This window comes from Mytilus edulis, chromosome 13 (assembly GCF_963676685.1).
Source record: "Mytilus edulis chromosome 13, xbMytEdul2.2, whole genome shotgun sequence".
NCBI lineage: Eukaryota > Metazoa > Mollusca > Bivalvia > Mytilida > Mytilidae > Mytilus > Mytilus edulis.
In genome coordinates, this window is record NC_092356.1 from 10,809,762 (window position 1) to 10,862,067 (window position 52,306).

Sequence of the window (52,306 nt, forward strand, 5' to 3'; positions counted from 1 at the left end):
TGACAAACTTTTGTGATGTTGGATTAAATAGGAGGTAAAACATTGGGAATATTTGATATACATGTGAACCATTGAACATCCATAAAAGTGGAATCAAGGTAAAAAAAATAGAATTGGAAAGTGGCCAAAAATGCAAAAAGAAGGTTTTTAAAAGAAAAAATCATTCATCAAAACGCTGACAAACATGCTTAACCCGGTAACAATATTTTAAGCATGTCCAAAATCAGAAGGCTGGATTTCAGTGTTTTTTTCTTATTCATTTATGTTATATACGGTGGGTTTTTTTCGAGAATTGTCTCGCAATAAATTAGGTCATCAGTTTTCTCGTTTTAATTGAGTCAAATGTTTTCATGTTGAGGCCTTTTATCGCTGAAAACATTGTATGGGTTTTGTTCATTTTTAAGGCCTAACTATCTTTGCTTACATCCACGTCAATTCGGCAATCATGCCATGTCATGTCTCCTTGTTTTTATAGTTTTATGATGGAGTTCCTATTGTTTATTCAATAATTTAATTTTGGATGTAACGCGTCTTCTGATTGGCAGACGTTGTTTTGTTTATTAGCCCATAGACATAATTTTGTCCTGTGACCGTGACGTCATTAACGTTTTTTCATGATTTAATCCGTATTAAAATGAAATTAAGAATAAAATTATAAGAAATGACTGTAATATTCTTTCTGCCTATCTAAAAAAGACATAACTCTCCACTTGAGACCAAATGACACAGAAATTAATATCTATAAGTTTGTGTAATTCCATGAAAATAAACTTATCATAGATACCAGGACCAACATTTTATATTCACGCTAGACGCACGTTAAGGGCATACGATACAGTTACAGGGGAGGTAATATGACGTTTCTAACGTAAAATGTTATTTTCGCGACGTCAAACTGTGACATATCGGGAAATGATGCATTTTTGACTGAGTTTTATCATTCAAACAGATTTAATTTGAAAACGAGTGCATGGACCCCCATTTTTTAAAACGACATTTTATTTCATTTTGCAGGGAGATTATGTGGACCAAATTTTATAAAACTGAAAATAGTGCAATTTTTTTAATTTTGAAAAATATGCAGCAAAAAATTACGTTTTTTTCTCAATTCCTGACCATTTGATAAATATGACTTATTTCTGAACAAAAAATGCATAAATTTTTAGAATACTTATACAATACAGAAATTACAAATTATTTAACAAAAAAACAATTTGTGTTTATCTTTTAAAACAAAAAAGTTATGTCTTTCTTTCGAAATGGAAAATACGGCCATAAATCCGAATTTTGAGCAAATATACAAAATTTCGACCTCATTTAACTAAAAAAGTAGCGCATGGAGGTATATTTTTTATTACATATTTGATTTAATCAGGTATGCAAATTTTCATCAACTTGTAAATACGGGATCAAAACTGTATCGTATGCCCTTAAAAGGGTCTTGATCGGGGTCCTTCATATTTTTATTGCTTGATCTTTTATAAACATTTTCCTCTATCCTTTCTTAATTTTTGTCCATTAATGTCTGTTCTTTATATCCCACCAACACTTTTAAATATTCCTCTCGTTATCGTGTCCCGTGTTTTGAATTCAAAGCACCTCTTGAATCAAGTTGCCAGGCAAAACAAGTTAGACTATCACGTCAAGGAATAACGACAATGTAGTATAGGGGTAATGTTCTACTTTACAACAGTCAGGTTGAAGTTCTTTTCCTACAGCACACGAATTCCCCATTCTAATCACATCTGCCACGAATTGATACAACCCGCTTAGCCAAATGAATAAAATCGAGATTAATGGGCAAAAAGTGCCGAATAAGTTGCTTAAAAAAGGGTTAATAAAGAGAAATCAAGCCTCTCAATACTAATTTTATTCTCTATATCCAATGAAATTGTACTTTAAATAAAGGCAACAGTAGTATACCTCTGTTCGAAATTCATAAATCGATAGAGAAAAAACAAATCCGAGTTGCAAACTAAACCTGAGGGAAGCGCATCAAATATAAGAGAACTACGACACAACAGAAACACAACATTAAAATGTAACACACACAGGAACGAACTATAATATAACAATGACCATTTCCCTGACTTAGTACAGGGTATTTTAAGATAAAAAATGGTGGGTTGAACCTGGCTTTGTGGCATGCCAAACCTCCTGCTTTAATGGCAATGGTAATTATAACATTAAAATGACAACATTACATGACAGGACTACAATACAAATAAATGGAAGACAATATAGGACAGAGCAACAAACGATTAATAGCCAACAAAAGGTACTTTGTTAAAAACAGTGTCGTTCAAAAACAGTTGATTTATTTTAACTGTCAAACTTTTATGAAAATTAAACGAGCAAAATCTAGTTATGTCAAAGCGTTAGGTACCCTCTTACATATACAATTGCAGTTTAAAGGATGTAATCCAGGGTTCTATCGTTAAAAACTGTAAGGTGACCTTTATATGCCTATTTTAGATTACTTTAAATCTGTTGTCTGTTATAATTGATGTACAACATAATCTTTTATATTATTTAAATAGTTTGTAATTTAATTAATTATGGTGTTTTTTTCTTTTTCTAACAACTAATTCATATGTATCTAAGGCATTCAGGATAACAAACTCTTTTTCTAAATGTAATGTTGATGCAACTTAAAAAGAAGAAAAATATACGATGTTACTTGATATACATGCACCAAAGATATGACCGTCGTACGTGCATTACATCAAAAACTGTTGGCTTCCTATAAGTAAAACAAGTAGATTTGTGGTTTTTTGATAAAATTCTTGAATAAACATGTAATGACTTTTATTTTCCTGTTTCTCATTATTCGTCCACTTAACAATGCCGTACGCAAATGATTAAGAATGTAAAATTTTACTTGGAACGGTGCCTTTTTTAAAAGATAGTTTTCTGCCAAAAGAAATTTCCAAGTATTGGATCGTTTCTGTAATTGTACGAATCAATCTATACTTTAAACACAATTTTACGATATAATGTTTAAAAAGGAAAGGGAAGTAAAAACTTACAAAACAAACCGGGTTTTGAATTGGAAGACATACGTCTTTACTTAACATTTAGATGCATTCTGTATATTTACGGCTGATCTAAATATCCAAATGAAACATAGCAAAACATCTTTAAGGTAGCACTACAGTCAATCTTTTCTTATTCTAACCAACTGTCTTTAAAGATTTAATTCTCCTGCACTACTCAATAAAGTTTCATAATCTTTAACTCATTTTAAAGCCGAAATACTACTCTTTCTTAATCTAAGGATATTTTTTTTCTGGTATGATCAATTTAAAAATATACCTCATTAACTTTAAAAAAGAAGTGTTCTCCCAACTTGAAATGATAGTGAACATTTGTTTTCATCCATTTATTGACCATGGATACACAACAAAACCGTAAACAATGCTAAAGGGAATCGTGCGTTTGCTTGTGCTGGATGTTAAAAAAGTGCATTTACATCTAGCTGGTCAGAATGGGAACGTTAATGGTTCAATTAGTTGTCTCGTGAATGACGAGTGTCAAGCTCCCTGACGTGTCCTTTAAGAGACAAAAATAACTATAAGAATAAAAATAATAACATCTGACGAGAGTTAGTCACCATTTTACAAATATATTGATGATGCATCTTTGTTTTCTTATTTCGGGTGTATCTCTTTAGAAACATATTATAGATTTTACACATTTTCACATCAGAATGTGTCACTGTATTGACAAGGACGTAACTTAGTTGGAAACTCAAACTTGTCTTAATATTATAAACTGTTACATTAGAAGATGTCACGTGTAGTCAAACCCTATCTTTTCATTGGATGTCTACTGGTTTGTCATACTAAAGTTATTGGAAATATAGAATTATTTCGACTGTTTGGATTCTGGTTCTTTTTTGAATATGGTTGATTTTCAATTTGTATTGAGAGGTATACTTTTGTTTGTATTTGTGTCATCAGCAGGTAATGGTTTATTTTTTATAACTATTTTATTTATTTTATATCTCTGTCACATTTATTATATACACATTTTTCTCTTCTTCTTTCGAGATTTTCTAAATCCAATTCCCTTTAAATACTATACAAATCCTTGTTAAAATCTTTCCATTTCATAGGATAATACTAACTTAAAATAAGTTTACTTGTTGTCTGGAAATAATTAAAACGAAATAATGACAAATTACATGTAGTTCTACGAGTGTATTCTTTGGATTTCTTACTTGAATTAATTATAATTTACCGTGTTTATCATATAACAAATTGATGGTCTTGAGATATCCTTAGTATATTCCTAACTTAGTATAAATAAACTCATCATAGAGGCACCAGGCTTAATGTTGTACGCCAGATGCGTGTTTCGTCTACAAAGTCTCAGCAGCGACGCTCGAATAAAAAAAAAGTTAAAAAGTGGCTAGATATAGTACGTATTCAGTTGAAGTGCATTGATAAACCGATATTCAGAAAGGTTTTGCCAAATACAATAAATGTCAGCTGTTCCTGAGGAGAAAATCCTAAGATTATTTTTTTTTATTTTAATTTTATATATATACAAAAAGTTCGGAAACGCGTATCTTTTAACTTGGATATTTCATTATGCATCGAAGATAAAAATTGATGCCAAAATTATTTTTATTCAATTCCACATAGATCCGCTTTAATTAGAAAAAAGAAGATGTGGTAAATCTGCCAATAAGACAACGCTCCACCAAAACCAAATAACATTGAAATTAAGGGAGTTCTTCATCTTTTAAATGTAAGTATATATTCGACTTGTTGATTTTGGATGGTGCAAATGTGTAAATCATGACTTCCCGTAGTAGCTATTTATCATGTTGTTACTGTCATGGTTTGAAATATTTCAAGCCTTGGTATGAACTTCAGTTGGATTTCAGTGTTTAAAATAATTTGGCAAACGCAATTTCTTTTTATTTGCATTTTTCTTTCTGTAGGTTGCCTGACTTGCTATACCTGTTCTATGAGTAACGAGAAAGACAAAACATGCGTAGAGGATAACAGGTACCTGATAGACAGCAAATTACATATGAAAGGTTTTATAAAAAATTGTTCTAAAAATGAAAGTTATTGCATGATAGAGAAAATCACAACTAAATGTAAGTATTTGAAATCTATTTCTTAGTTAAGTTTAAACAATATTTTATTTTTCCAAAAGTGCACGAAATATAATTATACAATATAAAGTTTCTTAGCCTTACCTTACCAGAGAATACCTGCATACGGGATATATATCTCCCAATTGATACGATATTCCTGTGCTTGCATTTCCTATCATGATTTTCTTGATAGAGGGTTGCTGCTCACAAGGAAGCTATTAAACCAAGAGTTCCAAATGGTAAAATTTAAATCATCCCTTCGTAAATTTTACGAACGCCATCACGAGTTGGTTGACCATTATGGAAAAACCGTTTCACAAATGAAATCAGATATGTTCCTTACGTCGTAACTGCAATCCCCTTCCCTTTCATGAATGTGACCTACCGAATTAGACTATTTACCGGATTTGTTATAACATAAGCAACACGACGGGTGCCACATGTGGAGCAGGATTTGCTTACCCTTCCGGAGCACCTGAGATCACCCCTAGTTTTTGGTGGGTTCGTGTTGCTTATTCTTTAGTTTTATATGTTGTGTCATGTGTTCTGTTGTTTGTCTGATGGTCTTCTTTCATTTTTAGCCATGGCGTTGTCAGTTTGTTTTCGATTTATGAGTTTGACTGTCCCTCTTGTATCTTTCGTCCTTTTTTTACAAGAAAATACCTTTCAGCCAGACCACTTGCCTTTTAATTTTGTTCATATTGGTTTTATGATTTTTTTGACTTCCTTCTATTTTCATCTTGAGCTCAGGATCGTGTGGTTATTTTGGGTACATGGTCGTGCGCATGGCAATCATATCAATACTCTATTCACAAATGGATCGGTAGTCTGCTGAGTAACTATCATTATTAGATTGTACCATCCAAAATTATCAATTATATGGTCATTTTTATAAATTTTCTGTGTACAAAACTTTGAATTTTTCGAAAAACTAAGGATTTTCTTACCCCAGGAGTAGATTACCTTAGCCGTATTTGGCACAACTTTTTGGAATTTTGGGTCCTCAATGCTCCTCATCTTTGTATTTGTTTTGGCTTTTTAACTATTTTGATCTGAGCGTCACTGATGAGTCTTTTGTAGACGAAACGCGCGTCTGGCGTATACAATTATAATCCTGGTACTTTTGATAACTATTTACACCACTGGGTCGATGCCACTGCTGGTGGACGTTTCGTCCCCGAGGGTATCACCAACCCAGTAGTCAGCACTTCGGTGTTGACATGAATATCAATTATATGGTCATTTTTATAAATTTTCTGTGTACAAAACTTTGAATTTTTCGAAAAACTAAGGATTTTCTTACCCCAGGAGTAGATTACCTTAGCCGTATTTGGCACAACTTTTTGGAATTTTGGGTCCTCAATGCTCCTCATCTTTGTATTTGTTTTGGCTTTTTAACTATTTTGATCTGAGCGTCACTGATGAGTCTTTTGTAGACGAAACGCGCGTCTGGCGTATAAAATTATAATCCTGGTACTTTTGATAACTATTTACACCACTGGGTCGATGCCACTGCTGGTGGACGTTTCGTCCCCGAGGGTATCACCAACCCAGTAGTCAGCACTTCGGTGTTGACATGAATATCAATTATATGGTCATTTTTATAAATTTTCTGTTCACAAAACTTTGAATATTTCGAAAAACTAAGGATTTTCTTACCCCAGGAGTAGATTACCTTAGCCGTATTTGGCACAACTTTTTGGAATTTTGGGTCCTCATCTTTGTATTTGTTTTGGCTTTTTAACTATTTTGATCTGAGCGTCACTGATGAGTCTTTTGTAGACGAAACGCGCGTCTGGCGTATAAAATTATAATCCTGGTACTTTCGATAACTATTTACACCACTGGGTCGATGCCACTGCTGGTGGACGTTTCGTCCCCGAGGGTATCACCAACCCAGTAGTCAGCACTTCGGTGTTGACATGAATATCAATTATATGGTCATTTTTATAAATTTTCTGTTACAAAACTTTGAATTTTTCGAAAAACTAAGGATTTTCTTACCCCAGGAGTAGATTACCTTAGCCGTATTTGGCACAACTTTTTGGAATTTTGGGTCCTCAATGCTCCTCATCTTTGTATTTGTTTTGGCTTTTTAACTATTCTGATCTGAGCGTCACTGATGAGTCTTTTGTAGACGAAACGCGCGTCTGGCGTATAAAATTATAATCCTGGTACCTTTGAAAACTATTTACACCACTGGGTCGATGCCACTGCTGGTGGACGTTTCGTCCCCGAGGGTATCACCAACCCAGTAGTCAGCACTTCGGTGTTGACATGAATATCAATTATATGGTCATTTTTATAAATTTTCTGTTACAAAACTTTGATTTTTTCGAAAAACAAAGGATTTTCTTACCCCAGGAGTAGATTACCTTAGCCGTATTTGGCACAACTTTTTGGAATTTTGGGTCCTCAATGCTCCTCATCTTTGTATTTGTTTTGGCTTTTTAACTATTCTGATCTGAGCGTCACTGATGAGTCTTTTGTAGACGAAACGCGCGTCTGGCGTATAAAATTATAATCCTGGTACTTTTGATAACTATTTACACCACTGGGTCGATGCCACTGCTGGTGGACGTTTCGTCCCCGAGGGTATCACCAACCCAGTAGTCAGCACTTCGGTGTTGACATGATTATCAATTATATGGTCATTTTTATAAATTTTCTGTGTACAAAACTTTGAATTTTTCGAAAAACTAAGGATTTTCTTACCCCAGGAGTAGATTACCTTAGCCGTATTTGGCACAACTTTTTGGAAATTTGGGTCCTCAATGCTCCTCATCTTTGTATTTGTTTTGGCTTTTTAACTATTTTGATCTGAGCGTCACTGATGAGTCTTTTGTAGACGAAACGCGCGTCTGGCGTATAAAATTATAATCCTGGTACTTTTGATAACTATTTACACCACTGGGTCGATGCCACTGCTGGTGGACGTTTCGTCCCCGAGGGTATCACCAACCCAGTAGTCAGCACTTCGGTGATGACATGAATATCAATTATATGGTCATTTTTATTAGTGTTGTCAAATCGTACACTTTTTCCTAACCGGTTACTCGGATAATCGTTCGACCGATTAACCGGTTAACCGGTAGTTTAAGTTGGTGTTCGAAAGCGTTATCAATAGTACCCTACACATAGATAAGATGAGGTATGAGTGTCAATTTGACAACCTTTCATCCAAGTCATAAATTTACGCTTATGGAATTAAAGTTTGTCCTTTGGCATTATAAGGCTTGTCTGTGAGGATTCCTAGCGAAGTTTGACTTTTTAATAATCGAATACACCGTATCAACTATATAGCGGTTGTATCAACTTCAGATTGAAAAAGAAAAAAAAACTTCTTGATCTCGTAGAATTGAATATGTCTGAAACACGATTATTCTTTTCTTTCCTTTGTTGTTTCCGAAAATTATGTGGAGTGTTTCAATTTGAAATGATTAATCATTAAAAAAAAGAAAGAAGATGTGGTATGATTGCCAATGAGACAATTATCCACAAGAGACCAAAATGACACAGAGATGAACAACTATAGGTGACCGTACGACATGTTTCTTTGTTTGCTTGTTTCTTTAAGTATGTTACTCGTACTGTCATGTATACATTGAGTACATTCACATTGATTTGCATTTCTTAATTTTTGAGTTAGCATTTCGTTTAAAATAAGACTAAGCCTAGCACTACGGAGGTTGCACATTTAGATGTAGGTTAACACAATATTAGATTCAAAACGAAATAATGAAGTAATTAGTAAAATTTAATCGCATCACTGATTTAAAGTTACTGTTAAAAAAACATGTAATACTAATTTTGTTTTTTTTAAGATCCTGCCCGAGCTCTAATTAATTTTATGTTTTTAGGATTAACAATAGCATTCAATATACTGGACAATTGATCTGTCAAATTATTTCCACGACGACATTTTTTAAATAAAACATAACTATTTATTGATTTCAATACAAATTTATATCAAATCTATCAAAATTGAAAAAAGTCCGGTTAACCGGTTAGCGTTTTTGGTATTCGGTATTCGGTCGTTCGACCGGTTAACCGGTTAACCGGTTAATCGTTGACAACACTAATTTTTATAAATTTTCTGTTTACAAAACTTTGAATTTTTCGAAAAACTAAGGATTTTCTTACCCCAGGAGTAGATTACCTTAACCGTATTTGGCACAATTTTTTGGAATTTTGGGTCCTCAATGCTCCTCATCTTTGTATTTGTTTTGGCTTTTTAACTATTTTGATCTGAGCGTCACTGATGAGTCCTTTGTAGACGAAACGCGCGTCTGGCGTATAAAATTATAATCCTGGTACTTTTGATAACTATTTACACCACTGGGTCGATGCCACTGCTGGTGGACGTTTCGTCCCCGAGGGTATCACCAACCCAGTAGTCAGCACTTCGGTGTTGACATGAATATCAATTATATGGTCATTTTTATAAATTTTCTGTTTACAAAACTTTGAATTTTTCGTAAAACTTAGGATTTTCTTACCCCAGGAGTAGATTACCTTAGCCGTATTTGGCACAACTTTTTGGAATTTTGGGTCCTCAATGCTCCTCATCTTTGTATTTGTTTTGGCTTTTTAACTATTTTGATCTGAGCGTCACTGATGAGTCTTTTGTAGACGAAACGCGCGTCTGGCGTATAAAATTATAATCCTGGTACTTTTGATAACTATTTACACCACTGGGTCGATGCCACTGCTGGTGGACGTTTCGTCCTCGAGGGTATCACCAACCCAGTAGTCAGCACTTCGGTGTTGACATGAATATCAATTATATGGTCATTTTTATAAATTTTCTGTTTACAAAACTTTGAATTTTTCGAAAAACTAAGGATTTTCTTACCCCAGGAGTAGATTACCTTAGCCGTATTTGGCACAACTTTTTGGAATTTTGGGTCCTCAATGCTCCTCATCTTTGTATTTGTTTTGGCTTTTTAACTATTTTGATCTGAGCGTCACTGATGAGTCTTTTGTAGACGAAACGCGCGTCTGGCGTATAAAATTATAATCCTGGTACTTTTGATAACTATTTACACCACTGGGTCGATGCCACTGCTGGTGGACGTTTCGTCCCCGAGGGTATCACCAACCCAGTAGTCAGCACTTCGGTGTTGACATGAATATCAATTATATGGTCATTTTTATAAATTTTCTGTTTACAAAACTTTGAATTTTTCGAAAAACTAAGGATTTTCTTACCCCAGGAGTAGATTACCTTAGCCGTATTTGGCACAACTTTTTGGAAATTTGGGTCCTCAATGCTCCTCATCTTTGTATTTGTTTTGGCTTTTTATTTATTTTGATCTGAGCGTCACTGATGAGTCTTTTGTAGACGAAACGCGCGTCTGGCGTATAAAATTATAATCCTGGTACTTTTGATAACTATTTACATCACTGGGTCGATGCCACTGCTGGTGGACGTTTCGTCCCCGAGGGTATCACCAACCCAGTAGTCAGCACTTCGGTGTTGACATGAATATCAATTATATGGTCATTTTTATAAATTTTCTGTTTACAAAACTTTGAATTTTTCGAAAAAACTAAGGATTTTCTTACCCCAGGAGTAGATTACCTTAGCCGTATTTGGCACAACTTTTTGGAATTATGGGTCCTCAATGCTCCTCATCTTTGTATTTGTTTTGGCTTTTTAACTATTTTGATCTGAGCGTCACTGATGAGTCTTTTGTAGACGAAACGCGCGTCTGGCGTATAAAATTATAATCCTGGTACTTTTGATAACTAATTATATATCCTTGAATTTGAAATGTTTGGGTTTTAGCGTTCCTGATGAAAAAGAGTTTAATTTGAATTGCCAGTTTTCATGCCGAAAATCGGTGGTTCTCTTTGCAGGCACACTGACTTCATCCACCAATAAACATTGTCTGCCATGAAAAAGTAAATATAAAGTGACGTTTAACACCGAGAGTTAATTATTTGATTAACATAAAAAACGAAATATTAGCCTAAGAATTGATATGACCATACCCGTTATGAATTTTACATAAAATGCAGTTCACTAGTCCAAAATACGAACTTGGAAATTCTAATATTTAAAACTTTTGATGATTGTTTGATTGATTGTTGGTTGCTTAACGTTAAATGGCAAATACTTTATGTATATTCAAGACAAGAACACATTGAAAAACAATATGTAGGTCCTGTAATAGAGGACGTCCTGGATAAAGGTCGGGTAATTTGGACTGCAGGCCCACTGAAAAAACTAGGGTTTATAAGAAAGGGATGATTCAATTAGTTGCTGCAAGAGTTTTTCTTGAATATCCATGCAAATTTTGCCACTGGTCGTTAAGCAAACATCAATCAATCAATCAATCAATCACTGAAAGCTTTTAGAGGCGGTTAATAAACTCAACATAGATACCAGGATTGAACTTTTGTATTTGCGGCAGACTTGAAAGACTCATCAGTGCAGCTTGGAAAAAACAAAAAAAAAGTGCGGAGTTGAAGAGCATTGAGGACCAAAATTTCCTAAAAGTTTTGCCAAATTTAGCGTAGGTCATCTAATCCTTAGTAGAAAAGCCTTAGTATCTTAACAACTACTCATTAGTGAAGCTGGAATAAATAAGAGGTAAGAAGGACAAATATGGTATGAAATTGAAGAGCATTGAGGACAAACAATTCCTAAAGGAATTTGTCATGTATCTTCTATGCAATTTTTGTTTAACTTGTTTTCATACTACAAGCTCACAGCAACGTGCACGCAATCAATCATCGTAAAATGACCATACCCTTTTTTGTGAACGTCTTCTTAAATGTCAAGCAAACAGTTATATCAGCCATATAATTAATGAAGTTATAAGCCACCATTCTGGTAAAAAGTCAAATGAAAATAATAACAAACTCCAAGAGAAATTCAAACGAAATGTCCTTTATTAAATGGCAAAATTGAAATCTCAAACTTATCTAACGAATAGTAAACAACTGTCATATTACTGACTAGGAACAGACATTTTTTTATGTAGAAAATGGTAGATGAAACCTGGTGTGTAGCTAGATAAACTATCACTTGCATGACAGTCGCATATATAGAAATCAGTTATATTGAAAACAACGTGAGCAAAACAAATAGATCTAATAGGTAAAAATGTCAAAAATCGGATACATCAGTCAGTATTGTGTTATAATCGTAATCACTATAAACCAAATAACTATTAATTTTGAACAGATATATCATGTTAAGGAGGGGTATTTGCGAAAAACACCAGTCGAGAGAATGTTAAATTTCACGAGCCGCAAGGCGAGGGAAATTCATTCTCAAGACTGGTATTTTTCGCAAATACCCCTCAATAACATGATATATCTGTTTAATTACACCGAATGTTAATGTACTAAAACGCATTGATGATCGTGACGTTACAAGCGTCCAGTCGGATAGAGTATTTTTTGGCAAATACCACGGCAGAGAGGGTAAAAAAGGCATATCCTTTTAGCAAATACCCCGGCGGCGTTAAAAATGAACGATATTCATTTGATAACAGTAAATTGGTGAAAAATACACTGGCTATTAACCAATCAAAACCCCGGATTCTTACATAAGGTGTAATTAAAACACAAAATAACATATAGACAAAGTACATAGACAAAGTATATATTCAAAATAGAATACAAGAGCTCAAAATTATCCTTAGCCCAATAAACAAAGCGAGAAATGTAATCACCGATCCACGTCACTAGTTTATAATCAAAAATGGATAAAAAGTATAAGATATACACAAGGACACAAAGTGGACTATATCACGTAATAAAGATGATAAACAACCTCAGTACCTACAATCTATACTTTCAGATCATCATGTATTATTTGTAAAGTTGATAAAGAGTTGAAATTTGAATTGCATTATTCAAAATTCATCTGAACTAGTGAGTTTAGTAAGTTTTAGATTCTACTTTTCAATCAGTGTCAATTCTTCAAAAAAGGGACCAGTCCTATCGTCTCTCATTGCCCATCGTAGGTTTAATATTTGTGAATGATATAAGCGATATTTAGTAAATATATGCCCATTGACATGGAAAGAGATTAAAGAAACAATGCATAACTTCTTTGCTGTCTTTTCGTTTCTTTTCTAATGCTAGTAACGATGGTCTTTTTTTTATCAGTGTTCCTTTCATGTTCCGTTTTCTGATCGCTTTCTGAAGCATAATCGCCTCAATTTCGGGATCGAGATGGTTTTGCTCCACGGATGGGTCATCGGAAAGATTTTTCAATTCGTAGACGTTAAACGTCAACCAATCATCAATTAACAAACCAGTTTCTCCATTGACAATTTTTTCTTCTTTTTTTTCAGATTCGTTTGCAAGTTACATTAGAGATTGCAGTAATGGGCATTCTTTCTCCTATTCTAAAATAGACAGACTCAAAGATATTCCTCCAAACAATTCCTCTCGGTGTGCATTCTTCAACGAACATATGGTCTGTGTAACATTGTGTCTTGGTAATTTTTGTAACGGACCACAGGGAGTACAAGAAGTGTCGAGTGCACCTCTCACATTTTTCAGCAAACAGTTATCATATTTTACCTTTGTTTTTCTATATTCAGTGCATAACATTCTATAACTAATACAAATATATTATTACATGAACTGCATATTCTGATTCCAGTAATTTCTTTTCTGTAAAGTTCATCATCATCTTTCAGATTTTAAATTAAAACCGGTTTACACAGGCTCAAGAAAAAAATGCTTTAATGATAATGCGCTTTTTTTTTTATATATACATAAATCTCTTATATGATATAAAATTAAGTCTACATATTCTTCAGAATCTAAGGCTTCAACTCCCTCAGCCAAAGTTGACTTTAGATGTTTAAGCTATTATTTTCAGGCTCTTTATGCTCTTCAACCTTATACTTAAGTGACTTTCAAATATATTTTGATCTGAGCGTCACTGATGAGTCTTATGTAGACGAGTCGCGCGTCTGGCGTATTAAAGTATAAACCTGGTACATTTGATAACTATTTGATCATATAGTTCTTCATCTGTTTCGGTTCTTATACATCCTTGCCTTTTTAAAATTCGACTTTTAGTGTACCTTTGAGGGTATATCCAGAAAAGCGCTTCAGACGCAAGAGAGTTATACGATGCCCTTTTCATTTTTTACTGTAATTGATTATAAGTTGATAAAACTACATTATGATTGCATCTTTGTCAGTGCCTCCTAGAGAGAACTTAATTGGAAATAAATGGCGACTTTACTTGTACAAAAGTTATAAAAGTACATTAATAAAGAACAATTACCGTGATCCTACCCAAATTTGTTCCTGATTTGAGTTGTGTGGTTATAAGCATTTTGTATAAGTTTCTTAACATTTGGTTGAGGCAAACTTAAGTTAAAGAACGAACACGAAAAATTAAGCAATATTTCAAATTGTAAAGGAGAATTACTCTACAACTGTAAAAGTTATGCAACCAAAATTCCAACTTTATCTGTGGTATGTTGTAATAAGCATTGTGTTTTAATTTCATTGAATTTGGTTAAGGGAAACTAAAGTTAAAAAACAGGAATGAAAATTTTCATTTGTAAAGGAACATTACTCTAAAACAGTAAAAATAAGAACACCAAAGTTCAGACTTGATCTGTGTTTTGTGGTAATAAGCATTATGTATAAGTTTCATAACATATGGTTTAGGCAAACTGATGCTAGAGAACGGAAACCAAAAATTCAACAATTTGACCATTTGTAAAGTGTTATAACTCTAGAAAGGTAAAAGTGTCGCCACCAAAATTCAAACCAGATCTATGTTATGTGTGGCAATAATCATTGTGTATACGTTTCATAGCCTTTGTTTTCGGAAAACTAAAGTTAGAGAACGGAAACTAATTTGGGACGTACGTACAGACAGATAAGGGTAGAACTTAATGCCCCTTCTGCTATGGTGGGGGCATATAAAAATTTGTATTGTATTGTATTGTATGCATTTTCTCTGCAGAATTTAAGATACCCTTATACAAATACAAATACAAATAATTGTATTTTAAAATGATCGCCCCAAAGGTAATACAAGCACAAACTATACATAATACAAAAATGCAATATGGATTGGTACAATATAGATTAAATTATTAATATAGATATGAAATAGTGGGAAGGGAACATGAAATAGATGCATATAGCAATGAAATATATATATATTACAAGTTAGGTGATTCAATCTAAGTATTCAACAATTTGAACTTTTTATTATACAGTTAATAGGTAGCACGATGCAGTCATGTGTATGAATCGCTCAAGTCTATGTTGAAATAAACTTTCAGCACATTAATAAACATCATACGTATGTATTTATTTCCCAATACTGACGTTCCCTTTTCTGAATAACAGTGAACATACGGTTTCATTAAGTAAATGATACTTCTTTGGCAGAATCAAGTTGCGGTATAAGCTAAATATTCAAACATGGAGTAAAACCCAAATTGATAATTATAAATCACGAAGTGCATTGTCTTTACCACGATGAAGAAAGTACAACAGGAATTACGAAAGCTATGATAAAAATGGAAAATAGACCAAAGAATCGACTCCCCGAAATAAAGTCGTACATAAAACGATAACGAAAATATGGCACAGATTGTCTGTCTGTATCAGTACCAGTATCCGATCAATAGTCTGTTAAAACAACATCAATAAATCTGTAGTTATTAGTGTCTATTACCCTAGCCCAAAATTTCAAAAATAAATGTAAAGGAGTTACGGCCGTCTTCGGAGTCACTTCGATGGTAAATTAGACGTTGTCTAGTCCTACATACACACCACATGATTAGACGACATCATGCATTCTGGTGATTGGAAATCTTGTAATTTTGGTTAATATTTTAGTGTGTTATAAATTAAAATAAAGAGTTTGAAAAAATTCGGCGGTAATGATTTTGGCATTTTATGGTCCTTTAAATGTTTTTTCACGTTTATTCTGAGAAATATTTTACAGATTTTTTTGTCTGCGTACCTTTTGAAGGTTCGTTCGAAACACGTGTTGTGCGTACAGTCCTATACAATAACTGTTCTAGAAACGTGAGACCAATGCATGGAGACCCCGTATATATCATATTAGGTCACTAGCACACTATGTAACGAATTTATCTTACCGACTATCTTTATTCTTTTTAGACAGTTGTCTCATTTGCTATCATAACACATCTTCTTATTGATATAAGTGTTAAAGTGTTCAATTTTAAGAAACTTTTTCAGTTGATCTGCAATAAAAAAAAACTAATGTAAACAATAACTATTTATTATCAACAACATTGATATAACAATATTAAACAGAACTTTCAATTCTTTTAAATAATTAAACAGTGCCAAAGTCGTAACTCAATCACTAACCGTGTATTGAAATAAGCCTCGTCTCCCTACTAACCTAATATGGAATATACACGGTCTCCACGCGGATGCTTTTAATCAATCATATTCCTAGTAATGTATAGGAGGTAAGATAAAATGCAATACTGTGGGTACCAAACGTGCATCTACATAAGATGTGTCATTTGCACTCGATTTAATACGGACGCGGAATGCCAAATCAATAACGAAGTAGACGAGCATTGAAAACCCATAATTCCAAGTTATGACAAATCAGACTTATGTCATCTCACCCTGGTATTAAGAACTAAAAACTTGGTATTATATTAGTATGTTGATCTGGCTTTATATCAAAGCTACATGCAAATATAACAATACGAGTTTTGTGTTTTCAAAGTTTTATAACCTTAAGATAGAATATTTTAAGTGGAAATTTTAAATATCGATTTGGATATGAGTAAAATCAATTATACAGATTATTTTTAGTATTTGGACAAGGACATTTTAGAATAGTTAACTACGGCAGCAATAATGGGATACGACGGCAATATGAGAATCAAGCCGACTTTCTGAAGTTAAAAATAAATAGAAATGTCACATAATATTTCAACCTCCTTAAACCTAACTTTGAAATGTGCATACAAATCAAGGACATAACTCTAGTATTATAATTGCGACAATAATGAAATTCATCCTCCATTCATTTCAGGGTAAACTAAACGGCCAAAGTATTTAAGTCGTACTGCAAAGAGATCTCGAAATCAAATTGTCAACCGGTTTTTTTTACCATTTTAATGTATAGCCTCCACCAATTATTTTATTTTAATTTTCTATGATTCACCAATGATTTTTTTTTTAATTTCTAGCCTTCACCAGTGATCTTTTCAATTATCTATGTTCCACCAGTAATTTGTCTCTTAAAACTAATGATATCTTTACACGTCCTTAATTTCTTAGATTTACATTTTTTAGAGTAAAAAATATCCACACTTATTTTTTTATTTTAAATTTTACATGTTTAGATGAAAACAAACAAACCGAGGAAATTGATTTCATTATCGAAGCTTGTCACATTATAAATAAATAATTCATTCACACTAAGTCGAATTTTACAGTTTCTGTGTGTCCTGTTACCTCTTCGGTTGTCGTAACTGTTAATTCGGTGTTACCGAAATAAAATTCAACATTAACGTAAAGTGTATATTCAGATGGATTTGGAATGTTTATATAGACAGTTCCAATGTGCATACATCCTGGTTCATCAATATACATTGGAGATTCTTTGTATGAAGCGTAAACAGGAAGGACAAGGCGTTTTTCAAATTTCTTTGTGCTATGAAGTCTGTTTCTTACTTTGGTTCCAACTGTAGTTGTTTGGTTTGACTTGATGATAGGCCAAAAACATTTTTTACACATTTCTTTCCCATCAATTATGACAAGTCTTGTTTGATCGTGAATATTTCGATTAAAATCTAATCTAGTTCCAATGCCATATGTATACCGCGTGACGCGTGATGATATATAATCTGGTTTATGACCGAAGAGAACAGCTCCTTTTAATACAGACAACCCGGCACCTTCAGGGATAATGATTCGTATATCAGGGAATTCCTTCTGTATGGCATGCTGAATCATTTCTGATTCTGAAAACCCACCCACTAGGAGCAGCATGGAAATACCTTCACATTGTTTGATTAACTTTGAAATATGACCTACAATATCATCCATTGACTTTGAAAATAGACCTTTCAGGACATCTGCCTCAGCTCTCATTTTGTCGTGACGAAGGGAAATTTTATCGCTCATGGAACAAGAAGAGACAGTACTTTTAAAATCTTCTCCAAAATTCTTTTCACAGAGAGTATCTATAGCAACAAAGGGGATGGTAAAATTCACCTTCCCTGATTTGTTGGGGTTTATTGTTCTTTTTATAGTTTCGAATTCTCTGAAAAGATCCAAATAAGCTGACGGATTATCCTTTGACAGACTATACATTAAAGGTGCTCCAACAATTTTTACCAGCAACTGAAAAAATTCGTTATCAATGGATGTTCCACCACATGCATCACCGGTAGCTTGGCATAATTCCTTTAATTTTTCATTTTCTTTTTTTTCGTGGACAGTCATATCTGCGATACCCCCTGTAAAATCAAAAATAAACGTTACAATGTTTGTGCGTCCGGTGCGCTTTTCCGGATATACTTTACTCAGGAAGGCTAAAACCAAACATTTTAACAGAAAATGCAGAAATTATTGCGTGCATATGATCGCATATGTTATTGCGACTTTTGAAGAATGGGCAAAAATGCGAGATTAATTATAACAATTTCAAGAAAAACTGTATAAAGACATATGCATCGAATTCAGAAGACAAATTCTTCTTACTGACTGTCGTTTTCCCCCAGTTGCATTATTCGTCTTACTTAAATTTTGAAACAATTTCTGTATTCAAAAATCCATCTTAGTCCACTCTACTTGACGGTTTGGAAACTTCATCAAAAGAGAATTCTAATGCAACAACGTTTGTAACGTTCATTTTGATTGGATAACGTCACTTTCTTACATGGCATCAATTGACAATTGATGCTATGGGACGTACGCGCATGAGCAGACGGCATATGACAGATTTGAAATACATGTTTTAACGTTGTTTTCTGTCAGTTTCATTAGAATGGAGATAACAATATTGTATTTTAAGCTCCGACGGCATCAATTGTCGATTTGATGGTCGCAAATACCCGTTTACTGTCTCCGCTAACGCGTCGCCAGTAAACTTAATTTGCGACCATCAAATCCCCAATTGATGCCGTCGGAGCTTAAAATACAATACAGTTATCTCCTAATTGTCCGGTAAATGTAATGAAGCATTGCATTCCTGTACAAAAACTCGCAAAAAAAGATTGTTGAACAAATATGTGTCTGTATAATGACAGTTCATATCAACAGATAATCATTTTAGAAATAATTGTAATGTAAAAGTATTTGGTCTAAAATCACTTCATCGTTTGCCCGATAAACAGGTGTAAATAGTTATCAAAGGTACCAGGATTATAATTTAGTACTTCTTTCCAGAATTATACGCGTGCTAGTTGACCGTTATGGACTGTTTTTTCACACGTGACGACGGATATGTTTATAAACTTGCAGTCACTGTAGTCCCGTCATCTTTTTCTCGATTGTCAAATCACTGAAGGTGTAATTACGTGATTAACACGACGGATGCCACATGTGTCTGCTTACCCTTCCAAAACACCCAGATCGTGACGGGGTTCGTGTTACTTAATCTTTAGTGTTCTGTTTTATAGAGTGCTGTTTATCTGTTCTTCATCTTTCGTTCTTTGCCATAGCGTTGTAAGTTTGTCTCCGACGTATGCGTTTGAGTATTTATTGTGCATCTTCCACCTCTTGTTTGTATATATTTGAATTTGAAAGGCTTATATGTATCAATGTGGCAATATCTTTAACAGTTCATCTTGTTTATTTCCAGAAAAAAAGTTGTATGCGAAAAAGAATGAAAATAAAATTATCAAATTAATTTGTCAGGTGACAAATAATTTCAGTATAGGTGGTTTATTACTATTTATTGCTATTGATATATAAAGTGATCTACATGTTAATATTCACCTCCTAAGTCTATGATCATATACTTCGTTCCGACTTCAGACATCGTGAATCCTTCTGCGGCACCATTTAATTTTTCAGTTGGAAGATATTGACAGTATATAGAAGCAGCCTCAGGTTCCAAGGCAATCAGTAAATTTTCTCCTGGTATTCCTGCCTTCAAGAATTCATAGTATCGTCCTTAAAATACTTTATGAATGCATACGGAAGAGAATAGTTTTACTGTACAAAGAAGTCATTTTTTTCAGTTTTGCTGTGTACAAATGCATATTTTCATATTGTTATAATTATTATAAACATATCATGATGCTGCCAAATTGTTTAAATATAAATAAAAGGAACTGTGTTATTTTGGAATAAGCACTTTGCAGAATAATATATAATGCTATATTTTTTTGGAAAAACAAGCTTGAAACGACTATCAATGTAAATGATATGTAAATGATATGTAAATGATATGTAAATGATATGTAAATGATATGGATATTTCCTTTATGTTTGAGGCCTGTAACAACTCGTGAGAATTGAAAATCGCTTATTTAAGTATATTTATAAAATTTCAATAATAATGATAAATTCGCAAATGTCTCGTTCATCATTACTTTTAAATCAAATAATTTGAGTTGATATTATTAGATCAATACATAAAGGGTTTTATTAGATGTTTTGTCAGCCTTAGGTAATAAATAATCAACTCAAAGTGCCGAAAATTCCGACTAATTACAGTAAAGCAGATGCCTTGGTGTTAAATAAAGGCGATAACAGTAGTATACCGCTGTAAAAAAAACTCGTAGGAAAAAAACAAAATCGGGGTAACAAACTAAAACTGAAGGAAACGCATTAAATATAATAGGAGAACAACGACACAACATTAAAATGTAACACACACAGAAACGACCTAAGCATTAGACAAAATCCGATGAGAATAACAAATATAACATTACACTTGTACAAAATAGAAAATTGCAACTAAAACTAGATACGGTTTTACGTTGCCATTTACAGTTACCATTCAAAACTGTCCTTATTTGGATTGATCTTTCTTTTTATTGCATCACATTGCGTGCATCTTTCACAACTTCTACATCTTTCTAGAATGTGTTTTGATATAGTCTACCTTATTCTTGATAGAATAGGGGACTCGGTGGCTGAGTGGTCTAAGAAGTCCAACTATTGTATCACTAGCCTGTAAACACGGACCTTGTTGCCGGTGTGTTCGTTATTCTACCCTTGTGTTGATTTAATGCTAAAAATATGGGAAAAAATTTTGAAAATCCATAGCCTTTCCCCTTGTACACTCATATTTGGCAATTCGATGCTTGATAGATAGAGGAAGTTTATAAATTTAAATATTGGTTAAAACAAATATAAATAAGGACCAATTCAAGTATACCTTTTATGGTGCGCTGGACTTTTGGTGACTCAGCACGTGGTGTTTTGGAATATAAAGATTGTTTAGGACTTTGCTGTTTTAATACTTGCAGTTTGAAAATTTTGTAATTGACAGGCCACAAAAGGGATCATAAATCTTAAGGTTCCACTAATGTCAAAATATAGGACACTTTATAAACATCTAAACTTTGTCTGTATTTTTCAACCTAGAATGAATAAAGTCCTACACTATGGGAACATATGTTCATTTAAACATACTTAACATATACACACTGTGAAAATTGTAAATAAACTGGTTTTGGGGGTGAACACTTAATTTTCCATAACATCTGGAGGCTTGCGAGATGACTTAATTTGTTAAAAATTGGTATAACTGAATACTGTAACATATAATGCAGTACAAGCTAGTGTTGATTTTTATCGAGCGTTCGACTTTAGTCGAAAAAGCGAGACTAAGCGTCGTCGTCGTCGGCGGCGTCCACAAATATTCACTCTGTGGTTAAAGTTTTTGAAATTTTAATAACTTACTTAAACTATACTGGTTTTGTACCAAACTTGGACAGAAGCTTGTTTATGATCATAAGATAGTATCCAGAAGTAAATTTTGTAAAATGAAAAATACATTTTTTTCGTATTAAACTTATAAATGGACTTTCACCGCGATATAGCCTTTTTGTGCTAAAGCGGAGTAAAGCAACCAACAATCAATCAATATAAATGGACTTAGTTTTTCTGCGGGGAAACATTACATTCACTCTTTGGTTAAATATTTGAATTTTTAAAACTTCTTTAAATTATACTAGGTTTGTACCAAAGTAGGACAGAAGTTTGTTTATGATCATAAGATAGTATCCAGAAGTAAATTTTGTAAAAAAATAAATCCATTTTTTCCGTATTTTACTTTTAAATGGACTTAGATTTTCTGCCAGGAAACAACACATTCATTCTGTGGTTAAATTTTTAAAAATTTTAATAACTTTCTTATACCATTTTTAATTTGTACCAAACTTGGACAGAAGCTTGTTTATGATGAAAAGCTAGTATCTAGAAGGAAATTTTGTTAATATTTTCTACCTGTGTATCTGTATTTTACTTATAAATGGACTTAGTTTTTCTTCCAGTAACCATTACATACAGTCTGCAGATAAAGTTTTAAAACATTTATTAGATTCATAAACTATCCTAGATTTTTACCAAACTTGGACAGAAGCTTCTTACAATCAAAAGATAGTATCAAGAGGAATATTTTCATTGATTTTTTTCCTCATTTTTGTTGAGCCTGCGATTTACAGCAAAAGTAGGCGAGACACTGGGTTCCGCGGAACCCTTACAAATTTTTAAGAAAATGTTTTGATTTACGAGTTTCAGTTAATTTCGTGTATCTAAGTGAACGAATATCAAAGGTAAAATACAGAAATTGGACAAAAATGTCATTGAAACATATTTATTTGACAAATAAACACTAGCTTGTACTGCATTACATGTAACAGTATTCGTCTATACCAATTTTAAACAAATTAAGTCATCTCACAGGCCTCCAGATTTTTTTGGAAAATTTAGTGTTCACCCCCAAAACCGGTTTGGCCACAACATAACAATTTCAAGTTTATTTACAATTTTCACAGTGTGTATATGTTAAGTATGTTTAAATGAACATATGTTCCCATAGTGTAGGACTTTATTCATTATCTATAGGTTGAAAAATACAGGTAAAGTTAATATATTTCTGTAGTGTTCTATATTTTGACATTAGTGGAACCTTAACATAAATCAAAACACGGATATGTTTAACTCGGTAAAGTATTCAAATATCTCAATAGAAAGGCCCACCTGTGTACTATTTCGCTTGGAAGATTTCTTTCATTTGATCGTTTGACGCTTTGAATACTTACTAACCTCTCACAAATATAGCGTATTCTATGATTGATTTTTTTTTATATATATTAAAGACTTCATGAAACCTTTTGGAACTGTTGTTTTCTGACAGCGTTTTTCTTGACCTGCTGTATTAAACCGACAACTATAGGTACCTTAGCTAGCTTCATTTTAGTAGTCATCATATTGGGAGTTGCTCTATCTCTCTTTCTCTCGCGTGTGCGCGCGCGCGAACACCATTACCTTTTCAGCACTTTTTCTCATAAATTGTTTTGCTGCATCAGTCCAGATTGCTGGAACAGTAAGTACCCATCGTATGTCTTTTACTCTCATTCCAATACCCCTTTTGTCTAATGTTTCCATCAAATGATCCTTCAGAGCTTGAATGGACAATGAAAACACATCCATTGCTAATACTGACTTTCCAGTTATGTCCTCAATCATTGAAGCTGCTGACAAATGCTGCAATAAAAATTATATGTTTTTGTATAATTGCCATTTATTGATTGAAGTTTTGGATATTAAAGGACCCGCAATTTTATTTAAAAACAAAATAAAAGGTATGGTGTTGTTGCCAATAAGACAATTCTTAACCAGTTATCAAATAACGTAGACGTCTGTAATCATAAGTCACCCTTCGGCCTTCTACAATGAATGAAACCCATACCGCATAAGTGACAAAAGTAAAATTGATTATTCCTTCGCTATATGTTTACACGGATTTAGCTGGAGTTATGATCAAAACAATAACCGAAGAACAATTATGACAAACAGTAACAAACAACAACCACTGCTAACAATGCTCCTAATTTTTGACAACATATTAAATTTGTTCGTATCCGTATACTCCCAATTACTGTTATTGTATAATAATTCTATGAAGTTATGGTGAAATCTTATTCGATTATCAAATGAACATTAAATTGTAAATGGTTTATTTAAGAAAAAGAAGTAATTGCGTATAAGTTTGTTTACATAGTTTATTTTCGGCATACTAATGTTCTGCTTCTTAACCGAATAACAAATACATTTCTTTTGCAAACAACCAAAGAAATCAGTAAAATCAAAAATGTTGAATATTGTACTGTTCTATTTTATTTTACAAATCATGAACTGTGTCAAACTACGTGCCAAACTACGTCTGGCGTATAAAATGTTTCCCTCAGTTTATGTTTGTAACCCCCATTTGTTTTTTTCTCAATCGATTTATGAATTTCGAACAGCGGTATACTACTGTTGCCTTTATTCAAAACCCTTTATAAGGCCGAAGAGTAAATGCATTTTTAGACTTACAAAAGCTGTATGTTTAAAAGTCAAGTTGATCTAGTGGCTGTGCACAGTATCAGCGGTTTTGCCAACTATGTTACCGTAGGACCTTAAAAAACAGTATTGTGACAGATAGCAAACCAACGACTGGTACAAATGTATGTACTTAGTATTGAATGTGCAGTGTTAAAGCTATCTGTTAGCGTTCATACCTCCCCTTTCATAGAAAGTAGTTTATTTCATATCGGTTAAGAATTAGCTTTTATTATTGGATACCAAGAGGAAACATGACATTCTTTATTTTTTAAGTAAAAAAAAAAGCCAAAAAAAAAGCCATCGATATTTCACAGAAATAAACGGACCAGAAAAATGGTCAATAACGGACTTTTACATCACTATGACTGGTCTTCACTCTTTCCTATAGAAATCTTGCAATAACTCGAATTTGCTTTCAACAATTTGAAGTTATGAGAATATTTAAAAACATGCCTCAATGAAATAAACATAATTATTCCACTGCATGTTGATTTTGATAGTGAAATCAACATTTGATTGGTTGAAACTATAACACGAGACGTCGAACAAAACTTCATATTCCCCTCTGAGTATCATATTCCCCTCTGAACATCATATTCCCCTCTGTATATCGAGACTTCGTAGTATGACGTTACGCGCGGTTAATGTACATACCGTTTTGAAGGTGATTTTATTCAAATAGCGTTTTTAAAGTCATTACCGTGTTTAAATTTATTCCAGCGTTAAAATAAAAAGACCATTAATTTACTTTTGATCCGTACTGTTTATCAATGTTAATTCCGTGTTTAGCTATTAAGCTGATAAGAAAACAAACGTATATACATTAATATATTATATTCAGTAAGTAAATAACGCATAGGCAGTGGAATAAAACATTCATTTCCCTTAGCTTCGAGAGATATGAAGATTTGTTCACCCTCGAAAAATCATATTTCCCTCGGGCAAAGCCCTCGTGAAATATGAATCTTCTTTGGTGAACAAATCTTCATATCTCCCTCAGCCACGGGAAATAAATGTATATAGTTATTGAGGAACTGGCCATCATCGTGATACATGGACTACCCGTAGGACAGTGGCATTGACGATAATGAGTATTTCAATAATGCCGCTACAAGGCACCATTCGTACACGCAAAGTGGCAACGGATTAATATAAGTTGTAATAACTTGTTTCTCAATCCACTATAAATAAATATGTATAAACTAAGTATCATCACATAATAAGATAATTATTTGAATGCTTGTAGTACCAGCTATATCATAAATGACTGTATGTCTTACATAGTGTGAATTCCACCTTTCAATGATAGCAATGACATTTACTATACCTTATTTTTATGAAGTTTCATTTTAAATCGATGAAAGTAGTAAAAATCTTCATGTTCGTTATCCATCAAAAGGTCGGAATACTGGTTTTCTGCTTCATAACCGAATGAAACAAACTTCTTGTCCTTATCAAGTAAAATAACTGTTGGTGTCTTTAATGAGAGCAGTTGCCTTCCACCCGCATTCCATGCTTGATTAGCACGAATTTTGAGAGGATCTCTCTCAAAATCACTTCTCGTTGAAAAAGCATAGCCAGAGTATGTGGTTCCGAAATCTATCGCTGCAACTAGAAGATGGTTGGAATCCATTATAACCCTAGTCAGGGGCTACCTGAAAAAAATGAATGACAGAACCAATTAACTTAGTTTGGTTGTTATATCAAAGTCGGTTTATATGCCAAAAAGACAATAACCGTACAACACACATGAAAATGTAAGTATTCAAAATACAAATATTGATTTCATTTTTCAGGTTCAAATATATATATAACCGATACATATCGCAATAACATCACGACCGTCACTCGATTAACCGAGAGATTGGTCTGTTAATCTATATTGAGTATGCGGCTATATGGGCGGTTGGTGTGTTAATAAGATTGGCTAAAGTCTGTTAAGAGTAAACGCACAATTTAATGTTATATAAACTCCGTTAAATATACAGATTTTTGATATATTATAAGAACCAAATCAAACTAGTATATCAATTGTGGTGTTATCGAGAAAATCATTGCAAGGTCAGTATGTTTCATTGTATATCTTTTTAAATACTAGTATATTTTTATCATAAAACTATTCATGTCTGCCAAAACAGTTTAGTGAACTGAATGTAGCGGTGTAATTATTTATTTTTTCTAGCTTAGATAAACGATCAATAAAATGAAGTGGCGGGTTACTAATCAATAAATTCATACACATTTTACACACACAAAATCAAACGGTACACAAAATGACAAGTTGGTTTATTTTACTTGCGTGCAATATTTTGAACATTGAAAAAAAGACAAGCATTATGTTTGTTAACCAAATTAATATCATTATGTGAAAAATCTACACGAAAATCTGTATGTTGGTGACATAAATCATTTTTTTTTTTTATTAAAAATCTGATCTGTTAATGGGTCGGATGTATAAAACCCGGTCTGTTAATTGGTCTGTTGAGAGTTCTGAGCGGTATTAGAAGTATAGTATGGGTAGTTATCGGAGCAAATGGGTAGGTTCAAGACGAGTGGCTAATATATACGGAAACAACACATTAAGGTTACAATGTACCAAATAGAATTACATGGGCGCAGCCATTTTATGAAGGGAACATGACATAGAGATAAAAATAGATGGCTCTCTGTGATTGGTTGTTATATCATTTATGTATTTTTTTTCTGGAAAGCATTATGAATAAGGTTTCATGCAAGCACAACTATGTCCTTAAATGTATAGGATGAAGGGTCGGAATATTTTTTTTAATGTTGATCAAAATTAGGGAAAATTTACTGCGAAATCGTAAGGAATCGTAAAAAGCGCCAAAATTCACCAAGAAAAGCCATGGGACCATATATATTTAAGTTTATTAAAAACGCCTTTTAAGGAGATAATTGCTAAAAATAGCATTGCGGGTAATGGGGGCCCCATTTAGTACTTTATAATCTATGAACAACTAGTATAAATTTAGACAATGGAAATTGAAAATTGATAAAAATGGTTAAAAAAGTGTAATATCAAAGTAATATTAATTTCATCCAAGAGTGGTCGCATATAATATAAGTTAAGCAACACCCAGCACAAATATTGATAGAAAAAAATACTTACTAATGTAAATTTATTGTTTAGAACCACGTCTTACTAACGAATAGAAAACAACTGTCATATTCCTTACTTGGTACAGACATTGTCCCTGGCAAAAAATGTCGATGACAATGCATATCGGAAAACGCATGGAATTTAACCAGCTGCATTGTAACACATGACAGATTCATAAATGTTGCAGACTTTGAACAGACACAAAATATAAGACTGACTCAAAACGTTGATGGTAAATTCGTGCATATTCCAGCGGCCAATCCATATCACGCTATATTGAAATAACACACCCTTCAATAAAGGGCAAAGAATGTCGAGATAAAAATGCTCTGGCTAAAAGGATACTGTTGCACCGTGTTGTCATTTTTCTTCTCAAGTTCATATCATTCTAAACTTTTTCAATGGAAAATTATAAAGGTGGCAAAACTATAATCGTGGCTGATTAACTCTTAACTGACACAGTTTAAATTGTCCAACCCATTAACAGACTTGAGTCCCCTTTTATTCACTGAAATGTGGTATTACTTCCGTTTAATTACAATTATGAAATAATTACTAATGTCAATTTAATTTTTTAGAACAAAAGTACTATTTTGTGTCCTTAAAATGATATCTAAAAATGTTTTTTTTCGCCTTTTCTCCAAAAAATTGCTATGCGTATATAACTATAAATACACCATACTTGAGCGACGCGTTTTAGTTTTACTGATAACTGCGCAGACTATGAAACGTTTTTTACAGGTGGAAAATGTTCTATGATATATATCATTTTGGCAGACACTGTTCTTTTCTAAGGTCTCCCTACGTGCATTGTTTTTCTAATGTTTTTTTTTCACTGTTTTTTTTCTTTTTTTCTTCCAACATTTTTTTGACAACTTTTCTATTGGAGTTATCAATACAAATTAGGACCATCGATACACCTCATCATGAACAATTAGTTTGTTACTAACCCTTCTAAGGAGTTATCTCCCTTGAAAAAATATACACAATTTAAAAAAAAATGTATTTCGGGAATCGGAAGTCCTAGATTAGGAACCTACATCAATAATCTTAGGTTCATATGACCTTCAATTTGCACTCAAGATCAAAGGTCACCGATTGCAAAAAAAATTTACGCTGCAATTTCAAGCTTTCACATTAAGAAAATGATAAGGAATTGCTGCATACATACAGCGTATAAAATTTTCCTCTCGGCCAGCTCTACATTTTACATATAATGCTCAAAACTTCCCGACTTCTTAAAAGTATATTATGGTGTAAATATGTTTTATAAAGTAACAGATATCAACCTACTCTAAACTGAAAAATTGATTAGTAATTCAATGTCAGGTCATGATGAAATTTTTCCTTGACCTTCAAAGTGAACTATGACCTTGACCTTGTGATACTTGACAATTTAAGTGGCCCTGAGGTAAATAGTGGTAGTCTCATGTCTCTACAACTTCTGGTTTTAAGTTTGGTATTGCATTATATATTTGATAATTCAGTGTGACCATGATGAACCTTGGAATCGTTAATTTTTTTTCTACACCGTTGTACTTCAACTGCAGATCATCCATCACTTAGCAGATTTGCGATATCTGCTGTCGCATTAGAGATAATGCAGTTTAAAATTATGCGTGCGGAGGCATGTATTTCTGAATCAACAACAGGTTACCACCAGAAATGATTTAGAAATTGAAGAGTTTAACATGGTTATATGTTTAACCAAATACACAAACATTCTATGAAAGAATAAATCAATTTGAAATTTTCATGTTTTGCATTGACTTTGTAAGTTTCACAAGTTCTATTTATATAATTGATATTGCACTTTGCCAATTGGGTCATTTGATATATCAAATTGAAGGTCTTAATGAGCTCTACTCAAAAATGAAAATTTTAAATCCCCTTTTCATCCCAGTGTGCAGGGTGGGCGTCATTTAGTGCAAAATTTCAAACTTCTCAGATGGTTAGCTTGTCGCATATAAAATGACAGTCCATAAAGCGTACATTTCAAATATCAAATTGACGTCCCCAAAAAAGGATTGGAGTGCAAAAAATAAATTGTCTTCTAATGTATGGTTGTTGTGTATCAAATGAAAGGTCAGGATGTGTACATTTCAAATATCAAATTCCTGACCTCTAAAAATTGAGTGCAAGAAATCAAACTTTCTAGAATATGGTGTTGCCGCATATCAAATGAACGGTAATCATGTTAACATTACAAATATCATACTTCGGATTTAAAAAAAATAAAGGTGGATGGGGTCATTACAAAGTTTTCAGAAGGTATGCTTGTCGTATATCAAATGAAAGATCGTTAGGAGTACATTACAAAAACATCCTTTTTACAGGAAAGACCTTTCAAACAATTCAGATACTAGTATGATATGGTTCTTATAATAAATTATGTCAAAAATCTGTATATTTAACGGAGTTTCATAACATTAGATTGTGCGTGTAACACTTAAGATCACTTAACAGACTATAACCGACCCGATTAACAGACTAACCGCCCATATAGCTTAACGTTTAGTGAAGTGCGAGTAATTGAATTGTCTAAAACGAAAGTAAAAATCGTATGCATATTCAAATTACCTTGTTCAACTTCTCATTTCATTTCTTATTAATTTGCGACAACTTACCGATTTATCGTCGAAATATTGAGGGATAAAAACAAATAAATGTTGTCACAACTGACAAAATTAGCACTGGCATTTAGAGAGAGGAAAATACATTGAATACGCCTGCGTCGTATGATATTTACCTGTTTCAAGATTATTGATTTCAAACTATTTGTTGAAATGACGGTGTATATTTAAACAAGGATTTTGTTAACTGAGGGCCCTCATGGGGTTTTTGATTATGTGATTACTTGGCCGTTTTTTTAATGATTATTTGATTATTAAGCCAAATATTTCATGATTATTTGATTACCTAGGACTGTATTTTTAGTTTATGATTATTTGATTACTAAAGATAAGCAAATATTTAATGATTATGTGATTATATTGGCAAAAAAATAGTGATTATGTGATTACTAGGACCCCCCCCCCCCCCCCCCCCCATGAGGGGCCTCTTAACTATACAAAATTAATCCTTGATTTAAACAAGTTGCAGTAAAAAGAAAGAAAAGCAACACGTAATCCCGAGACAGGTGAAAAAAAAATGTTACCGATTTTTTTGCATTTGATTTGAAATAATTGACTGGGTATAAGGTTATGATGATTTAAAAAAAAAAACGTTTTATTTCTAAATATACATGGCATTGTTTTTTGTTCGACTTATGTATTTGACTAATTTACCCCTTTGGTATCTTCTGCTTCTCTTTTATAGAAAAATGTAAAAATTCGGTTTGGAGGTAAATCCATTTAGTTTTCTATGAAATGTAAATTTATAATTGTATAAAATGCAGGCGAACATTTTTTGATTACAGTAAACATGGTTAATTATTACTTCGGTAATCGGCGCAGTCACTAATAGTCATTTAACTTGAAATATTAATAATTCTTGAACTCTGTAGCTTGAGAAACCCTAATTTCGATAACAACATTGTTTTATACATCCATTTGGCAATATGTGTACATTAAAAAAAATTAACAAAACGTGGTGTTTGTATTGTCAGACTTACCAGGTGGGAATTCAGAGTCATTCATTTTCTGAAAGACAAGACAAATATCATAGATGTAAGTCATCTTCGGTAGACAAGGGTTTGGATCCATCCTGGAGAGTTATGATACGTTTTGTGAAAATATCCATCCTGGAGGGTTATGATACGTTTTGTGAAAATCTCCAAAGACAACTCTTAGGAGAATCTTAAGTACAAAAATTAGGACTTACACTTACGACTTTTTGTGAAATCGATAACATTTGAGGGATTCGATGTTTGCTATACCACTGTTCATTCCAACGCACTTTATGATGAGTTTACTTTAAAGTCGCTATTACTTCTGAATCATTTAATGTTTTAAAAGAGCTATTTTTTTGTATGAAGTCATCAATTATGTAGACTTTTGAAGCCAACCAGACTCAAGCTGGCAGCCACTTTCATCGGCCAATCAAGATAGCAGCCACTTTTTTCCAGCAGCCAATTTTGACGATATGTCTAAAAACCAAAAAACTGCGAGAGGCTCAAACGTTCCAAAAATCGCTAAATCTTAGTTAAATGCAATCTAATAGCGGAAATCGACAATTTCACGGTTTTTGCTAATTTCTAAAGCATTTCATTCCGTTTTAAATATGTATGTAAGCGGTCTGTCCTTTATTTGACATTCGATAATTGATATTCAATATCCAACTGACTGCTAGCCGTCGGTTCAATATTTAAATTTAGTTGAAAATCACTATAAAGCCTGAGGAAAAAGATACCATTTTATGACCCCTTCAAGCTGTCATAAATTTTCGTTGTCCTCGAATATAAACCCTGATACAAGTTGTATATTTGTCTTTATGTTATATAGATTTTTATCAATAAAACATTACAGAGGATTCACCAAAGATGTAATTTAATATATAAAATATGAAACAAAATCCAATTACTCCAGAAACATATAGAAATATACATAGAAATACTTATGGAAAGCCAAAAAAAGAAAAGAAATTAATAGTGAACACCTACCAGAGACTGCTTAAATGACAGTGACCACCCTAAGACGACTTTGGACCTCTGTGGTGGCCAGACGGGCCCGGATCCCAGAAAAATATTTAAGTGGCAAATAGCTTGGATCAATACCTTTGAAATGAGCTAGGTCCGGTTCGGAACTTTGCCGTAGGGATATGTCGAGGAGTACCGAATGTGTGGTTGGTATGGAAAATACGTAAATTGGCAACTTTGAACCTCTGTGGTGGCCAGACGGGCCCGGATCCCAGAAAAATATTTAAGTGGGGAATAGCTTGGGTCAATACCTTTAAAATGAGCTAGGTCCGGTTCGGAACTTTGCCGTAGGGATATGTCGAGGAGTACCGAATGTGTGGTTGGTATGGAAAATACGTAAATTGGCAACTTTGAACCTCTGTGGTGGCCAGACAGGCCCGGATCCCAGAAAAATATTTAAGTGGGGAATAGCTTGGGTCAATACCTTTAAAATGAACTAGGTCCGGTTCGGAACTTTGCCGTTGGTATATGCCGAAAAGTATCGAATGTATGCATATGGTTAATACGGCAAATTACGTCAAGGGTCACCTTTGAACCTCTGTGGTGGCCAGACGGGCCCGGATCCCAGAAAAATATTTAAGTGGCAAATAGCTTGGATCAATACCTTTGAAATGAGCTAGGTCCGGTTCGGAACTTTGCCGTAGGGATATGTCGAGGAGTACCGAATGTGTGGTTGGTATGGAAAATACGTAAATTGGCAACTTTGAACCTCTGTGGTGGCCAGACGGGCCCGGATCCCAGAAAAATATTTAAGTGGGGAATAGCTTGGGTCAATACCTTTAAAATGAGCTAGGTCCGGTTCGGAACTTTGCCGTAGGGATATGTCGAGGAGTACCGAATGTGTGGTTGGTATGGAAAATACGTAAATTGGCAACTTTGAACCTCTGTGGTGGCCAGACAGGCCCGGATCCCAGAAAAATATTTAAGTGGGGAATAGCTTGGGTCAATACCTTTAAAATGAACTAGGTCCGGTTCGGAACTTTGCCGTTGGTATATGCCGAAAAGTATCGAATGTATGCATATGGTTAATACGGCAAATTACGTCAAGGGTCACCTTTGAACCTCTGTGGTGGCCAGACGGGCCCGGATCCCAGAAAAATATTTAAGTGGCAAATAGCTTGGATCAATACCTTTGAAATGAGCTAGGTCCGGTTCGGAACTTTGCCGTAGGGATATGTCGAGGAGTACCGAATGTGTGGTTGGTATGGAAAATACGTAAATTGGCAACTTTGAACCTCTGTGGTGGCCAGACGGGCCCGGATCCCAGAAAAATATTTAAGTGGGGAATAGCTTGGGTCAATACCTTTAAAATGAGCTAGGTCCGGTTCGGAACTTTGCCGTAGGGATATGTCGAGGAGTACCGAATGTGTGGTTGGTATGGAAAATACGTAAATTGGCAACTTTGAACCTCTGTGGTGGCCAGACAGGCCCGGATCCCAGAAAAATATTTAAGTGGGGAATAGCTTGGGTCAATACCTTTAAAATGAACTAGGTCCGGTTCGGAACTTTGCCGTTGGTATATGCCGAAAAGTATCGAATGTATGCATATGGTTAATACGGCAAATTACGTCAAGGGTCACCTTTGAACCTCTGTGGTGGCCAGACGGGCCCGGATCCCAGAAAAATATTTAAGTGGCAAATAGCTTGGATCAATACCTTTGAAATGAGCTAGGTCCGGTTCGGAACTTTGCCGTAGGGATATGTCGAGGAGTACCGAATGTGTGGTTGGTATGGAAAATACGTAAATTGGCAACTTTGAACCTCTGTGGTGGCCAGACGGGCCCGGATCCCAGAAAAATATTTAAGTGGGGAATAGCTTGGGTCAATACCTTTAAAATGAGCTAGGTCCGGTTCGGAACTTTGCCGTAGGGATATGTCGAGGAGTACCGAATGTGTGGTTGGTATGGAAAATACGTAAATTGGCAACTTTGAACCTCTGTGGTGGCCAGACAGGCCCGGATCCCAGAAAAATATTTAAGTGGGGAATAGCTTGGGTCAATACCTTTAAAATGAACTAGGTCCGGTTCGGAACTTTGCCGTTGGTATATGCCGAAAAGTATCGAATGTATGCATATGGTTAATACGGCAAATTACGTCAAGGGTCACCTTTGAACCTCTGTGGTGGCCAGACGGGCCCGGATCCCAGAAAAATATTTAAGTGGCAAATAGCTTGGATCAATACCTTTGAAATGAGCTAGGTCCGGTTCGGAACTTTGCCGTAGGGATATGTCGAGGAGTACCGAATGTGTGGTTGGTATGGAAAATACGTAAATTGGCAACTTTGAACCTCTGTGGTGGCCAGACGGGCCCGGATCCCAGAAAAATATTTAAGTGGGGAATAGCTTGGGTCAATACCTTTAAAATGAGCTAGGTCCGGTTCGGAACTTTGCCGTAGGGATATGTCGAGGAGTACCGAATGTGTGGTTGGTATGGAAAATACGTAAATTGGCAACTTTGAACCTCTGTGGTGGCCAGACAGGCCCGGATCCCAGAAAAATATTTAAGTGGGGAATAGCTTGGGTCAATACCTTTAAAATGAACTAGGTCCGGTTCGGAACTTTGCCGTTGGTATATGCCGAAAAGTATCGAATGTATGCATATGGTTAATACGGCAAATTACGTCAAGGGTCACCTTTGAACCTCTGTGGTGGCCAGACGGGCCCGGATCCCAGAAAAATATTTAAGTGGCAAATAGCTTGGATCAATACCTTTGAAATGAGCTAGGTCCGGTTCGGAACTTTGCCGTAGGGATATGTCGAGGAGTACCGAATGTGTGGTTGGTATGGAAAATACGTAAATTGGCAACTTTGAACCTCTGTGGTGGCCAGACGGGCCCGGATCCCAGAAAAATATTTAAGTGGGGAATAGCTTGGGTCAATACCTTTAAAATGAGCTAGGTCCGGTTCGGAACTTTGCCGTAGGGATATGTCGAGGAGTACCGAATGTGTGGTTGGTATGGAAAATACGTAAATTGGCAACTTTGAACCTCTGTGGTGGCCAGACAGGCCCGGATCCCAGAAAAATATTTAAGTGGGGAATAGCTTGGGTCAATACCTTTAAAATGAACTAGGTCCGGTTCGGAACTTTGCCGTTGGTATATGCCGAAAAGTATCGAATGTATGCATATGGTTAATACGGCAAATTACGTCAAGGGTCACCTTTGAACCTCTGTGGTGGCCAGACGGGCCCGGATCCCAGAAAAATATTTAAGTGGCAAATAGCTTGGATCAATACCTTTGAAATGAGCTAGGTCCGGTTCGGAACTTTGCCGTAGGGATATGTCGAGGAGTACCGAATGTGTGGTTGGTATGGAAAATACGTAAATTGGCAACTTTGAACCTCTGTGGTGGCCAGACGGGCCCGGATCCCAGAAAAATATTTAAGTGGGGAATAGCTTGGGTCAATACCTTTAAAATGAGCTAGGTCCGGTTCGGAACTTTGCCGTAGGGATATGTCGAGGAGTACCGAATGTGTGGTTGGTATGGAAAATACGTAAATTGGCAACTTTGAACCTCTGTGGTGGCCAGACAGGCCCGGATCCCAGAAAAATATTTAAGTGGGGAATAGCTTGGGTCAATACCTTTAAAATGAACTAGGTCCGGTTCGGAACTTTGCCGTTGGTATATGCCGAAAAGTATCGAATGTATGCATATGGTTAATACGGCAAATTACGTCAAGGGTCACCTTTGAACCTCTGTGGTGGCCAGACGGGCCCGGATCCCAGAAAAATATTTAAGTGGCAAATAGCTTGGATCAATACCTTTGAAATGAGCTAGGTCCGGTTCGGAACTTTGCCGTAGGGATATGTCGAGGAGTACCGAATGTGTGGTTGGTATGGAAAATACGTAAATTGGCAACTTTGAACCTCTGTGGTGGCCAGACGGGCCCGGATCCCAGAAAAATATTTAAGTGGGGAATAGCTTGGGTCAATACCTTTAAAATGAGCTAGGTCCGGTTCGGAACTTTGCCGTAGGGATATGTCGAGGAGTACCGAATGTGTGGTTGGTATGGAAAATACGTAAATTGGCAACTTTGAACCTCTGTGGTGGCCAGACAGGCCCGGATCCCAGAAAAATATTTAAGTGGGGAATAGCTTGGGTCAATACCTTTAAAATGAACTAGGTCCGGTTCGGAACTTTGCCGTTGGTATATGCCGAAAAGTATCGAATGTATGCATATGGTTAATACGGCAAATTACGTCAAGGGTCACCTTTGAACCTCTGTGGTGGCCAGACGGGCCCGGATCCCAGAAAAATATTTAAGTGGCAAATAGCTTGGATCAATACCTTTGAAATGAGCTAGGTCCGGTTCGGAACTTTGCCGTAGGGATATGTCGAGGAGTACCGAATGTGTGGTTGGTATGGAAAATACGTAAATTGGCAACTTTGAACCTCTGTGGTGGCCAGACGGGCCCGGATCCCAGAAAAATATTTAAGTGGGGAATAGCTTGGGTCAATACCTTTAAAATGAGCTAGGTCCGGTTCGGAACTTTGCCGTAGGGATATGTCGAGGAGTACCGAATGTGTGGTTGGTATGGAAAATACGTAAATTGGCAACTTTGAACCTCTGTGGTGGCCAGACAGGCCCGGATCCCAGAAAAATATTTAAGTGGGGAATAGCTTGGGTCAATACCTTTAAAATGAACTAGGTCCGGTTCGGAACTTTGCCGTTGGTATATGCCGAAAAGTATCGAATGTATGCATATGGTTAATACGGCAAATTACGTCAAGGGTCACCTTTGAACCTCTGTGGTGGCCAGACGGGCCCGGATCCCAGAAAAATATTTAAGTGGCAAATAGCTTGGATCAATACCTTTGAAATGAGCTAGGTCCGGTTCGGAACTTTGCCGTAGGGATATGTCGAGGAGTACCGAATGTGTGGTTGGTATGGAAAATACGTAAATTGGCAACTTTGAACCTCTGTGGTGGCCAGACGGGCCCGGATCCCAGAAAAATATTTAAGTGGGGAATAGCTTGGGTCAATACCTTTAAAATGAGCTAGGTCCGGTTCGGAACTTTGCCGTAGGGATATGTCGAGGAGTACCGAATGTGTGGTTGGTATGGAAAATACGTAAATTGGCAACTTTGAACCTCTGTGGTGGCCAGACAGGCCCGGATCCCAGAAAAATATTTAAGTGGGGAATAGCTTGGGTCAATACCTTTAAAATGAACTAGGTCCGGTTCGGAACTTTGCCGTTGGTATATGCCGAAAAGTATCGAATGTATGCATATGGTTAATACGGCAAATTACGTCAAGGGTCACCTTTGAACCTCTGTGGTGGCCAGACGGGCCCGGATCCCAGAAAAATATTTAAGTGGCAAATAGCTTGGATCAATACCTTTGAAATGAGCTAGGTCCGGTTCGGAACTTTGCCGTAGGGATATGTCGAGGAGTACCGAATGTGTGGTTGGTATGGAAAATACGTAAATTGGCAACTTTGAACCTCTGTGGTGGCCAGACGGGCCCGGATCCCAGAAAAATATTTAAGTGGGGAATAGCTTGGGTCAATACCTTTAAAATGAGCTAGGTCCGGTTCGGAACTTTGCCGTAGGGATATGTCGAGGAGTACCGAATGTGTGGTTGGTATGGAAAATACGTAAATTGGCAACTTTGAACCTCTGTGGTGGCCAGACAGGCCCGGATCCCAGAAAAATATTTAAGTGGGGAATAGCTTGGGTCAATACCTTTAAAATGAACTAGGTCCGGTTCGGAACTTTGCCGTTGGTATATGCCGAAAAGTATCGAATGTATGCATATGGTTAATACGGCAAATTACGTCAAGGGTCACCTTTGAACCTCTGTGGTGGCCAGACGGGCCCGGATCCCAGAAAAATATTTAAGTGGCAAATAGCTTGGATCAATACCTTTGAAATGAGCTAGGTCCGGTTCGGAACTTTGCCGTAGGGATATGTCGAGGAGTACCGAATGTGTGGTTGGTATGGAAAATACGTAAATTGGCAACTTTGAACCTCTGTGGTGGCCAGACGGGCCCGGATCCCAGAAAAATATTTAAGTGGGGAATAGCTTGGGTCAATACCTTTAAAATGAGCTAGGTCCGGTTCGGAACTTTGCCGTAGGGATATGTCGAGGAGTACCGAATGTGTGGTTGGTATGGAAAATACGTAAATTGGCAACTTTGAACCTCTGTGGTGGCCAGACAGGCCCGGATCCCAGAAAAATATTTAAGTGGGGAATAGCTTGGGTCAATACCTTTAAAATGAACTAGGTCCGGTTCGGAACTTTGCCGTTGGTATATGCCGAAAAGTATCGAATGTATGCATATGGTTAATACGGCAAATTACGTCAAGGGTCACCTTTGAACCTCTGTGGTGGCCAGACGGGCCCGGATCCCAGAAAAATATTTAAGTGGCAAATAGCTTGGATCAATACCTTTGAAATGAGCTAGGTCCGGTTCGGAACTTTGCCGTAGGGATATGTCGAGGAGTACCGAATGTGTGGTTGGTATGGAAAATACGTAAATTGGCAACTTTGAACCTCTGTGGTGGCCAGACGGGCCCGGATCCCAGAAAAATATTTAAGTGGGGAATAGCTTGGGTCAATACCTTTAAAATGAGCTAGGTCCGGTTCGGAACTTTGCCGTAGGGATATGTCGAGGAGTACCGAATGTGTGGTTGGTATGGAAAATACGTAAATTGGCAACTTTGAACCTCTGTGGTGGCCAGACAGGCCCGGATCCCAGAAAAATATTTAAGTGGGGAATAGCTTGGGTCAATACCTTTAAAATGAACTAGGTCCGGTTCGGAACTTTGCCGTTGGTATATGCCGAAAAGTATCGAATGTATGCATATGGTTAATACGGCAAATTACGTCAAGGGTCACCTTTGAACCTCTGTGGTGGCCAGACGGGCCCGGATCCCAGAAAAATATTTAAGTGGCAAATAGCTTGGATCAATACCTTTGAAATGAGCTAGGTCCGGTTCGGAACTTTGCCGTAGGGATATGTCGAGGAGTACCGAATGTGTGGTTGGTATGGAAAATACGTAAATTGGCAACTTTGAACCTCTGTGGTGGCCAGACGGGCCCGGATCCCAGAAAAATATTTAAGTGGGGAATAGCTTGGGTCAATACCTTTAAAATGAGCTAGGTCCGGTTCGGAACTTTGCCGTAGGGATATGTCGAGGAGTACCGAATGTGTGGTTGGTATGGAAAATACGTAAATTGGCAACTTTGAACCTCTGTGGTGGCCAGACAGGCCCGGATCCCAGAAAAATATTTAAGTGGGGAATAGCTTGGGTCAATACCTTTAAAATGAACTAGGTCCGGTTCGGAACTTTGCCGTTGGTATATGCCGAAAAGTATCGAATGTATGCATATGGTTAATACGGCAAATTACGTCAAGGGTCACCTTTGAACCTCTGTGGTGGCCAGACGGGCCCGGATCCCAGAAAAATATTTAAGTGGCAAATAGCTTGGATCAATACCTTTGAAATGAGCTAGGTCCGGTTCGGAACTTTGCCGTAGGGATATGTCGAGGAGTACCGAATGTGTGGTTGGTATGGAAAATACGTAAATTGGCAACTTTGAACCTCTGTGGTGGCCAGACGGGCCCGGATCCCAGAAAAATATTTAAGTGGGGAATAGCTTGGGTCAATACCTTTAAAATGAGCTAGGTCCGGTTCGGAACTTTGCCGTAGGGATATGTCGAGGAGTACCGAATGTGTGGTTGGTATGGAAAATACGTAAATTGGCAACTTTGAACCTCTGTGGTGGCCAGACAGGCCCGGATCCCAGAAAAATATTTAAGTGGGGAATAGCTTGGGTCAATACCTTTAAAATGAACTAGGTCCGGTTCGGAACTTTGCCGTTGGTATATGCCGAAAAGTATCGAATGTATGCATATGGTTAATACGGCAAATTACGTCAAGGGTCACCTTTGAACCTCTGTGGTGGCCAGACGGGCCCGGATCCCAGAAAAATATTTAAGTGGCAAATAGCTTGGATCAATACCTTTGAAATGAGCTAGGTCCGGTTCGGAACTTTGCCGTAGGGATATGTCGAGGAGTACCGAATGTGTGGTTGGTATGGAAAATACGTAAATTGGCAACTTTGAACCTCTGTGGTGGCCAGACGGGCCCGGATCCCAGAAAAATATTTAAGTGGGGAATAGCTTGGGTCAATACCTTTAAAATGAGCTAGGTCCGGTTCGGAACTTTGCCGTAGGGATATGTCGAGGAGTACCGAATGTGTGGTTGGTATGGAAAATACGTAAATTGGCAACTTTGAACCTCTGTGGTGGCCAGACAGGCCCGGATCCCAGAAAAATATTTAAGTGGGGAATAGCTTGGGTCAATACCTTTAAAATGAACTAGGTCCGGTTCGGAACTTTGCCGTTGGTATATGCCGAAAAGTATCGAATGTATGCATATGGTTAATACGGCAAATTACGTCAAGGGTCACCTTTGAACCTCTGTGGTGGCCAGACGGGCCCGGATCCCAGAAAAATATTTAAGTGGCAAATAGCTTGGATCAATACCTTTGAAATGAGCTAGGTCCGGTTCGGAACTTTGCCGTAGGGATATGTCGAGGAGTACCGAATGTGTGGTTGGTATGGAAAATACGTAAATTGGCAACTTTGAACCTCTGTGGTGGCCAGACGGGCCCGGATCCCAGAAAAATATTTAAGTGGGGAATAGCTTGGGTCAATACCTTTAAAATGAGCTAGGTCCGGTTCGGAACTTTGCCGTAGGGATATGTCGAGGAGTACCGAATGTGTGGTTGGTATGGAAAATACGTAAATTGGCAACTTTGAACCTCTGTGGTGGCCAGACAGGCCCGGATCCCAGAAAAATATTTAAGTGGGGAATAGCTTGGGTCAATACCTTTAAAATGAACTAGGTCCGGTTCGGAACTTTGCCGTTGGTATATGCCGAAAAGTATCGAATGTATGCATATGGTTAATACGGCAAATTACGTCAAGGGTCACCTTTGAACCTCTGTGGTGGCCAGACGGGCCCGGATCCCAGAAAAATATTTAAGTGGCAAATAGCTTGGATCAATACCTTTGAAATGAGCTAGGTCCGGTTCGGAACTTTGCCGTAGGGATATGTCGAGGAGTACCGAATGTGTGGTTGGTATGGAAAATACGTAAATTGGCAACTTTGAACCTCTGTGGTGGCCAGACGGGCCCGGATCCCAGAAAAATATTTAAGTGGGGAATAGCTTGGGTCAATACCTTTAAAATGAGCTAGGTCCGGTTCGGAACTTTGCCGTAGGGATATGTCGAGGAGTACCGAATGTGTGGTTGGTATGGAAAATACGTAAATTGGCAACTTTGAACCTCTGTGGTGGCCAGACAGGCCCGGATCCCAGAAAAATATTTAAGTGGGGAATAGCTTGGGTCAATACCTTTAAAATGAACTAGGTCCGGTTCGGAACTTTGCCGTTGGTATATGCCGAAAAGTATCGAATGTATGCATATGGTTAATACGGCAAATTACGTCAAGGGTCACCTTTGAACCTCTGTGGTGGCCAGACGGGCCCGGATCCCAGAAAAATATTTAAGTGGCAAATAGCTTGGATCAATACCTTTGAAATGAGCTAGGTCCGGTTCGGAACTTTGCCGTAGGGATATGTCGAGGAGTACCGAATGTGTGGTTGGTATGGAAAATACGTAAATTGGCAACTTTGAACCTCTGTGGTGGCCAGACGGGCCCGGATCCCAGAAAAATATTTAAGTGGGGAATAGCTTGGGTCAATACCTTTAAAATGAGCTAGGTCCGGTTCGGAACTTTGCCGTAGGGATATGTCGAGGAGTACCGAATGTGTGGTTGGTATGGAAAATACGTAAATTGGCAACTTTGAACCTCTGTGGTGGCCAGACAGGCCCGGATCCCAGAAAAATATTTAAGTGGGGAATAGCTTGGGTCAATACCTTTAAAATGAACTAGGTCCGGTTCGGAACTTTGCCGTTGGTATATGCCGAAAAGTATCGAATGTATGCATATGGTTAATACGGCAAATTACGTCAAGGGTCACCTTTGAACCTCTGTGGTGGCCAGACGGGCCCGGATCCCAGAAAAATATTTAAGTGGCAAATAGCTTGGATCAATACCTTTGAAATGAGCTAGGTCCGGTTCGGAACTTTGCCGTAGGGATATGTCGAGGAGTACCGAATGTGTGGTTGGTATGGAAAATACGTAAATTGGCAACTTTGAACCTCTGTGGTGGCCAGACGGGCCCGGATCCCAGAAAAATATTTAAGTGGGGAATAGCTTGGGTCAATACCTTTAAAATGAGCTAGGTCCGGTTCGGAACTTTGCCGTAGGGATATGTCGAGGAGTACCGAATGTGTGGTTGGTATGGAAAATACGTAAATTGGCAACTTTGAACCTCTGTGGTGGCCAGACAGGCCCGGATCCCAGAAAAATATTTAAGTGGGGAATAGCTTGGGTCAATACCTTTAAAATGAACTAGGTCCGGTTCGGAACTTTGCCGTTGGTATATGCCGAAAAGTATCGAATGTATGCATATGGTTAATACGGCAAATTACGTCAAGGGTCACCTTTGAACCTCTGTGGTGGCCAGACGGGCCCGGATCCCAGAAAAATATTTAAGTGGCAAATAGCTTGGATCAATACCTTTGAAATGAGCTAGGTCCGGTTCGGAACTTTGCCGTAGGGATATGTCGAGGAGTACCGAATGTGTGGTTGGTATGGAAAATACGTAAATTGGCAACTTTGAACCTCTGTGGTGGCCAGACGGGCCCGGATCCCAGAAAAATATTTAAGTGGGGAATAGCTTGGGTCAATACCTTTAAAATGAGCTAGGTCCGGTTCGGAACTTTGCCGTAGGGATATGTCGAGGAGTACCGAATGTGTGGTTGGTATGGAAAATACGTAAATTGGCAACTTTGAACCTCTGTGGTGGCCAGACAGGCCCGGATCCCAGAAAAATATTTAAGTGGGGAATAGCTTGGGTCAATACCTTTAAAATGAACTAGGTCCGGTTCGGAACTTTGCCGTTGGTATATGCCGAAAAGTATCGAATGTATGCATATGGTTAATACGGCAAATTACGTCAAGGGTCACCTTTGAACCTCTGTGGTGGCCAGACGGGCCCGGATCCCAGAAAAATATTTAAGTGGCAAATAGCTTGGATCAATACCTTTGAAATGAGCTAGGTCCGGTTCGGAACTTTGCCGTAGGGATATGTCGAGGAGTACCGAATGTGTGGTTGGTATGGAAAATACGTAAATTGGCAACTTTGAACCTCTGTGGTGGCCAGACGGGCCCGGATCCCAGAAAAATATTTAAGTGGGGAATAGCTTGGGTCAATACCTTTAAAATGAGCTAGGTCCGGTTCGGAACTTTGCCGTAGGGATATGTCGAGGAGTACCGAATGTGTGGTTGGTATGGAAAATACGTAAATTGGCAACTTTGAACCTCTGTGGTGGCCAGACAGGCCCGGATCCCAGAAAAATATTTAAGTGGGGAATAGCTTGGGTCAATACCTTTAAAATGAACTAGGTCCGGTTCGGAACTTTGCCGTTGGTATATGCCGAAAAGTATCGAATGTATGCATATGGTTAATACGGCAAATTACGTCAAGGGTCACCTTTGAACCTCTGTGGTGGCCAGACGGGCCCGGATCCCAGAAAAATATTTAAGTGGCAAATAGCTTGGATCAATACCTTTGAAATGAGCTAGGTCCGGTTCGGAACTTTGCCGTAGGGATATGTCGAGGAGTACCGAATGTGTGGTTGGTATGGAAAATACGTAAATTGGCAACTTTGAACCTCTGTGGTGGCCAGACGGGCCCGGATCCCAGAAAAATATTTAAGTGGGGAATAGCTTGGGTCAATACCTTTAAAATGAGCTAGGTCCGGTTCGGAACTTTGCCGTAGGGATATGTCGAGGAGTACCGAATGTGTGGTTGGTATGGAAAATACGTAAATTGGCAACTTTGAACCTCTGTGGTGGCCAGACAGGCCCGGATCCCAGAAAAATATTTAAGTGGGGAATAGCTTGGGTCAATACCTTTAAAATGAACTAGGTCCGGTTCGGAACTTTGCCGTTGGTATATGCCGAAAAGTATCGAATGTATGCATATGGTTAATACGGCAAATTACGTCAAGGGTCACCTTTGAACCTCTGTGGTGGCCAGACGGGCCCGGATCCCAGAAAAATATTTAAGTGGCAAATAGCTTGGATCAATACCTTTGAAATGAGCTAGGTCCGGTTCGGAACTTTGCCGTAGGGATATGTCGAGGAGTACCGAATGTGTGGTTGGTATGGAAAATACGTAAATTGGCAACTTTGAACCTCTGTGGTGGCCAGACGGGCCCGGATCCCAGAAAAATATTTAAGTGGGGAATAGCTTGGGTCAATACCTTTAAAATGAGCTAGGTCCGGTTCGGAACTTTGCCGTAGGGATATGTCGAGGAGTACCGAATGTGTGGTTGGTATGGAAAATACGTAAATTGGCAACTTTGAACCTCTGTGGTGGCCAGACAGGCCCGGATCCCAGAAAAATATTTAAGTGGGGAATAGCTTGGGTCAATACCTTTAAAATGAACTAGGTCCGGTTCGGAACTTTGCCGTTGGTATATGCCGAAAAGTATCGAATGTATGCATATGGTTAATACGGCAAATTACGTCAAGGGTCACCTTTGAACCTCTGTGGTGGCCAGACGGGCCCGGATCCCAGAAAAATATTTAAGTGGCAAATAGCTTGGATCAATACCTTTGAAATGAGCTAGGTCCGGTTCGGAACTTTGCCGTAGGGATATGTCGAGGAGTACCGAATGTGTGGTTGGTATGGAAAATACGTAAATTGGCAACTTTGAACCTCTGTGGTGGCCAGACGGGCCCGGATCCCAGAAAAATATTTAAGTGGGGAATAGCTTGGGTCAATACCTTTAAAATGAGCTAGGTCCGGTTCGGAACTTTGCCGTAGGGATATGTCGAGGAGTACCGAATGTGTGGTTGGTATGGAAAATACGTAAATTGGCAACTTTGAACCTCTGTGGTGGCCAGACAGGCCCGGATCCCAGAAAAATATTTAAGTGGGGAATAGCTTGGGTCAATACCTTTAAAATGAACTAGGTCCGGTTCGGAACTTTGCCGTTGGTATATGCCGAAAAGTATCGAATGTATGCATATGGTTAATACGGCAAATTACGTCAAGGGTCACCTTTGAACCTCTGTGGTGGCCAGACGGGCCCGGATCCCAGAAAAATATTTAAGTGGCAAATAGCTTGGATCAATACCTTTGAAATGAGCTAGGTCCGGTTCGGAACTTTGCCGTAGGGATATGTCGAGGAGTACCGAATGTGTGGTTGGTATGGAAAATACGTAAATTGGCAACTTTGAACCTCTGTGGTGGCCAGACGGGCCCGGATCCCAGAAAAATATTTAAGTGGGGAATAGCTTGGGTCAATACCTTTAAAATGAGCTAGGTCCGGTTCGGAACTTTGCCGTAGGGATATGTCGAGGAGTACCGAATGTGTGGTTGGTATGGAAAATACGTAAATTGGCAACTTTGAACCTCTGTGGTGGCCAGACAGGCCCGGATCCCAGAAAAATATTTAAGTGGGGAATAGCTTGGGTCAATACCTTTAAAATGAACTAGGTCCGGTTCGGAACTTTGCCGTTGGTATATGCCGAAAAGTATCGAATGTATGCATATGGTTAATACGGCAAATTACGTCAAGGGTCACCTTTGAACCTCTGTGGTGGCCAGACGGGCCCGGATCCCAGAAAAATATTTAAGTGGCAAATAGCTTGGATCAATACCTTTGAAATGAGCTAGGTCCGGTTCGGAACTTTGCCGTAGGGATATGTCGAGGAGTACCGAATGTGTGGTTGGTATGGAAAATACGTAAATTGGCAACTTTGAACCTCTGTGGTGGCCAGACGGGCCCGGATCCCAGAAAAATATTTAAGTGGGGAATAGCTTGGGTCAATACCTTTAAAATGAGCTAGGTCCGGTTCGGAACTTTGCCGTAGGGATATGTCGAGGAGTACCGAATGTGTGGTTGGTATGGAAAATACGTAAATTGGCAACTTTGAACCTCTGTGGTGGCCAGACAGGCCCGGATCCCAGAAAAATATTTAAGTGGGGAATAGCTTGGGTCAATACCTTTAAAATGAACTAGGTCCGGTTCGGAACTTTGCCGTTGGTATATGCCGAAAAGTATCGAATGTATGCATATGGTTAATACGGCAAATTACGTCAAGGGTCACCTTTGAACCTCTGTGGTGGCCAGACGGGCCCGGATCCCAGAAAAATATTTAAGTGGCAAATAGCTTGGATCAATACCTTTGAAATGAGCTAGGTCCGGTTCGGAACTTTGCCGTAGGGATATGTCGAGGAGTACCGAATGTGTGGTTGGTATGGAAAATACGTAAATTGGCAACTTTGAACCTCTGTGGTGGCCAGACGGGCCCGGATCCCAGAAAAATATTTAAGTGGGGAATAGCTTGGGTCAATACCTTTAAAATGAGCTAGGTCCGGTTCGGAACTTTGCCGTAGGGATATGTCGAGGAGTACCGAATGTGTGGTTGGTATGGAAAATACGTAAATTGGCAACTTTGAACCTCTGTGGTGGCCAGACAGGCCCGGATCCCAGAAAAATATTTAAGTGGGGAATAGCTTGGGTCAATACCTTTAAAATGAACTAGGTCCGGTTCGGAACTTTGCCGTTGGTATATGCCGAAAAGTATCGAATGTATGCATATGGTTAATACGGCAAATTACGTCAAGGGTCACCTTTGAACCTCTGTGGTGGCCAGACGGGCCCGGATCCCAGAAAAATATTTAAGTGGCAAATAGCTTGGATCAATACCTTTGAAATGAGCTAGGTCCGGTTCGGAACTTTGCCGTAGGGATATGTCGAGGAGTACCGAATGTGTGGTTGGTATGGAAAATACGTAAATTGGCAACTTTGAACCTCTGTGGTGGCCAGACGGGCCCGGATCCCAGAAAAATATTTAAGTGGGGAATAGCTTGGGTCAATACCTTTAAAATGAGCTAGGTCCGGTTCGGAACTTTGCCGTAGGGATATGTCGAGGAGTACCGAATGTGTGGTTGGTATGGAAAATACGTAAATTGGCAACTTTGAACCTCTGTGGTGGCCAGACAGGCCCGGATCCCAGAAAAATATTTAAGTGGGGAATAGCTTGGGTCAATACCTTTAAAATGAACTAGGTCCGGTTCGGAACTTTGCCGTTGGTATATGCCGAAAAGTATCGAATGTATGCATATGGTTAATACGGCAAATTACGTCAAGGGTCACCTTTGAACCTCTGTGGTGGCCAGACGGGCCCGGATCCCAGAAAAATATTTAAGTGGCAAATAGCTTGGATCAATACCTTTGAAATGAGCTAGGTCCGGTTCGGAACTTTGCCGTAGGGATATGTCGAGGAGTACCGAATGTGTGGTTGGTATGGAAAATACGTAAATTGGCAACTTTGAACCTCTGTGGTGGCCAGACGGGCCCGGATCCCAGAAAAATATTTAAGTGGGGAATAGCTTGGGTCAATACCTTTAAAATGAGCTAGGTCCGGTTCGGAACTTTGCCGTAGGGATATGTCGAGGAGTACCGAATGTGTGGTTGGTATGGAAAATACGTAAATTGGCAACTTTGAACCTCTGTGGTGGCCAGACAGGCCCGGATCCCAGAAAAATATTTAAGTGGGGAATAGCTTGGGTCAATACCTTTAAAATGAACTAGGTCCGGTTCGGAACTTTGCCGTTGGTATATGCCGAAAAGTATCGAATGTATGCATATGGTTAATACGGCAAATTACGTCAAGGGTCACCTTTGAACCTCTGTGGTGGCCAGACGGGCCCGGATCCCAGAAAAATATTTAAGTGGCAAATAGCTTGGATCAATACCTTTGAAATGAGCTAGGTCCGGTTCGGAACTTTGCCGTAGGGATATGTCGAGGAGTACCGAATGTGTGGTTGGTATGGAAAATACGTAAATTGGCAACTTTGAACCTCTGTGGTGGCCAGACGGGCCCGGATCCCAGAAAAATATTTAAGTGGGGAATAGCTTGGGTCAATACCTTTAAAATGAGCTAGGTCCGGTTCGGAACTTTGCCGTAGGGATATGTCGAGGAGTACCGAATGTGTGGTTGGTATGGAAAATACGTAAATTGGCAACTTTGAACCTCTGTGGTGGCCAGACAGGCCCGGATCCCAGAAAAATATTTAAGTGGGGAATAGCTTGGGTCAATACCTTTAAAATGAACTAGGTCCGGTTCGGAACTTTGCCGTTGGTATATGCCGAAAAGTATCGAATGTATGCATATGGTTAATACGGCAAATTACGTCAAGGGTCACCTTTGAACCTCTGTGGTGGCCAGACGGGCCCGGATCCCAGAAAAATATTTAAGTGGCAAATAGCTTGGATCAATACCTTTGAAATGAGCTAGGTCCGGTTCGGAACTTTGCCGTAGGGATATGTCGAGGAGTACCGAATGTGTGGTTGGTATGGAAAATACGTAAATTGGCAACTTTGAACCTCTGTGGTGGCCAGACGGGCCCGGATCCCAGAAAAATATTTAAGTGGGGAATAGCTTGGGTCAATACCTTTAAAATGAGCTAGGTCCGGTTCGGAACTTTGCCGTAGGGATATGTCGAGGAGTACCGAATGTGTGGTTGGTATGGAAAATACGTAAATTGGCAACTTTGAACCTCTGTGGTGGCCAGACAGGCCCGGATCCCAGAAAAATATTTAAGTGGGGAATAGCTTGGGTCAATACCTTTAAAATGAACTAGGTCCGGTTCGGAACTTTGCCGTTGGTATATGCCGAAAAGTATCGAATGTATGCATATGGTTAATACGGCAAATTACGTCAAGGGTCACCTTTGAACCTCTGTGGTGGCCAGACGGGCCCGGATCCCAGAAAAATATTTAAGTGGCAAATAGCTTGGATCAATACCTTTGAAATGAGCTAGGTCCGGTTCGGAACTTTGCCGTAGGGATATGTCGAGGAGTACCGAATGTGTGGTTGGTATGGAAAATACGTAAATTGGCAACTTTGAACCTCTGTGGTGGCCAGACGGGCCCGGATCCCAGAAAAATATTTAAGTGGGGAATAGCTTGGGTCAATACCTTTAAAATGAGCTAGGTCCGGTTCGGAACTTTGCCGTAGGGATATGTCGAGGAGTACCGAATGTGTGGTTGGTATGGAAAATACGTAAATTGGCAACTTTGAACCTCTGTGGTGGCCAGACAGGCCCGGATCCCAGAAAAATATTTAAGTGGGGAATAGCTTGGGTCAATACCTTTAAAATGAACTAGGTCCGGTTCGGAACTTTGCCGTTGGTATATGCCGAAAAGTATCGAATGTATGCATATGGTTAATACGGCAAATTACGTCAAGGGTCACCTTTGAACCTCTGTGGTGGCCAGACGGGCCCGGATCCCAGAAAAATATTTAAGTGGCAAATAGCTTGGATCAATACCTTTGAAATGAGCTAGGTCCGGTTCGGAACTTTGCCGTAGGGATATGTCGAGGAGTACCGAATGTGTGGTTGGTATGGAAAATACGTAAATTGGCAACTTTGAACCTCTGTGGTGGCCAGACGGGCCCGGATCCCAGAAAAATATTTAAGTGGGGAATAGCTTGGGTCAATACCTTTAAAATGAGCTAGGTCCGGTTCGGAACTTTGCCGTAGGGATATGTCGAGGAGTACCGAATGTGTGGTTGGTATGGAAAATACGTAAATTGGCAACTTTGAACCTCTGTGGTGGCCAGACAGGCCCGGATCCCAGAAAAATATTTAAGTGGGGAATAGCTTGGGTCAATACCTTTAAAATGAACTAGGTCCGGTTCGGAACTTTGCCGTTGGTATATGCCGAAAAGTATCGAATGTATGCATATGGTTAATACGGCAAATTACGTCAAGGGTCACCTTTGAACCTCTGTGGTGGCCAGACGGGCCCGGATCCCAGAAAAATATTTAAGTGGCAAATAGCTTGGATCAATACCTTTGAAATGAGCTAGGTCCGGTTCGGAACTTTGCCGTAGGGATATGTCGAGGAGTACCGAATGTGTGGTTGGTATGGAAAATACGTAAATTGGCAACTTTGAACCTCTGTGGTGGCCAGACGGGCCCGGATCCCAGAAAAATATTTAAGTGGGGAATAGCTTGGGTCAATACCTTTAAAATGAGCTAGGTCCGGTTCGGAACTTTGCCGTAGGGATATGTCGAGGAGTACCGAATGTGTGGTTGGTATGGAAAATACGTAAATTTGGCAACTTTGAACCTCTGTGGTGGCCAGACAGGCCCGGATCCCAGAAAAATATTTAAGTGGGGAATAGCTTGGGTCAATACCTTTAAAATGAACTAGGTCCGGTTCGGAACTTTGCCGTTGGTATATGCCGAAAAGTATCGAATGTATGCATATGGTTAATACGGCAAATTACGTCAAGGGTCACCTTTGAACCTCTGTGGTGGCCAGACGGGCCCGGATCCCAGAAAAATATTTAAGTGGCAAATAGCTTGGATCAATACCTTTGAAATGAGCTAGGTCCGGTTCGGAACTTTGCCGTAGGGATATGTCGAGGAGTACCGAATGTGTGGTTGGTATGGAAAATACGTAAATTGGCAACTTTGAACCTCTGTGGTGGCCAGACGGGCCCGGATCCCAGAAAAATATTTAAGTGGGGAATAGCTTGGGTCAATACCTTTAAAATGAGCTAGGTCCGGTTCGGAACTTTGCCGTAGGGATATGTCGAGGAGTACCGAATGTGTGGTTGGTATGGAAAATACGTAAATTTGGCAACTTTGAACCTCTGTGGTGGCCAGACAGGCCCGGATCCCAGAAAAATATTTAAGTGGGGAATAGCTTGGGTCAATACCTTTAAAATGAACTAGGTCCGGTTCGGAACTTTGCCGTTGGTATATGCCGAAAAGTATCGAATGTATGCATATGGTTAATACGGCAAATTACGTCAAGGGTCACCTTTGAACCTCTGTGGTGGCCAGACGGGCCCGGATCCCAGAAAAATATTTAAGTGGCAAATAGCTTGGATCAATACCTTTGAAATGAGCTAGGTCCGGTTCGGAACTTTGCCGTAGGGATATGTCGAGGAGTACCGAATGTGTGGTTGGTATGGAAAATACGTAAATTGGCAACTTTGAACCTCTGTGGTGGCCAGACGGGCCCGGATCCCAGAAAAATATTTAAGTGGGGAATAGCTTGGGTCAATACCTTTAAAATGAGCTAGGTCCGGTTCGGAACTTTGCCGTAGGGATATGTCGTGGAGTACCGAATGTGTGGTTGGTATGGAAAATACGTAAATTGGCAACTTTGAACCTCTGTGGTGGCCAGACAGGCCCGGATCCCAGAAAAATATTTAAGTGGGGAATAGCTTGGGTCAATACCTTTAAAATGAACTAGGTCCGGTTCGGAACTTTGCCGTTGGTATATGCCGAAAAGTATCGAATGTATGCATATGGTTAATACGGCAAATTACGTCAAGGGTCACCTTTGAACCTCTGTGGTGGCCAGACGGGCCCGGATCCCAGAAAAATATTTAAGTGGCAAATAGCTTGGATCAATACCTTTGAAATGAGCTAGGTCCGGTTCGGAACTTTGCCGTAGGGATATGTCGAGGAGTACCGAATGTGTGGTTGGTATGGAAAATACGTAAATTGGCAACTTTGAACCTCTGTGGTGGCCAGACGGGCCCGGATCCCAGAAAAATATTTAAGTGGGGAATAGCTTGGGTCAATACCTTTAAAATGAGCTAGGTCCGGTTCGGAACTTTGCCGTAGGGATATGTCGAGGAGTACCGAATGTGTGGTTGGTATGGAAAATACGTAAATTGGCAACTTTGAACCTCTGTGGTGGCCAGACAGGCCCGGATCCCAGAAAAATATTTAAGTGGGGAATAGCTTGGGTCAATACCTTTAAAATGAACTAGGTCCGGTTCGGAACTTT

At 37.9% G+C, this 52,306-nt stretch overlaps 1 protein-coding gene and 1 long non-coding RNA gene across 2 annotated transcripts; one reads left to right on the forward strand and one right to left on the reverse strand.

The window, feature by feature from the left end:
- Positions 1-3,831: 3,831 nt before the first annotated feature.
- Positions 3,832-13,728, forward strand: LOC139501421 (uncharacterized). The gene is made up of 3 exons (XR_011658560.1): positions 3,832-3,965; positions 4,952-5,113; positions 13,429-13,728. It is a non-coding gene; the product is annotated as an uncharacterized lncRNA (long non-coding RNA).
- Positions 13,729-16,354: 2,626 nt separating this feature from the next.
- On the reverse strand, positions 16,355-30,505 carry LOC139501419 (heat shock 70 kDa protein 12A-like). The gene is made up of 5 exons (XM_071290494.1): positions 30,377-30,505; positions 25,956-26,283; positions 23,570-23,788; positions 20,063-20,216; positions 16,355-18,579 (listed from the first exon to the last, which is right to left on the reverse strand). Exons 2-5 carry the CDS (start codon positions 26,259-26,261, stop codon positions 17,531-17,533), a joined length of 1,728 nt encoding a protein of 575 aa, XP_071146595.1. The 5' UTR covers positions 26,262-26,283; positions 30,377-30,505; the 3' UTR covers positions 16,355-17,530.
- Positions 30,506-52,306: the final 21,801 nt, after the last annotated feature.

Excerpts from the sequence above, each read along its gene's own strand:
- LOC139501419 (XM_071290494.1), bottom strand. The coding sequence starts at position 26,261 with ATGGATTCCAACCATCTTCTAGTTGCAGCGATAGATTTCGGAACCACA. Across the intron at positions 23,789-25,955 it reads TGAAACTTCATAAAAATAAG|CATTTGTCAGCAGCTTCAAT; the intron begins GTATAGTAAATG and ends TTTTTATTGCAG. Across the intron at positions 18,580-20,062 it reads TATGATCATAGACTTAGGAG|GGGGTATCGCAGATATGACT; the intron begins GTGAATATTAAC and ends TTGATTTTACAG.